Consider the following 72,089-nt stretch of genomic DNA (forward strand, 5'->3'; position numbering starts at 1 on the left):
TATAAAAAATGAACTCATTTATATACAATTGCATTATCTAGCTTATTATGTGCCAACAACTCTCTGTGTGTTTACTTTTGCTTGAGTCTCGCTTCCTCCAAAGCTTCTAGCCATGCCAAAATATGATATCTTAGGGTTCATGTCCAAATCAAGTAAAACATTGCTAGCTTAAATTCATCAAGTCCTTGGCGTGAAGTCTTAGATAGAATCTTAAGTGCAATCTCCAATCCTTCTAGCTGACCCTAAAGATTATTATTTCCCATGTACCAGGATCAACCTGCAATCTCTTATTACTTGCAGCATCTTCTGCCTGTTTGACCAAGGTTGTGCCTTCAGCAGTAACATGCTGCATTGCGTCAAAAAGATAAAAACAGATGACAACAAATACAAATAACTGCATTCTACATTAAAAAAATAGAATCCAACTCCTAAATCACAAACCTTTTTAAACATACAAGAGACAGGATCCAATCCATGGGGTATTTTTGGAAAATAGTCTGAACATTCTTGACAAATCATCAACCTGCAAGTGAAGGGTAGAAAGGGAATTGGAGCGTGGTGATGCTCATGCTGGTAATTGAATCTTCAAACGCCAAGCCAGGTAGGTGATGCTCATGCTGGAAATTGAAGCTTGGAATTGCTTTTCCAATTGTACGTACACATACACATGAGATGAGAATAAGAAACTGCTGTATTTGATTAGGTTTAGCTAATAATAAGCTAAGGAAGGGGAATGTGCTAAGAAGTTATTATGTATAGAATGAGAAAGAATAATAACCAAAAATCCTGTCTTAGACTTATTAACTTTTCACCTATTTGTCTTTCTTCCTAAAAATATTCATTTGATCTGAATAAATATTATGAAACTTGGTTTATTGAAAGCAAGTATTAAATGGTCATGGTCATGGTCATGTAATGTAGTAGTAGTCTTATTCAATTTCGAAAATTGCAAATTTTGTCCCACTGCCACCCAAGCGAAGAGTAAAGACGTAAATGCCCTTCCTCATAAAGCCTGTGTTATTATGATTATGCTTAAAGTAAAAGACAGAATAGAAAGAATGGGAATGGAGGTTGAGTACCTTATGAAGTAATAGTAGAAGAAATCAGCATAAAGAGTTGTTTGTATTAAGCCAGAGAAACAGGCTGAAAACAAACAAACAAACAAACAAACAAAAAGTCAAATGAAATACATGTATAGACAATAAGAATAAGAGAAAAGCTTTAACTTACATATCCATCCATTGAAATGGGGCTGTGTGAGATACCGACAAATCCAGTTGAGAATATTCAATGCACAATATGCCCTAACAATACAATGCAAACAAACAGATTTTCATTCATAGCATCCTATTTTCTAAATGATTATTATACTATTTTTGATCATTTAAAAAACTATTTTTCATGGTTATCCAGCTTCATAATGATATCATGCCAAAATATAGAAGGGAGAATACCCAAGAAAGAAAACATATTGACCGATCAAATTGTCAACATTTCCACTTCGCTGCAGCAGAACCAACTGTGGGAGAATAGCAACAGCTTCCAAATAGATAGAAAATGCCCAACATATCTGCACATTCCTAATAATATTAAAAATGTACAACCTTATCTATTGCTACATTTTTATATCTTTATAACACTCCAATTAGGCTAAGCTTTTTTTGAGGAGGGCATTCAGGTCTTTTGGACAAGAGCTAGTCCAGGTTCTTTTCATATCTTCTTAATAATCAATATAACCGCACTTATTCTCATATATAATTTTGTAATGATTAATTGATTATAACATGTTTCAGCACAAAGACAATGAATTAACTTAACTGTAGTCTGCTTATAATCCTGGCACAAGGTGAAATCTTTATAACATCGGGTGGGTCCACACTAATATTCAAACATAAAACAAGAGCAACACATCCTGTTTTCATCTACAGTTAAAAAACATCATTTTAGAGCTAACTATAAAGAAATACACTACCAATAACAACCCAACAAATCATAGCCTCTGATTTCAAATGCATAGCAGTATTAGCAACGAATGATCACAATTACAAGAACAGCAACACTAATAGCATGTTGGGTTTAGCATATAGCAACAGAAGCCTCCAGCAAATCTCTAAAGCAAATTACTTTGACGATCATGTGAACTCCAACTAACAAAACTAAACCACCCACTACAAGCTTTTTTCTTAATAACTATTGGTGCAAGTAAGCCAGGTATGGCAAAATATAGCTTTATATGGCAAGCATACATGATTACAGGTTACCCTACTCATCTAATCAGTAATAGTGGGAAACTAATAGGTCCAACAGAAACAAGGCATACACCTTGTCTAATAGCAGATTATCTCATAACCATATAAAATGCAAAAGGAAATCGAAAATGACGAAAGGGTAAATGCAGGAAGCAACAGATTACCCGGTCCTTAGGCCGCCATTTGGAGACCAACCCACTTTCAGCAGGAAACAAAATCACCACTAGCAAATACACACTTATAAACTTCCAACCCAAGAATCTCTTCATTCAGTTTCATCAAGTGGCTTACATATACTTTTTAGCCATTGCAACTCTCAATCAGCTTCCTCCTCTTGTAGTTTTTGGAAGAACAGTCTCTCTCTTCCCTCTCCTTTTTTCTCACAGTAACTGCTATAAAAGATGGATACGAGGATTGGAGAAGACACAGATCAGACAAAAATCAGAACAACAAAGAATCTCTTGTGACAATCCCTTGTGACATGGTGCTGATGTGGACAAGTGATCCTAGTGGCATTGCTTACATACAAACCATGAATTTAGATGGAGAGTCGAATTTAAAGACACGTTATGCTAGACAAGAAACATCCTTAATGCCATTAGGGTCAATATCAGGGGTAATTAGATGTGAACAACCTAATAGAAACATATATGAGTTCACAGCTAATAGAGTTAAATGGTCATAAAGTTTCCCTTAGTCAATCAAACATTATCTTACGTGGGTGTCAGGTGAAAAAACCCAAAATGGGTTATAGGTGTTGTTGTGTATGCTGGACAAGAGACAAAAGCTATGCTAAATAGTGCAATTTCCCCTTCAAAAAGAAGCAGACTTGAACAAGCAATGAACTTAGAAACTATCTGGTTATCTGGTTTTCTATTCATATTGTGTCTTGTTGTTGCTATTGGGATGTGTTTATGGCTGATGAGTCATCAGGATTCAATTGATACGATTCCTTATTACAGAAAGAGCTATCTTATAAAGGGAAAGTTTCCAGGAAAACCGTATAAATACTATAGGATTCCAATGGAGACATTTTTTTTGTGTTTTTGAGTTCTGTTATTGTGTTTCAGATCATGATTTCGATATCTTTATACATCACCATGGAATTGGTTCAATTAGGTCAATCTTATTTCATGATAGAAGACAAACACATGTATGATAGTAGTACAAACTCAAGGTTTCAATGCAGATCCTTAAGTATAAATGAAGATTTAGGTCAAATTTGTTATGTGTTTTCTGATAAAACTGGAACACTTACTGAAAACAAAATGGAATTTAGAAAAGCTTCTATTTTGACACGTGTATATATACTGTGTGTTTACTTGATTTCTTCAATTTTTCCCCAGACCATGACTATTGACTAGCCTCTAAAAATCAGGTATGCATGCTGAAATGGTGTTGACACACGTATATATACTGTGTGTGTGTGTTGAAGAATAGTTGAAATGAAAAACTTACATGCCAACTAGAAATGGCTCTACATAAGAAAACAAGTGAACTTAAATCCACTAATGTGTTCACTTTCACCTGCAAACCAAAAAAACATAAGTAAGTTTCTGCTTCAAATCAAATCAAATTCAGGATCTTCCTTGTCCTTCTCCTCCTCTTGAATGAGTTTCCCCTTGACAGTTTTCGTCAAGTTATTGATATCTTGCAAGACTTCTGTGAATTGTGCAGCATTCTCCTTCTTGGCAAGGTCAGCTTCCTCTCGAAGCTTGGTAAGATCCTGCTCCAGGGCTACAACACCTGCCTCCAATCCAGCTATCTTCTCAGAATTTGTTTTTGACATGTAGACACCAGAACCGTAGCAGCTCTGATACCAATTAATAGGTTCAAGATCCTAACCCGTAGGTAGGAACCTTAACCATGCCTCCTATAGTTCGAGAAACATGGAATTCTCCAGCAAATCGTCTAAGACTTTTATTCCAGCATAAAATGTGATTTATCCCTAGAACATTAATTATATAGTCGTATTAACCTAATCATAATCCAAAACCAGATCCTAAAAGATAGGAATTCTAAACTAAATAAAAAACTATTATTCTAATTAAAAGGAAAGCTAAATAAAAGGAAAACATTTAAAAATTATTTCTTGAATCTTGATGCTTATCCCTTCGTCACTATACTTGACCAAAACGACCAACATGGGTCGTATCAGGTGATTCAGATGATAAACAAAAAAACAAATAAATAAATAAAGGACATTTGACACTTATAAAAAAGATAACTGATACTTGTCGCCATACCAGTTACTTAGCAGCAACCTCAAGAAACTCAGCTAGGCGTGGGTGCAAATGAGTTGGACAAACCTACTAAACAAAAAACACCAAAAAAAATTTAATATATAGTTAACATAAACCATTGTTAACAACTAGGCGTAATGAAATTGGATGACTATATTCCCAAATTACCCTTGCTAGGTCTCCAAGCAATGCAAATTGATATCTCGTACAATAGTTTTGAGTCCAACTCCATCAACGTGTGCTTTTGAGTGAATTCCTTGGGATAAACCTTCCATATACGCTCTGTTATCCCTTTCCTTTTTGAACAAAACACCATAGCGAGACTCCAAATATGTAATAATAATCGATCGATAGAGTTTCTACATAAGTTGCAGGTGATCAAAAATGGCGGAAATCAGGAAATGTAAATTGTACCTTTAGCGAGATTAGGGTAAAGCCATCACGAATTAGAGCCATCATTACCTGTGGGAGACCTAGGGGAAGTTGATCGCCTCTATCCACCTGCCAAAAAAGTGAATCGTCTTCCCGTAAGTTTTCGGCGCTTTCTCCCGATCTTGCCGCTCAACCGGACCAATGACGCCGGGAAGGAAAAGGACGTCGCTCTTCACCTCATACATGTGGATGTGCCACATCGGCTTTTCTGAGTCCGGCAAGGTTAAGAACAATTTTTATGTTATGATGTTTTCAACTCCTATTAACCGGGCATCGATGACTAGACGATCGTGGATCAAGCACTGTCTCATATCCTCGTTTTGATGGCGACAGAGACGGTGGCATAAATGGAAGGGGGATATCAGAGCACAAAATAGATAGACAGGGGAGGCGGGAGAGAAAAGAGTCGAATGAGTGTTTTAAAAAGCCCTAGAAATTATCCCAATGATTTTATGATATATGAATTGTTGAGGTATACAACAGAGATGGTATCGTGATTAGGGTTTGCAGAGAAAAGGGAAGAATAGAACGAAGGGGATCTTGAAGCGGGGTATTAAAAATTTTAAGAATTTTGAGGGGATTTCATTTCCCCCTTTCAAGAACGCGCGTTTTAGTAAAAATCATAAAGAGACAATCACAGAGGACGCATGTTTTAGATAATGTGCCCTCCGTGTTTTTATTTTTTTTTTACATTAGACACTAATTTAAGGGCACGCAATAATGCGTGACCTAAATCCTCAAATTTTTTGAACAGACGACATGTTTTTATTGTCACTCTCTTTTGCGTAACATAAATCAGTGAGCGTCGTGAAAGGGTCTTTTTCTTGTAGTGAACTATAAATAACATTAAACTGTATATTATATTTAATTTTATTCATAAGTAACTTGTGGGTAAAAGTTATTCAAACGGTTGATATTATGCAGTTATAATAGATGTATATATTTTCATATAATTCAAAATAATCATTATATTATATTAATTTATTATACGAATTATTATATCAAATTTAACAACTTTATTGTTATATTAAAAAAAACATATTGTAACATCCCGACTCTCAGGTATAATATTTATATATTTATTTTTGGGATTAAATGAGTGACTCAACGAGTTGTATGACCGACTTGTCGAGTAGAGTCGGATTGGCCACATGGGTTTAATGACCAACTTGACGAGTTAGAGTGCTGAATCGCCGAGTGGCACTATGTGACGAAACCCTAAATCTTCGGGTTTGTGTCCTATTTAAAGGGCCTTAAGCCCTCATTTCCGCGTCGCCAGCCACCTAACTCCCCTGTGTGAAACCCTAATCGTTTGGAGTGAGCTAAAAGAGAAAAGAGAGTTAATTTTGGGCATTTTTGTGATCTTTCGTAGGAGAAATAGAGAGCATCAAAGCTTGGATCAAGAGGAGGATTTTGGATCCAGACATTCCTCAGATCTGGATTGTAGGGAGACTTATGAGTCTAAAGACCCAAGCTTTATTGAGCTGGAGGCAAGCTCTTGTGTATCTAGCCCTTGTTGGAGCTTGTATTGGCATTATGAGCCTAATATGCCATGCATGCACCTAAAGCTTGCAACTTTACGTGATATTCTAGCCTTAGGAAGATAGATCCGGAGTATAGGGTATCAGTTCTGCCTTAAAACGTATGAATGATAATTCAACTTAAGGGACTCGGCGAGTCGATGAGCTGACTCGACGAGTCGGTTGAAGTTTGTCCTGATGAGTCTGAACACACTGTAACTCGACGAGTTGACAGGTCAACTCGGTGAGTTGAGTTGGACCTTCATGAGGATTTTGAGGAACCGAAGGGACTCGACGAGTCTCATAGATGCACTCGACGAGTTGGGTCAGCATGGAATGTTGACTCGAGTGTTGACTTCTATTGACTTTAGGGTTTGGTCAAACATGAGGGGAGGAGGTCATGGAGGGGTAAAATGGACTTTTACCCATATCAAGAGTTAAAGAGGGACTAACATGAGTTTTCTTAGAGTTGTGATATTAAGTGTTAATTTGAGATGCTTTTTACATGTAGGCGGGGTATTCAGTTCCTTACTTGCTTACGAGGTGAGTCTTCTCACTATACTTACCTAGAGTGGTAATTTATGTGTGACCAGAGGGTCTTATGTGCTTATATTGAGTATTGTGATATCTTGCATTATGTCTTTGTGATTTATGATGTGTATTATGTTGAGCACGGAGTTAGGACCAGAGAGTCCACCCGAGTTGTGGGATCGGAGGGTCCCACTGAGACACATTGACCGGATGGTCTTATTTGCGTAGAGCCATGAGAGGATAAAGAGATGTGTGTGGTATTTTGGGAAACTCACTAAGCTTCGTGCTTACCGTGTTATGTGTTATGTGTTTCAGGTACTTCTCAGGATTACAGGAAGGCGCCCGCTTGATTGTATACACAAAGCGGAGTTACATTTTCTGGATCCTGGATTGTGTTTTAAACATTTTCTAAATATGTGTTTTTGAGAACATTTTCATTTGGGGTTTTTTGAACTATGTCATTAGAATACGTGATGTTTAAAATCAAAAATTTGTTTGAAAACTTACGGTGTTACAAGTTGGTATTAGAGCCTTGGTTTGAGGGATTCGGATATACCTTCGGGTGTGTCTGGTCTCAAACCGAGGATTTGAGGAAAATTTTCAAAAGAAATCATTTTTCTAAAAAATTAGTAAGATTTTTAAGAGAAATCCGAGTTGGAGCAGTGTGTACAATCTGCCAGAGCCTGAACGGTGATATCCCAAAATACCCTTAATTATTTGTGTTATGAGATATTTATAAGATGTTAGGGATGCATGCTAGAGGATAGGTTAGCTATTTCATATTTAGGGCTAGAGTTGCCTGATTTGTGATGCATTAGCCTAGGAATTGTTGCTATCTGTGGTTGCCTTGAGTATGTGCTGAGTAGGAATATCTAGCAGGAATCACTTAAAAAGTGTTCTGAGTCGAGGGTTAATCTAGGAGAGATATCTAGATGAGTATATGAGGAGTCTACAGAGAGAGTAGCCTAATATCCGTGAAAGATAGAGTACTTGTGAATTGGAATCCTAGGGAGGAGGACTTAAGGTGACTACAGGTTGGTGTGGAAGGTAGTATTGGGCCCGTACTACTGAAAGCATCGGATCTGTATGCAGCTCAAGTAAGAATCTTTAGGGTATTAAGGAGTAGGTAGGGGCGGGAAATTGAGTGTGAGTTTTCTCGAGCGAGTCTCTGATGATTTTCATGTTGTGTTTCAGAGACATTATGGTGGGTACACGCCACACCCCCGAGAGCAGTGGTGCTGGTGACGAGGAGATCCGTAGGATCATCTATGAGGAGTTGTACGTAGCCATTAGAGAGGCGATACTGGATATTTTTGGGTCTATTAAGACCACCCTGATCGATACATTTGATGAGCGGTTTGCCGCTATTATTGAGGTTGATGTTGCTGCAGCTACCACGGCTGTTGCCGCTGCTAGGCCACAGGGAGGTGACACGTTGTTGTTCCGGGAATTTAGCAACATGAAGCCAGCAGAGTTTGATGGGACACGAGATCCGATCGCTAATATGAGATGGATCTCCGACATCGAGGGATATTTTCACACTTTTTTATGTCCATAACATTTCATAGTTCGGTTTGTGCTAAACCAGCTTCGCTTGGGAGCAAAGGACTGGTGGAAGTTTGTGACAGCCAGCTTTACCCCTGCAGATCATGCTGCAGTGTCATGGGAGAGGTTTATGCAGTTTTTCCGAGACAAGTATGTTCCCCAGGTGGAGAGGGAACGGTTAGCCTAGGAGTTTCTGTCTCTCAAGCAGAAGATAGAAACTATAACTGAGATTTCGAGGATGTTCCATGAGAGGGCACCGTTTTGCCCTGAGCACATGTCTACCGAGCAGGCACGTGTGAGCCGATATCTGAGCATACTGAGGAGGGATATACGGGAGTTCGTGGAAAACTCGTCTTACCGGACATTGGCCGAGTTGCAGACTAATGACTGACGGAGAGAGATTGAGCTAGAGTTACAGGCCACGGAGGAGGGGGAGTCCCAGGGGAGAGACCGGAGACCAATACAGTCACAGCTGGCGACGAAGCGAGCAAAGCCCACTGATGTGAGAGATGGGCAAGAAGGGTCGCACTTGTGGCAAGAGTCACAAGGGATCTTGTCGGGCGAGCATTTGCTAGAAATATGGCAAAGAGGGGCACAAGGCGAAGGATTGCCCTAAGGGGTTTTGCACTTTGCTTTCACTGCAACCATACCGGCCATCGGAAGGACGAGTGCCCTCAACTTGTTCAAGGATGAGCCCAGGTTCCACTCCTGCTGCTTTGCATGCTACTGATAGTCGGCCAGTGAAGGCCGAGGCTCCGAAGGCTCGTAGGAGAGCTTTTCAGCTAACAATGGAGGAAGTTCGCGCAACACCTGATTTCGTGGTTGGTACGTATTTCCTTATTTATATTATTTTGAGATTTGTTGTGCTTATTTTGTACTATTTATAGGTACTTTTCTTATGAGTTTTGTACTTGCTTTGGTGTTATTTGACACGGGTGCGATTCAATCCTTTGTGTCTTTAGCTTTTAGTCGTTGAATTGACCTCTGAGGGTTTCTATAGCCAACGAGCATGCGGTTTTTGCTACTGATGTATTCCAAGGATGTGTGTTACAGATTTTTGGTGTCGAGTTTCCGATAAATCTTGTGCCGATAGCGATGGGTGATGTCTGTGTCATCGTGGGCATAGATTGGTTGAGCCGTTTTGGAGCTGTGATCGACTACGAGCGTTAATTGGTGACTATACAATAACCTAGTGGAGGAGTGCTTACGGTGTATGGGGAGGGTACCAGATCTGGATCATCTTTCTGCTCTGTTGCCAGAGCAAGACAGAGTCTACACCAGGGTTGTGTGGGCTTTTTGGCGTATGTGATGGATATGTGGGTTGCTACAGGGTGGCCGAGTTCTATCTTTGAGGTTCCGATATTCTGCGAGTTTCCAGATGTTTTTCCCGAGGAGTTGCCGGGAGTGCCTCCCGAGAGGCAGGTGTAGTTACGGATTGATTTGGTTTCGGGTGTGGCGCCTATTGCCTACACACCTTATCGAATTGCGCCACCAAAGATGCAGGAATTATCCTCACAGCTCCAGGAGCTGCTGGGGAAGGGGTTAATCAAACCGAGTAGCTTACTGTGGGGAGCTCCAATCCTTTTTGTCAAGAAAAAGGATGGTTCACACCAGATGTGCATTGATTACCGGGAGTTGAACAAGCTGACGATCAATAACCAGTATCCACTTCCAAGGATCGACGGTTTAGTCGATCAGTTGTAGGGGGCATCTTGGTTCTCCAAGATTTATTTGAGATATTGATATCATCATATGAGAGTTTGCGAGGAGGATACTCAGAATATGGCCTTTAGGACTCGTTATGGGCACTATGAGTTTGTGGTGATGCCTTTCGGGCTCACCAATGCACCGGCTACGTTCATGGACCTAATAAACCAGGTGTGTAGGCCTATGTTGGATCGATCAATGATCGTGTTCATCGACGATATTTTGGTGTATTCAAGAACCAGATAGCAGCATGTGGAGCACCTTAGAGAGATTCTTGGAGTATTGAGGTTGGAGAGGATTTATGCCACATTCTCCAAGTGCAATTTCTGGTTATGAGAGGTCCAGTTCCTAGGGCACCTCATTAATCAGAATGGGATATTGGTCGACCCGGGAAAGATTGGGGCAATTATGAGATAGGAGGTGCCGAGATGCCCATCTGAGATCAAGAGTTTTTGGGTCTGACCGGCTACTATTGTAGATTTATCAGATATTTCTCCAAGATCGTTGTTCCTCTCACCAAATTGACCTGGAAGTGTGTTACTTTTTCCTGGGGGCCCGAGCAGCAGGCCTCATTTGAGACTCTTCGCCAGAGATTGTGCGAAGCTCCAGTGTTAGCCCTTCTCGAGGGAGTGGAGGACTTTGTAGTTTACTGTGATGCATCTATATCAGGACTGGGTGCGGTGTTGATGTAGAGAGGGAATGTGATAGCTTATCCATCGAGGTAGTTGAAGCCTCACGAGACGAGGCATCCCAACCACGATTTGGAGCTGGGGGCGGTGGTTTTCTCCCTCAAGATCTAGCTTCATTATCTATATGGAGTTCGGTGTACTGTATACACGGACCACAAGAGTGTTAAGTACCTCATGGATCAGCCTAACCTGAATATAAGACAAAAGGGGTGGTTGGATGTAGTGAAGGACTACGACTGCAATATCTTATATCACTCTGGCAAGGCTAATATGGTAGTCGATGCCTTGAGCCGCAGAGAAGAGAGTGCTCCGATTCGATACATGTGTATGAGGATGACGGTGATGACTCCAGTCCTAGATACCATCCGAAAAGCTCAGGTGGGGGCGGTGAAGCCTGAGAACCTCAAGAGGGAGCGAGTAATCAGACAGGTTTCCGAGTTTAAGACGGATAGTCGGGGGCTTATGACTTTTTGAGGGCTGATTTGGGTGCCCTATACAGGTGGATCTCGGTGTGTATTGATGGAGGAGGCACATAGATCGAGATTCTCGATCCATCTAGGAGTCACTAATATGCATTTGGATCTGAAGAGAGATTACTGGTGGCCCTGTATGAAGAGGGATGTGGCATGGGTAGTTTAGAGGCGCTTGACCTGTCACCGGGTTAAGGCGAAGCACTAGCGTCCACATGGCCCGTTACAGCCTCTAGAGATTCCCTAGTGGACGTGGGAACATATTTACATGGATTTTATTACTAAATAATCGAGAACCGCGCGAGGTCGATGCAATATGGTGATTGTGGACCAGCTGACGAAGAGCGCTCACTTTCTTGCTATCAGTGAGACCTATTCTGTCACACCCCCGAACCAGACGGCGGAAACGTCCGAGGGATATTGTGACTTAATTGAATACCATCACAATGATTATACATGAATCATCAAATCATTCATCACCATGCATTGAAATATTACAACTGATATTGTTTACATTCAGTACATTGTTTTAACCATTACATTTCCATAACTTAAATCGTTCGATGCTAATTTAAACAAAACATCATGACATCACTGAATACATATTCTTCGGTTTACCTATTACCTAAGAATACAAGTATTTTGGAAAAACGTCAACATATGAAATGTTGGTGAGTTCATAAGTAATGTTTATGAAAAAAAAAAGATTTTTGTGAAGGTTGAAAACCCAGAAAATCCGATATTTTCTGAAAAGAGTATTGTATATAAGAAAAAGTGTGAAGATCCGTAAGTATGCTTGTCGATTTTTGTAAACGTGTATAATTGTTAAACTTTGTATACATCACATAGGTAAAAGTGTTGAACTTCCCGGGAAAACCCGATGTTTTCCCAATACATAAAATTACATGTCTTATTTATTGTTATACCGATACGACGATTGTTTATGATTACCCAGGTGACATTGGATTAATTATGGGTTGTGAGTCGTTATAATCACGCATTAATGAAAATGACTAGTTTATAAGTACCAAATACAAATGATCCCTTAGGCGTCGTCCGTACTACTCACTTAATCCAACCACCCTGACTTCTCATAGCCCCACAACCGAGGAGAAAGGAGGGTACGAAGCCCCCTTTATTTCCATAAGTCGTTCAAGGCTATCGGGAATGCGAAAGGCACTTGGCCCGACTCGCATTTGACTTCTCGACTTCGCTAGCAGTACCAATGGACCCTTGGGGCCCAACAACACAACAGAGCTATTGAAAGTCCTTTTACATGGAATTAGGTCATAGAAGGCCCAATAACATGTAAGCGTGATTCCCTTCGGGCCTAAAGATCATGTTATTGGGCTAGCTAGGCCCAACAAGCACGATTTGAAACCTTTGAGCCCAAAGATTGAATATTGACTCCTCGTAGATTTTGCTTGTTTATTGAAGTACTATTATTTATTGATTTTTGATTTGTTATTGATTCGAGACCGAATCAATTCGTTTGGTAATGATATTGGTGTTGAAAGTGTATTTGTTATTACGTTTCGCCGGTAGTCGTGGTTCTCGTATTTTATCTTAAGGGATTTATTTGTTTAAAAGTAAGAGTTTACCTTTTCACGACCCTTCTTGTATAAAATTTACACTTTTAGTCCTTTATATAAAAGAATTTCCATTTTTGTCCTTAAACCATTTTTCTTGACACTTTAGTATCAAAACTTATTGAAAAGACATTTTCAGCCCAAATTTACATGATAAACAGCTTAAGTCCTTCAAAAATGAAATTTCCTCCGTTGGAACCCCCATTTTTGCAACCTTTACAGTTTTGGCCCAAAATGGAAAATTTTTGCATTTTTGATCCCTTTTTAATTTGAAAAACCTTTTTGACCTTTAAATTGGTTTTAATACACTTGTAATACCCTGTTTTACAGAAAGTTGCATTTCTAGCCCCTCAATTTCAAAAATCTCGCAAATTGGGGCTTATTGGGCTGAAAAGCCCATTTTAGCCCATTATGTTCAAAGGTTACATTTTAAACCCCTCAAAAATATTGATATTCAGAAAAATTATATTAGAAACTATTTGGACCCTTTTCAACCTCCAGAAATTATCATTTGTCGTTTTGGGCCCTTAGTTTTGTATTTTTGACAATTTAAGCCCAAAAATGGGTTTTATGTCCAAATATGTTCTTCCTAACCAAAAGAACTATTTTTCTTGACTTGATTAGTATAAAATGGTGTAAGCTATGTTTATTTCATTCCTCATGTTATAGATCTCGGTTTTTAGGTACTTTTTGGTTAACATAATCATCAACAAACACATAAAATCATACATGCAAGCATAAGAATCACACAAGGCATACATTTACTCATATATCTACACATTTTCTTGTATTCTCCCCCATAAAAACTCATAAAAACCGAAAGAAAGGGGGGTATGAAGCTCACCTTGAGTTGTTGTTTCGGTTTTGAGGAAGATTGGAAGGAGTTTGATGTTGTTTTCGGCCCTAACAAGCCTTCCTTTGTTGATTTCGAACTTAGAGGGTTTCTAAGAGAGTGATCATGATTTTTGCATGGATTAGAAAGAGATTTTTGATAAAACAAAGAATCTAGATCATAGATCCAAGCATGATCTTACCTTAGATGAAGAATTTGTGGAAATATCTTCTTGAAAAACCTTCTGTATTTCGAGATCTTGATGAAGAGTGGAGGGAGTTTCCTTGAGAGATTTATGAGAGAAATGTGTGTGTGTGTGTGCTTTGAATCGGCCGAGAGCAAGAGAGAGAGAGAGAGAGGAAGAGAAAGGTCTCGAGGTGATGTGTGCATGGAAACATGGGATAAGATGCATGGAAGACCATAATGTAAAAATGAGGTGGCCATGAGAAGTCAACTCTCCCTTTTATTTGGGCTTGGACCGAGAATTAGAGAGGAGGAGAAAAGAATTTGGGCCTTGTATGCTTAAGCCTTTTTTTCATGGTTATGTTAAGTGATGTTTGGTCCAAATAATCATAATTGTGAGTCTTATGACCTATTAGGGCTAAATTAGGTTAATTATGGCCCAAAAGGGTTCATATAATTAATTTAATTCATTCTAGGCCCAATATGGCCCAAAATATTGAAATAAATGGAAGTGGGTCCAATTAGAGCCCATTTAAGAGTTCTAAGCCCAAGATGGTCAAATTGGAAGCTTATTGGTCCATTGGGCCCAATAAGGAAATCCTAGTCCAAAATGGACTTAAACAAGAACTTTTAGGGTTTCCAATTGCTTATTGACTACTTGAAATGCTTGCATGGGGTGTTTGATTGAAATTTTGTTGTCATAAAGTATGCATCATACATGCTCTTATGTCTTTGATTCATAATTTGGCTTAAGTGTTGTAGTTACAAGGCACAAAAATTTCTAGTTGTGATATCATCCCCCCGTTAGAGGGAATTTCGTCCCGAAATTCTTTTGAAAGCTAGATTTGAGAATGCTAGAATAGGTGAGGGTACTTTTGCTTCGTTTGGTCTTTGCGTTCCCATGTGAATTCTGGCCCACGCTTCGCGTTCCACCGCACTTTCACGATCGGGATGCGACTTTGTTTAGTACGCTTCACCTCCTTGTCCATGATTTCGAATGGTTCATCAATGAACAGGAGATTCTCGTTGATTTCAATCTCGTCAAGGGGAATGACGGGAGTTTCATCTGATAGGCACTTCTTTAGATTGGAAACATGTAACACGGGGTGTACACTGCTTAGCTCAGCGGGCTGGGTAGCTGTAGTTTGTACGCCACTGGACCTATTCGGGCAACGATCTCAAAAGGTCCTATGTATCGTGGGTTCATTTTTCCCCGTTTTCCGAAACGAATGACCCCTTTCCAAGGTGAAACTTTTTACAGCACTCGATCCCCGACCTGAAACTCTAAGGGCTTTCGCCATTTATCAGCGTAGCTCTTTTGTCGGTCGCGTGATGCTTGTAGTCAAGCTCTGATTTGAACTATCTTTTCCGTGGTTTCACATATGATCTCTCGTCCCATTAACACCTTGTCCGATGCCAGTTTCTTTGCTAGCTGGGTGTCGCCCACCTCAGCCCAACACAACGGTGATCTACACTTACGTCCATATAGTGCTTCAAAAGGAGCGACTTTGAAGCTCGAATGATAACTGTTGTTATACGAGAATTCAACTAAGGGTAAGTGGGTATCCCAAGACTTCCCAAAGTCTATCACACATGCGCGAAGCATGTCTTCGAGCGTCTGGATGGTTCGTTCGCTTTGACCGTCCGTTTGTGGGTGATAAGCGGCGCTCATGTCGAGACGGGTTCCAAGTGCTTTATGAAGTGATTGCCAAAAACGTGAAGTGAATCTACTGTCTCTATCTGAGATGATAGACACTGGTACTCCGTGAAGTCTCACGATTTCTCGAATGTATAATCGTGTCAGTCTCTCCATCATGTAGGATTCTTTTATTGGCAGGAAATGGGCGAATTTCGTCAGTCGGTCAACTATTACCCATATAGTGTCTACTCCGTCCGACGTCTTGGCTAGCTTGGTCACAAAGTCCATGCAAATCCCTTCTCATTTCCACTCGGGGATCACCGGTTGTTGTAATAACGCCGAGGGCTTCTGGTAGTCCACCTTTACTTTGGCGCAAGTAAGGCATTTGCTGACATAGGTGGCAATTTATGCCTTCATGTTAGGCCACCAATAATGTTGTTTAATATCCAAGTACATCTTGTCCGAACCTGGATGGACGGAGTATCGCGTATTGTAAGCTTCATCCATGACTACCTCCCTAAATCCTCCGATTTTAGGGACCCAAACACGGTTCATGAAATAGTGTACTCCGTCCTCTTTTACCTCTAAATTCTTCTCCAATCCGCGTAATGCTTCGATTGCTCTGTTTTCCGTCTTCATGGCATCTGACTGAGCTACCCCGATCTGAGTGGTTAGGTGAGATTGGATGGTTATTGAGAGATTTTTCGCACGACGATTAGAGTACTCCTTCCGGCTCAAGGCATCAGCTACCACGTTGGCCTTGCCTGGGTGGTACTTGATTTCGCACTCGTAATCATTTAATAATTCAACCCATCTTCGTTGCCTCATATTCAGCTCTTTCTGATTCAAGATGTGCTGGAGACTCTTGTGGTCCGTGAAGATGGTGCACTTCGTACCATAAAGGTAATGCCTCCAAATCTTCAGAGCAATGACCACTGCTCCCAATTCTAGGTCATGGGTCGTATAATTCACTTCGTGTGTCTTTAGTTGGCGGGATGCGTAAGCTATCACTCTTCCATGCTGCATGAGAACGCAACCTAAACCCTGATTTGACGCGTCACAGTAGACCACGAAATCTTCCGTTCCCTCTGGTAGAGATAGTACCGGGGCACTGTAGAGGGCTTGCTTCAGGGTTTGGAATGCAACTTCTTGTTTGTCCTTCCATTTTAATGGTACGCCCTTTTGTTTAAGCAAGGTAAGTGGCTTGGCAATGTTAGAGAAGTTTTGAATGAACCTCCTATAGTAGCCTGCTAGGCCTAAGAATTGGCGAATTTCTGTGGGTGTCGTTGGGACTGCCCATCCTTCAACGGCTTTGACCTTAGAAGGATCCACATGAATTCCTTCCCGACTAACAACATGCCCTAGGAAGTTCATGCTACGGAGCCAGAACTCACACTTGAAGAGTTTTGCGTATAGCTTTTTCGTTCGCAGGGTTTCCAGGATTTGTCGGAGATGTTGGCCATGCTCTTCTTCGCTTCAGGAATAGACTAGAATGTCGTCAATGAAGACGATAACAAAGTTGTCGAGGAATGGTCGACAGATTCAGTTCATCAGGTCCATAAATGCGGCAGGGGGATTTGTTAGACTGAAGGGCATTACGAAAAATTCATAATGTCCGTAATGAGTTCGAAAAACGGTTTTGGGGATATCCTCTTCCCAGACCTTGAGCTGATGGTACCCGGACCATAGATCTATCTTAGAGAAGTAACTAGCTCCTTGGAGCTGGTCAAATAGATCGTCGATTCGTGGGAGTGGATAGCGATTTTTGACAGTGAGTTTGTTTAGCTCTCTATAATCGATGCACATTCTAAAAGATCCGTCCTTCTTTTTGACAAAGAGGACTGGAGCTCCCCATGGCGAGTAGCTGGGTCGGATGAATCCCTTGCTCAGGAGTTCGCTGAGTTGGCTGGACAATTCCTGCATTTCAGCGGGAGCTAGCCGGTAAGGCGATTTAGCGAGAGGGGTTGCTCCTGGAACGAGATCAGTTTGGAACTCAACTTGTCTCTCTGGGGGTACTCCACGAAGATCTTCAAGAAATACGTCTGCGAATTCACGTGCTACCGGAATGTCTTGAATGTTAACCTCTTCCTTGGTTTTATCCACTATGTGAGCCAAGAACGTCAAATCGTTCTTTCGTAGATGCTTCTGTACCTGGATGCACGAGATGAGGCAAAGGCTCGTGCTAGGTTTGTCTCCGTACATAACTAAGGTTTCGTGATTGGGAAGGTAAAGGCGAACGGCCTTCTCGTGACACATAATTTCAGCATGGTGGGGGCTTAACCAGTACATGCCAATAATCACATCGAAACTCCTAATGGAAACAGGCATTAAGTCTATTCGAAAGACGTGTTGATTCAGGGTTAGGGTACATCCGATCTAGATTTCCCCAGTGGATTCGGTTTTCCCATTGGCCATTTCCACCATAAAGGTTTCATTGAGCTTCTGGGGTTGTTGTTTTAATAAATGTTTAAACTTATTGCTCACAAAGCTTCGCTCTGCTCCGGTGTCAAATAGGATGCACGCATAAGTCTGGTTTAGGGGAAACGTACCGGTAACAACAGCGGGATCCTGAATCGCCTCCCCCTGACCCATGGTCAGCACCCTTCCTATTCCTCCATTTCCGGGATTGTTGTTGTTAGGGCAATCTCGACGGAAATGCCCAGTCCTTCCACACCCATAGCAAGTGTGGCTAGGTCCTGCATTGTTGCCACCGGTGTTGGTGTTGTTGTTGTTGTTGCGGTTGTTGTTGTTGTTGCTTCCCTGTTGTTGATTCTGAGGAGGGTAAGTCCTGCAGTACCTTGCCGTGTGTCCCTTCCGATTGCAACTGGTGCACTGCATTTCCCTGCATTCTCCATTGTGATGGAGACCGCACTTGTTGCACTTGGGAAGATTACCAGAATAAGGTCTAGGAGCAGTTGAGGCTGGAGCATGTGGTGTGGACGAAACTTGCACGATTGCAGCATTAACCGCCACTGTCTGCTGCTTCTTGGAAGTTTTGGAGCCTTGACACCCCTTTCTCTTATTGTTCTTCCCCTTCTTTCTATCATTTTCCTTCTTGGCTTCGGTCTTCGCTGGCTTCTCACCCTTGTTGTTGTTGTGGTCATACAGCTTCTTGGCCAATCTCTTAGCACTGTCGAAAGTTTCGGGATTTGCAGCTATCACGTTTCCTTGGATCGGGGAGGTTAGTCCCCAGATGAATCGCTCGATCTTCTTTCCTTCTGAGGTGATCATGCCAGGACATAACAGAGACAATTCGCTAAACCTTGATATGTAGGCATCTATACAGCATTCCGGATAGTGAGGTTCCACAGCTCTTGCTCCATTTTCTGAATTTCACCACGAGGGCAGTATTCGGCCATCAGCATTTCTTTCATTTCTGTCCATGGCATGGAATTGGCTATGGGGAGTGTCATGGCTTCCACGTGTCCGTTCCACCAAGTGAGCGCTTGGTCAACAAAAGTGTATGCAGCAAACTTCACCTTCATCTCTTCAGGGCAATCGCATATCTCGAACACCAATTCCACCTTCTCGATCCATCGTTTGAGGGTGATCACTCCTCCGGTGCCGTTAAAGGTTCATGGTTTGGAGTTTGTGAAGTCTTTGTAGGAACATGTTTTGGTGGGTCCCTGATTCATTCCGTTGTTCGAACTCCCGGCCCCTTGTCCGTTGACTCCTCCGTTGTTCCCTTGGTGAATTTGTGACATTGCTGCGGTGACCGTAGCATATACGGCTGCCTGGAATGCAGTTGAGTCAACTTCGGGTGGGGTTGGTCCAGGGTTTCCGCGAGTGGGTCGTCGAGGCATCTTTCTGTCATGGAACGGAAAGATGTTGAGTGTATGTGGTTTCTGTGAGGTTGTGATCCTACAGACTAGGTGCATGGCACAAACTTAAGTACTTCTACAATTTAGCATACAATCATGGATTCGCAACACATAGCAGATTAAAATGTCATAATAAAACATATAAAATTTTTTACTAATATTATCCGCATTTGATACATGAAAATTTTGCTCGTGAGAGCATACATGAGTGATATTAGTTCGACAGCATAACGACTCTATGAGTAGTGTAGTCACTTAAACATAGAGTCGGGGTACATAGCATAGATCCTAATGACATAGTACTAAAGACTGATACTGCTATCCCTAGTACTCCACAGAGTATCCTAAGATAGGGGGTGAGATCATATGCCGAAGTGTTGAGCCAACAACTGAGCCATCTCCGCCATGTCTCCAATGACCTCATCCCTCTCATGCTCAGCTCGCACTGCACATGCTTCCATGGTGAACAACTGTTGCCGCAGGGCGGCAATCTCAGCTTCGGGGGAGCGATTCTCCCTTGCGGGATTCACTGGTGGGGCGGGGTGGTCCTGCTGCGCCTCGCTAACAAACGACGTGGCGTGATCTTTGCCCGAGTCTTGTCCTTCCTCCATGTCATCATCGGCCTCGTCGAACTCGTAGTCGGTGTCCGTGTATTCGTCAGGTCCGACGTTGTGTGCTCCCTCTTGATTCCCTTCTGGTTCATCTTCAAGCATCTCGTGAGCCACTAGGACTTGATGAAACTGGATACCCTGCTGCTCTCCCTCCATGAAGACTGGGGGAAGGTATAAACTATCGTTACTCCTATGACTCTACAACTATTGTACAAACTAAACGGATGTTCTCTTTTGGTGATAAAGGGGTATGTTTTTAGGTTCCCTAGCTATCACGATCTCCTCAGGACGTGTGATAGTTATACCTTGGAGGGAATGTATTTGATCAGGCTACATCCACTCCTTGATATGACTAGAACAGTTCTGGCTTAACCGAGATACTAGCATTATCTTGTTTGGTTCGGTATTATGTTCTTGTTCCTAATGCAAGCAAGGGTGTTTTATTGTTATGTTTTACTTGTTTTGTTCAGAGTTATGTTAGTCCCTCTTTAGGTTTATAGTTGCATATCAATGTGTGGTTAGATATGCTAGTTCACTATAAACAGAGCTCTGATACCAACCTGTCACATCCCCGAACCAGACGGCAGAAACGTCCGAAGGCTATTGTGACTTAATTGAATACCATCACAATGATTATACATGAATCATAACATCATTCATCACCATGCATTGAAATATTACAACTGATATTGTTTACATTCAGTACATTGTTTTAAACATTACATTTCCATAACTTAAACCGTTCGATACTAATTTAAACAAAACACCATGACATCACTGAATACATATTCTTCGGTTTACCTGTTACCTGAGAATACAAGTATTTTGGGAAAACGTCAACATATGAAATGTTGGTGAGTTCATAAGTAATGTTTATGAAAAAAATGATTTTTTTGAAGTTTGAAAACCCAGAACCAGACGGCGGAAACGTCCGAGGGATATTGTGACTTAATTGAATACCATCACAATGATTATACATGAATCATAAAATCATTCATCACCATGCATTGAAATATTACAACTAATATTGTTTACATTCAGTATATTGTTTTAACCATTACATTTCCATAACTTAAATCGTTCGATGCTAATTTAAACAAAACATCATGACATCACTGAATACATATTCTTCGGTTTACCTATTACCTGAGAATACAAGTATTTTGGAAAAACGTCAACATATGAAATGTTGGTGAGTTCATAAGTAATGTTTATGAAAAAAAAAAGATTTTTGTGAAGGTTGAAAACCCAGAAAATCCGATATTTTCTGAAAAGAGTATTGTATATAAGAAAAAGTGTGAAGATCCGTAAGTATGCTTGTCGATTTTTGTAAACGTGTATAATTGTTAAATTTTGTATACATCACATAGGTAAAAGTGTTGAACTTCCCGGGAAAACCCGATGTTTTCCCAATACATAAAATTACATGTCTTATTTATTGTTATACCGATACGACGATTGTTTATGATTACCCAGGTGACATTGGATTAATTATGGGTTGTGAGTCGTTATAATCACGCATTAATGAAAATGACTAGTTTATAACTACCAAATACAAATGATCCCTTAGGCGTCGTCCGTACTACTCACTTAATCCAACCACCCTGACTTCTCATAGCCCCACAACCGAGGAGAAAGGAGGGTACGAAGCCCCCTTTATTTCCATAAGTCGTTCAAGGATATCGGGAATGCGAAAGGCACTTGGCCCGACTCGCATTTGACTTCTTGACTTCGCTAGCAGTACCAATGGACCCTTGGGGTCCAACAACACAATAGAGCTATTGAAAGTCCTTTTACATGGAATTAGGTCATAGAAGGCCCAATAACATGTAAGAGCAATTCCCTTCGGACCTAAAGATCATGTTATTGGGCTAGCTAGGCCCAACAAGCACGATTTGAAACTTTTGAGCCCAAAGATTGAATATTGACTCCTCGTAGATTTTGCTTGTTTATTGAAGTACTATTATTTATTGATTTTTGATTTGTTATTTATTCGAGACAGAATCAATTCGTTTGGTACCGATATTGGTGTTGAAAGTGTATTTGTTATTACGTTTCGCCGGTAGTCGTGGTTCTCGTATTTTATCTTAAGGGATTTATTTGTTTAAAAGTAAGAGTTTACCTTTTCATGACCCTTCTTGTATAAAATTTAGACTTTTAGTCCTTTATATAAAAGAATTTCCATTTTTGTCCTTAAACCATTTTTCTTGACACTTTAGTATCAAAACTTATTGAAAAGATATTTTCAGCCCAAATTTACATGATAAACAGCTTAAGTCCTTCAAAAATGAAATTTCCTCCGTTGGAACCCCCATTTTTGCAACCTTTACAGTTTTGGCCCAAAATGGAAATTTTTTGCATTTTTGATCCCTTTTTAAGTTGAAAAACCTTTTTGACCTTTGAATTGGTTTTAATGCACTTGTAATCCCCTGTGTTACAGAAAGTTGCATTTCCAGCCCCTCAATTTCAAAAATCTCGCAAATTGGGGCTTATTGGGCCGAAAAGCCCATTTTAGCCCATTATGTTCAAAGTTTACATTTTAAACCGCTCAAAAATGTTGATATTCAGAAAAATTATATTAGAAACTGTTTGGACCCTTTTCAACCTCCAGAAATTATCATTTGTCGTTTTGGGCCCTTAGTTTTGTATTTTTGACAATTTAAGCCCAAAAATGGGTTTTATGTCCAAATATGTTCTTCCTAACCAAAATAACTATTTTTCTTCACTTGATTAGTATAAAATGGTGTAAGCTATGTTTATTTCATTCCTCATGTTATAGATCTCAGTTTTTAGGTACTTTTTGGCTAACATAATCATCACAAAACACATAAAATCATACATGCAAGCCTAAAAATCACACAAGGCATACATTTACTCATAGATCTACACATTTTCTTGTATTCTCCCCCATAAAAACTCATAAAAACCGAAAGAAAGGGGGTATGAAGCTCACCTTGAGTTGTTGTTTCGGTTTTGAGGAAGATTGGAAGGAATTTGATGTTGTTTTCGGCCCTAACAAGCCTTCCTTTGTTGATTTCGAACTTAGAGGGTTTCTAAGAGAGTGATCATGATTTTTGCATGGATTAGAAAGAGTTTTTTTTTATAAAACAAAGAATCTAGATCATAGATCCAAGCATGATCTTACCTTAGATGAAGAATTTGTGGAAATATCTTCTTGAAAAACCTTCTATATTTCGAGATCTTGATGAAGAGTGGAGGGAGTTTCCTTGAGAGATTTGTGAGAGAAATGTGTGTGTGTGTGTGCTTTGAATCGTCGAGAGCAAGAGAGAGAGAGAGGGGAAGAGAAAGGTCTTGAGGTGATGTGTCCATGGAAACATGGGATAAGATGCATGGAAGACCATAATGCAAAAACGAGGTGGCCATGAGAAGTCAACTCTCCCTTTTATTTGGGCTTGGGCCGAGAATTAGAGAGGAGGAGAAAAGAATTTGGGCCTTGTATGCTTAAGCCTTTTTTTCATGGTTATGTTAAGTGATGTTTGGTCCAAATAATCATAATTGTGAGTCTTATGACCTATTAGGGCTAAATTAGGTTAATTATGGCCCAAATGGGTTCATATAATTAATTTAATTCATTCTAGGCCCAATATGGCCCAAAATATTGAAATAAATGGAAGTGGGTCCAATTAGAGCCCATTTAAGAGTTCTAAGCCCAAGATGGTCAAATTGGAAGCTTATTGGTCCATTGGGCCCAATAAGGAAATCCTAGTCCAAAATGGACTTAAACAAGAACTTCCAGGGTTTCCAATTGCTTATTGACTACTTGAAATGCTTGCATGGGGTGTTTGATTGAAATTTTGTTGTCATAGAGTATGCATCATACATGCTCTTATGTCTTTGATTCATAATTTGGCTTAAGTGTTGTAGTTACAAGGCACAAAAATTTCTAGTTGTGACATATTCTATAGAGAGATTGGTCGAGATCTATGTGAGAGAGCTGGTGGCACGACATGGGGTGCCGACTTCGATAGTGTCAGATCGGGATGTGCGTTTTACTTCCAGGTTCTAGAAGAGGTTTCATGAGGATTTGGGTACCCGATTGTACTTCAATACCGCATACCACCCACAGACTGACGGGTAGAGTGAGTGGACGATTCAGACACTGGAGGACATGTTGTGTGCATGTGTTATAGACTTCGGAGGAAGTTGGGATACTTATTTTCCCTTAGCTGAGTTTTCATATGACAATAGCATCATTCCAGTATTGGTATGCCTCCCTTTGAGCTCTTATATGAGAGGAGGTGTTGGACTCCCATCTATTGGGGAGGCAGGACGGAGGGTGATGGGTAGTACTGAGATAGTTCTCAAGATGACTAAGCAGATTTAGAAGGTTAGACAGAGGTTACTGACAGCAAATGTCACCATAAGAGTTACGCAGACCGGCGGTGATCCAAGCTAAGTTTCAGGTTAGAGATTTTGTCCTCCTGAAGCTATCCCCGTGGAAAAAGGGTGATTCGATTCAGGAAATGGGGAAAGTTGGGTCCCAGATATACCGTTCCTTTCATAGTGTCTGTCAGAGTGGGGAAGGTAGCATACTGGTTGGAGCTACTTGTAGAGTTGATTCAGATTCATAACACCTTCCATGTGTCTCAGTTGAGGAAGTGTGTAGCCGATGAGATGGTAGTGGTATCCTTGGAGTACATTCAGGTGGATGCTAGCCTGAATTACATTGAGTAGCCGATGGAAATTTTGGATAGAAAAGTTAAGATCCTAAGGAGTAAAGAGGTGAGACTGGTTAAGGTGCAGTGGGAGCACCGCAAGGGATCCGAGTGGACTTGGGAGCCAGAGTCCGAGATGCGCGAGTAGTACCCTGAGTTGTTTCCATAGTATGACTTTGAGGGCGAAGCCTGATTCTAGTGGGGGAGAATTGTAACATCCCGACTCTCAGGTATAATATTTATATATTCATTTTTGGGATTGAATGAGTGACTCGATGAGTTGTATGCTCGACTCGTCGACTAAAGTCGGATTGGCCACATGGGTTTAATGACCAACTCGACGAGTCAAAGTGCCGACTTGCCGAGTTGGCGTTGTGTGAGGAAACCCTAAATCTCAGGGTTTGTATCATATTTAAAGGGCCTTAAGCCCTCATTTCCGCCTCACCAGCCACCCAACTCCCCTGTGTGAAACCCTAATCGCTTAGCGTGAGCTAAGAGAGAAAAGAGATTTAGTCTTGGGCATTTTCGTGATCTTTTGGAGCAGAAGTGGAAAGCATCAAATCTTGTATCAAGAGGAGGCTTTTGGATCCAGATATTCCTCGGAGATTTGCTTTAGTTGGAGGTGACAAGAAGCTATCTTGATCATTTCCTAATGAGAACTTGGTTTAGGGGTTTTTAGGGTTTTCTCTCATCCATCTTGTTTCATTAAGTCATTTGAGCATGGCTTGAGGTTGAAACCTCAGATCTAGACTGTAGGGAGCCTTATGAGTCCAAAGACCCGAGAATTATTAAGCTAGAGGGAAGCTCTTGTGTATCTAGCCCTTGTTGGAGCTTGTATTGGCATTATGAGCTTAATATGCCATGCATGCACGTAAAGCGTTCAGCTTTACGTGATATTCAAGTCTTAGGAAGATAGATTCAATGTATGGGGTATCAGTTCTGCCTTAAAATGTTTGAATGAGAATTTGACTTAAGGGACTCGGCGAATTGATGAGTTGACTTGACGAGTCGGTTGAAGTTTTTCCCGACGAGTCTGAACACACTGTAACTCGGCGAGTTGACACGGTGAGTTGAGTTGGACCATCATGAGAGTTCTGTGGAACCAAAGGGACTCGATGAGTCGCATAGATGCACTCGACGAGTTAGGTCAACATGGATTGTTGACTCAAGTGTTGACTTTGGTTCACTTTTGGGTTTGTTCAAACTTGAGGGGTGGAGGTCATGGAGGGGTAAAATGGTCTTTTACCCATCCCAAGAGTTAAAGAGGGACTAACATGAGTTTATTTGGAGTTGTGATCTTTAAGTGTTAATTAGAGATGCTTATTACATGTAGGCGAGGTTTAGACTGTTCGAGGGGTATTTAGTTCCTTGCTTGCTTACGAGGTGAGTCTTCTCACTATACTTACGTAGAGTGGTAATTTATGTGTGACCAGAGGGTCTTATGTGCTTATATTGAGTATTGTGATATCCTGCATTATGTCTTTGTGATTTATGTTGTGTGTTATCCCGAGCTTACTGAGTTAGGACTAGAGGGTCCACCCGAGTTGTTGGACCGAAGGGTCCCACTGAGACACATTGACCAAAAGGTCTTTTTTGAGTATAGCCATGAGAGGCTAATGAGATGTGTGTGGTATTTTGGGGAACTCACTAAGCTTCGTGCTTACCGTTTTATGTGTTATGTGTTTCAGGTACTTCTCATGATTATGGGAATGCGCCGACTTGATTGTACACACGAAGCGGAGTTACATTTTATGGATACTAGATTGTGTTTAAAACATTCTCTAAATATGTGTTTTTGAAAACATTGTCATTTGGGGTTTTGTGAACTATGTCATGAGACTACGTGATTTTAAAAATGAAAATTTTGTTTTAAAATGTATAGTGTTACACATATATGTAAACAATATATGTATGTTGTTTATTGATATGGTTACCTTTGTGACCATAATACCTTATCCGAGTGTTGGTAACCTGAGTGGTCATAATACTATATTTGTATGTTTTTTTTTATTGAGTATGGTAAGCCTTTGTGATGAGACACATAGGCTTGGCATGTTTTAGTGAATACATATTTTCTGAGTAATTGATGAGTTAATTTGAAAGGCACTATGGGATTTGATTTGTATGTTGATAATGTGATTAAATATTGTTGATATTATATGAGTATGTTGAGCTAGTTATCACTAAGCTCTTATAGCTTTCTATTATTTGATGTGTGTGTCTTTTAGGATCAGGTAAACCCACTGAGGGTATAAACTTAGTACTTGAGAGATAGTAGAAATATAGATGGATGGTAAGTCCCAGCTTGAATCTTTGTATTACCATTATTATATACGATCCCTTTAAAACTTTAAGCAAATGAACTTTTTAAAATTAATTAATCATAGCAACAATTATAAATATCATTAAACCATATATTATATTTATTATTATTCATGAGTAACCCGCAGATAGGGGTCATTGAGATAATTGAGATTAAAGAATCTTAAAAGATGTCTACATTATTATATAATTCAAAACAAAAAATATTTATACGAACTTATCAAAATATTTATTATATAAGAGCTAACAACAACGTCATTGATATATTTAATAAACGTATAATTGTAAAGATTTCAAATATATTATTGTATTATGCGCAACGAACGATTATTCGTTGAACATATTTATATGTATATGATGTATCTACTATGTGTAGGCCCATGGCCATGGCCTATTCTATCGTATACATATTCAGTGGCGGAGGGAATGGAGGGACGCCGGCATCCCCCTCCAATACAAATATTCGTTTGATGTATATACTCAAAGCCCAGCAAACCACCATCTAATTCATATGCCCATATAATAATATTAAGTGTCTAAATTGATAATCTCCTATGATTTGTTAATCTGATAAACTATAACTAAAAAAATCCCAAGTAATAACTTATTTTAATTTAATTGGCATGAGTGCATAACAGGCGGATGCGGAGTTTAGAATTAAACCTAACCACAAAGATGCATAAGTGCATAACATGCGGATGCGTAGTTTAGAATTAAACCTAGCCACAAAGATACATATGTCATATCCCCTTTTAATTAAACGAGGAGTTTGAACATTGGTTTCTTGCTTTTGCTACCGCTATGGTAATTAATCAAGGTAATTTTTAATTTTTACTACATCTAGGTTTTTTAGTAATTTGTAATTGATAATAATTTCAATTAGTAAGTAGCCATTTGTTTATAAATAATGTTTGTTAATCGATTATTCATCAAGAGTTCGAGAAAATTTGTAGTTATTTGTATTCGTTGAGGAGGTTAATTTTCAGTAAATTATTTCCAGCTATACTTTTGAAGATTTAATTTAGCGGAGACAAAATTTTAACCCTTTGTGATTTTTTCTTTTAAAATTATAAATCTATTATTTTATTCGTATATAACATTATATTTTAATATATTATTATAATGCAAGAGTAAATCAACTCCGTCTTTGTACATATTATGTGTGGATCACTCATTTATAGTGAACGAGAAACCCATTTAACACTTCACACGTACATAAAGTGATAAAGACAAGGAACGAGATTAGAAAAGGTAATCATTATATATATATATATATATATATATATATATATATATATATATATATATATATATATATATATATATATATATATATATATATATATATTAAAGTTTTGAAGAAAAAGAATAGTAAACTTATCATTTTTCTGGCAGAATTGGTCCCTGTGTTTTGCTCATTATTCTTTACTTATTTTGATACTTTTGGTCGTTGCAATCAATATTTTTACACTGAACCTTTTAATATTTAAAGGTTTGCCACAAAACATTAACGGTTTGACAACTTTGATTCATTTTCTAAAAATTTGTTAATTCCTACCCCTTTAATTCTTTAGCCGTTTTGACACTTGTGATCCTTACAGTCAAAACTTTTACATATTTTCATAAAAAAATGAAAATAACGGTCCAGGACAAAGTCCGGGCTTTTCATCCGTGTAATTTCTTCGTCTGTCATATTTATCGCTTTGAAAACAAAATTGAAAACTTCTATCCCGCATAGTGGGGGTAACCTTTCTAGTACTCTTAAAAATTTAATATCTTCTTCAACCTCTTATACGACGATTAGTCAAATAAAGGATTAACTAATAATGATCAAGTAGTGAGCCAATTTCTTTAGTTTTGGCACTTAAACGATTTTTTAAAAATGCTTTTTATTAAAGGATTTCATATTTAGATTGTGTCAAAGAACACTAAAATGGAATCTATGAAGTCCTTTTTAATAATAGATTATTTTACCTCTCATTCATATTTTCATTTTTTTTAAAATGCTTTTTTTGTATATTCATATCTTTTTATCAATTGAGTAAAAAGTTTTAGGGTTTTATTGTTATACTAGTTTATAACCCGTGGGAACCATGGTTATAAAATTAATCAAACTTTTATAATAAAAACTCAAAATTATTAATCAGTTATTTTAAATAAATTATTAATTTAAAAGATATTTTTATTAGTTATATGAAATTATAATCGTTGATTCAAATAAATATGTAAAATTGATTTTTAATATATATTAGATATTTTTTATTTGTGAATTAATGAAAATAATAATATAAATTTTAAAATTTAAAATAGAGAATAAATACATTGACAAATAGCATCACATTAACGAGGAGGTCTAATAAATTTAAAATGGAGAACTAATAGATTGACAAGTGGCAACACATTAATTAAGAGGTCTAATATGGTGACACATGGTAAAAACACTACCCTTTTATTAGTATAGGGAGATAAAAATATTATTAAAATGATGAATTTGATGTTGATTTAGTATTTTTTTTTTGTTTAATTAATATTTAAAGGGCTTACACTGCAAGAAAAGAGAGTATCAATGGCGATAAAAATTGCCGATATTACTCCCCGCAGTCGTCCCTATTATTTTTACCAACGACAAATTAATGCTATTGCATTGGCAGCATCGCCACTACTGCTCCGTCTTTATTGCTCACAAAATGCTGCTAATGCATATATGGCCATTATTGCTCAAGATTGACGCTAATGCATGTCGTCGGCATTGCATATGTCCCTACTAATAGTGTCATCGCTATTGCTTATTTTTATTTTATTTTTTCAATTAACTCTTTTTAGGTGTCAAAAAACAATACTTAATAATGTTAAATGCAGAAAAATCGATACCAAAAATATTGAAAAATGATTACATAACAACATCCACTTAAGTACCAAAAGTGTGATATATATCACACAAATAGCAAAATAAATAACAAGTCTTGTAAATTTATGTCATACTTAAATGTCTAACAAAAGATAAAACTAATCTAATGTGTCATCCTCTTCATTCGCCTTGTTGCCTTCGGTATCACATGGTGCTTTAGTCAACGCAAGCAATTCTAGAAGTTTCACACTATACGCTAGATCATTAAATATCGATCGGAGATTTTGCAATTATATAATAAATAATAACATATAAAATTATAAATTGTGAATTACAAAACTATAAACTTGTCAATTACCAAACTATCTAATTACCAATTGCAATTATATAATAAATAATAACATATAAAATTATAAATTGTGAATTACAAAACTATAAACTTTTCAATTACCAAACTATCTAATTACCAATTACATATACACATATACCAAGTACACAGATACACGTACACATACCAAATACTATGCCAATTACACAAACACAAACCAAATATAACAAACCTTTCTAGACAATTATGTTTATCCTAACAGTTAAAGTGTGGATGCACAACAACAAACAAACCACTAAGAATCTTTTACTAGCATTTTATAATACACTTTTAATTAGTTTGTACTCATTCTTCGGAAATGTATAAAATAGGTTTGAGACAAAAATAACTTCTTCTAATCTACTTACCGTTTCTAACTAATATATTTATAATAATTTTCACAACCAACATGAACATGTACAGAATTGGGAACATATGCCAAATACACACACATATACATATAAATACAAGATCAAAGGGTTATTGTCACTGTGGCCCAACAATGTTTCATATATTGGTTTAGATGGTCCCTCGTGACTTTTTTTACCTTTAAAGGATACGAACTTTTGTTTTACCTGTTAATTTTGTACATTTACTCATTTTTGAAGGTTACACTGCATTGTGGGCCCCTTTTTTAATCTTCCATGTTCATCATCACCACCGTCTCCATCTCCTTCACCTTCATTTAAATTCAAGCTGAAACACACATTGTTTTATTGTTATGGTCTTCCCTTTCTACATTAGTATTCTCATAAACCTGAAACAAAATCAAAGAACTGAGAATATATTTTCATCATCCAACTTTTGATCCTGCTTAAACCAGGGAGGAGCTTGTGTATATCTTCCATTTTTATGACCAAGGTTGTCTCTGAAATTAATAAGAGGAGACCGTTACATTTACAAGAATCTTTATCTTTCTATTTAAATTCTAAATCAAAGAGAAAGGAGATTCATTTCCCACGTGGCTTACACCTTCCTATTCAAGGAGTGGAGGATGCTGCTGCTTGTTGCTTACATAAATATTTTCCAATATGACAACCAGACGTCGCGGAACTGCCAGAGGTATAATCATACTGAACACAAACACGATCAAAATGTTGACGCAGGTAAGCGGCTCTCGTGTGGGAGGTGTGAGTGTAACAATTAATAGAATGGTGGGTATTGAAAGATGAAGGATGGAAGTGTCGCCAACCCTCCTACGATTTCCTCACTCTGACTTGAAAATTTCCTCATTCTCATCTTCTTCCTTTCAGGGATGCTCCCCTTCGCAATCGTCTTTGATGTTTCTGTTACGAATCAACATCAATAATAGTTCAAATAAGACAATTGTCGTTAGTATCAGCACCACCAAGAGGTGACGACACACCGGCACCGGCAACAACTACAACAAAAAACCCGGACGTAACAATATATCATGTACGAAAATCACCGGTAAGCCTGTGGTGGATGAGAATTACTCAGAAATCAGAGCAAAGCAGGTAGACATAAATGAAGATAGACCAGAAAGATTTGGGGAAATATGTGGTCAAACGGATAAGCCAGGGGATGAAGGCAATGGCCATCGATTTTGGGTAGGCGGAGTCGCAGGGAGAGTTTTTCAAGGTCATATAGCAGATGGGTCCATGTCTCACCTTCGTTATACAAGCTAAACCTTACATTGACGCCATTCCAATGCCCTCCGACATTGAATATGTACGCTTAAAAGCCTACAATCACTACCCTACACTCTTCGATCATTTCCAGAGAGAGATAAGGGACGCCCTTCAAAAACTTCAACATAAATCCTTGATTGAAGACTAGAAAAAAAAACCGAGTCATGAAGAATAGAGTGAATAACCAGAAGAATGTTGATTGAAATCAAAAGAGACACCATTGCTAGATTTGAACCTCGATTTCTTGTTATGCAATTCATATGTGATTATTGATTTTCTCTAAAACAAGAAGAAGGAGTCTTCGTTGATTTCATGGCCATCACTATTGAATTTAGGGTTATTGTCGGCCCTGTAACGTGGCAATTGAGATGGGAGTTAAATCATTGACTTTGCATATTAAACCTGCTGACTAGGAAAGGTTTACCGGATAACCCCTTCAATTTTTTCAAAAGGACTTGTTAAACCTTAAAAACATGAATTTGTACCATTAGAATGCAAAAAAAAAAGTCATGAGGGACCATTTAAACCAATATACGAAATATTTTTGGGCCACAGTGACAATAACCCCAAGATCAAATACACTCAAAATTACATCTACATATACTAAATACATACACAAATGCATGCACATATACAAGATCAAATACACACGTATTTACCCACATATACCAAATACATACAAATACACACTTATATTCAAGAAGAAATACACCCATGAATACACCAACATATATCAAATATGTGACATCCCATATTTTTCAGATAAAAAAAACAAAACTTTTCTTTACGCTTTAAAAATCACAATACCTTTGTTTGTGGAAAATCATTGTACAATAAAACATTTTGCGGAAAATGTCTCGTTTTATTAAAATATATTGAGTAAAGATGTTGATTCAAAACACAAAACCCCAAGCATGTCATAATCAATAACAACATATGTTACAATGTAAGACCTAATGTGTAACATCACGACTCCCAGGTATAAACTTTAAAGCTTTTATATTCATAGTTATAGACCTACTCGACGAGTTGGATGCCCCAACTCATCGTGTAGAAACTGGTCAATCCGTGTAAATTCTAGAACCTACTCGACAAGTTGGAGGACCTAACTCGACGAGTTGAATTTGGACATGAAAAACTTAATTTTAGGTTTTGCACCCTATTTAAAGGACCTTAAGTCCTCCCTCCAGCCTCCCTTACCACCTTCATGGACATAAAGCTCTCGACTTTATCAAGCTTTGGACTTTCTCCATGCCCTAAACCTCTTCCTAAAACTAGTTTTGGGTGTTTTATCCTCTTCAAGCCTTACATGCACGTAAAGTTGGCAACATTACGTGGTAACTATAAGGTTTTGAGCATTCTAACACTCCTATGGTGTACATGCAACCCTAGAAAAATTGGATCTATGTTTTACTATGATACATGCAAATTTTCTTTTCCAAGGTCTTAACCTAACTAGCATGGCACGTGGAACTTTGAAACTTAATAAGCTAGTAGAGTTACATATCTTTTAGTAGCGGTTGATTGCTTGGAGTTTGAGAGCTTAGCACCAATAATGTGGATGCCTCAAATGGAAGTCACAAGTCACCACAAACCTTGCAAAATTGAGAGAATAGTAGAACTCTTCTTGAAATCGACCCTCTGAATTCTCACACAAAAAAAATAGTTTTATTTCAAGTGCCAATGACTCCTTTATATAGTGTGGTGGATTAGGGTTACATCCATGTAAACCCTACTACCCATGACTTTTAATTTCCATGAGATCCATGGGTTAAAGCTCCATGGACTATCCATAGCCTTACCATGCAAGCCTAGCCCATTCTAAATAAGCATTAGCCCACACTATATAAATACAAGAGTCCATATTTAACTAGTCACACTTTTGATCACTAAATTAATTCTAAATTAATTTTAGATCAACACTAATTAAATAATATGATTTCTTATTAATATATTAGAACTTATAATAAATTAATAAATCCTAACTTATACTATTCTCAAAAGATTATCCATATAAATTGTTCAGGTGAAGTGCAAACCAAATGGACCCTGTTGGGTCGGGTCAAATACATCTCAAATATAGTTATGGAATTAGACACCTTATCCAACAGTCTCCCACTTGGATAAGTCTAATAACTATAGTTGCAATTATGACTTCAGGAACAGACCGGAAATCGTAGCTCTTAAAAATCTGTTGAATTATGAAGTGCCATTTTAGATAAGGGATCATATAATCCTTTGTTCTAGATATCAGCCGAACAACTACATGGAATAATGTCTTACTTATTGTCCAACAGTTTGTTTCTCGATTTCCGATTTGTTTAACATAGAACTTAATTGAACACATCAACTTAGTTCTGACCGGGCCTGTACATGGGTCAACACAAAATCATCAAGGGGCCCAAATATCGCTTCTAATCCAAGAAGGAACAGATAAACTTCGACTCATATGCTTGTTCTACTACTTGCTGAATTATACACAAAGGCACGTTTTATAACATCGAGTTACCAATGTGGTTTCGTATAATCAATGTATAACCAACTCATAGGAAACAAGTCATATCTCTAGGTTTGATGACTTATATGATATTACTGTCTCACGATCACTCGAGATGAATTCCATGAAGTGATACCAGTGAGCGTAGGTTGAATCCAATACTCATAACTTATGAGCACTCATGAGTGTTGTAACAACACTTTGCAATGTCCAACATCTTAGACATCTACAACCAACTATATGACAGTCTTGATTCATATTTACTTTCGACTGATGGGTTTTGGTCATAAGAACATCCTATGTGCTCATACAAACCCTAATGCTTGGATCTAGGTTTCTCTATTATACATGCAATTCATCCAAGACTAAAACCCTAGATCTAGCATATGATAATCAATATAACATATAATTAAGATTTAGATGATACCTTGATTTTTATATAGCAATAACAATCCCAAATCCTCCTTGTATTGACTTTAGAAAACTTAGAGTCACAAATGTCACTCCTCTAATGGTTCACAAACACCAAGAGCAAGAGGATGAAGAGAAGGAGAGAAGGAGGCTACCAAAAATGTGTGGAAACCCTAGAGAACCAGTTCACCACGTTTTTGGAGCATAAGGATTCTATATATAGTGAGGCTATTAGGGTTATCTAACAAGGAAACCCTAATTTGGATGCTTAAGCCCTAAGCAACCCATGGACTCCTTTCCTTAAAGGCCTTGGACGATTTCTAATGGGTTTCCCCATAGAATTCATCCACTCGTTAATATAATGCAATCCATAGCCCAAATTGCAATTATCTTATAATTACAATTCCAGTCCCTTAAGTTTAATTAATCTCTTTTAGTCACAAACTTAATTCTTATTAATTCTTGACTAATATTAATTAAACAATATGATTTCTCCTTTAATATAATATTCTCATAATATATTAATAAATCATATTTAATCCTTTCTTTCCATAATTCATCCTATCAAGTTGCTTTGGTGAAGGAAACCCAAAAGGACCATGCACCATCGGGTCAAGTACATACCAAAATAGTTATGGACTTAGACACTAATCCAACAGTCTCCCACTTGGATAAGTCTAATAAATATTCTACGTATGACTTCAGATCCTGATCTGCAATCGTAGCTTTCCAAAGCTGCTGTCAACTCTGATCCTATCAGATACGCGTGTCCTTTAGATATGGGATCATATATTCCTCCATTCTAGATATCGTATGAGACATGATTTCTAATCATTCTCTTTGTACTATTTCTCGACTTCCGATTTATGACGATTGACTAATTGAACAAATCAAATTAGCCCTAGCCCGGCCGAGCATTTACATTTGTCATCACTAAATCATCGAGGGGCCCAAAGATATCGCTTTTATCCTACTTTGGATAAAAGGAACGGATAAACTTTGATTCAATGCTTGCTTTCATTGACTCACCGAATCACACACAACAATATGTTTTATAACACCAAGTTACTGGTGCATTTACATATTATCAATATGCAACCGATTTGCAAGATACAACTCACACATCTCGGTTTCAAGAATATAAGATGTTATCGTCTCACCAATCACTCGTGATACAATTCATGGAGTGATCCAAGTGAGCGTGGGTTTAATCCAATGCTCAAATCATATTCATAAGCACTCATGAACGTTGCAAAAAACATTTGCTTATGTCTAATACTCTTTTGACAATCCACACACCAATTCACGACAGTCTTTATTCATACCTACTTCCAACATATAAACGACTGTGGCCCATTCGAATAATTTGACCGTTCTCAACCAATTAAATTATTTAGGAAGTCAAAACATGCAAAGTGAAACACAAGGATAATACTAATCCCATATGGCCTCAAACCTTTGAGTATAAATAAAACACCTTTTATTTGTCACCATATCGATTACTCATTATTTGTTGTTTCGGGTAATCAACTTTTTACTTGAATTATTACAACACTTGTCCCATGCTCTTAGCATGCACACAATGTTTACTTATGTTTCTTACTTTGTGAAATATATCAAATGAACACATTTCCAATCATACTCATTTCACAACTCCCAATCCTTTTCACAAGTGAAAGAATATCAAAGTCTTGCCACTTATGGAATACGCTAGATTCTAACATTTTATGCAATGATCCTTTTGTAATGTCATAGCACAAAAGTCACAATGACTATTGCCAATGATATTACAAAGTCCTCTATCGGAGATTGTTACAAGACAATTCCTTAGATATGATGTCTCTCACTCAAAGTACATTCCTTTGAACATCCTTTTGCATAAAAGTTTCTAATCTAGACATAGATTTTCAATATTCAATTCCCAATATGAAAAACTTTCCATACTTACAATATGACAACTCATTCTCAATAGAATCTTATCTATTCATAATAATGTCGATATGGTCCATCAAATACTATACTTCCAACTACTCACAAGCGACCAATCCTCGGCGAACTTTGGATTGTCCTTTTATAGGTGTTTAATTATCTTAGTCAAAACCGATTCTTGTCCTTTTTCCCTCTAAATGCGCTAGAAATTTGGAATATTTTAGAATGGTCAAATATTACAACATTTGCAATCGATCCTATACCCGAAGCATATGGAACACGATGCATAACGTCTTACATAAAGATTTGATACTTTATCAATCTTCTGCCATAATATTTTATGTGCTACGTTCTCAAAATTCGAACTATGAAGAGGAATTCCGTAATCATAATCGGAATTTGTGAACACACTATGTTTCGTTGACTAAATTATTAACATTCCACAACCTAAGCCTTTAGATTTGAAATGAAGCATAATATTCTCTCCCTTAATTATAGCAAAACAACTATTCAACCCTTACAACTTTGCAAAGTATGACTCTTGTTTTCTATAATTAATATTGCTAATCTTGCAATACTTTCCTTAATAATCATACAAGCACAACATTTATGCTCCCACTAACATGATGATTATTATAAACATAACACTTATGCTCCCACTAGCTTTGACATGTATTCAGAAACAGCTTAACTTTTAGAAAAACAATACCTATTGAATTTCTTAAGTTCATGTTTCTAATACCTAATGCTTTGATAATCCTTTATCTAAGCTTATACACCTTTCCTTTAGATAGCTCATATGTGTGTCTAAACAATTCAGACTAATTGCCAAACCTCACAATTCAAATCATGGAAAGGGATACCGTAACCATAATCGAATTTGATAATTCAATTTCACAATCACTATCTTCTTAAAATCTCTATTAGTGAAAGCATTTCCTCACAGTCATTTTCATGAAGGAGGGAATCTTATGACACTTAGATTTTAATGGTGTATGTGTTCCTATCCATGTGAATTTGTCAAAACCAAAGTTTACGACAAATTCAAACTCATATGGACCGAACTTTCTTAATCTTGACTTCTTGCCTTATGGCAACACAACTGCCCACCATGTCTTCCAAGTAGTTAAGCAGCTCACCCTTTCCTATCAATGTACTTTCCATTGATCAAGGTGCCTTCCTTTTATGCGTTCAAATGAGAACTCATAGAACTCACATGCATAATTAATTTAATTGGAATGGCACAGAAACAAAATAGTGTCAACACGATAGGTTGTAAACCCTAACTCATGTGCCAGTGATGATCGATAAGGTTTATTTTTATTTGTTCTTAAAACCTTTCAAGACCATTAAGACTCTCACTAACTCCTTGACATATAAGATTCTCTTGTCAATAAACATTTCTTGACAAACAAATATTCAAGAGTTAGTGTAGTTTTTATCAAAACACTTCATAAATTGGTCCTAGTTGGTCTTTGTCTTATCCAAGACATCACAACTTTCCACATTTGATGAATGTTATAAACCTTCTTAATACTTATCACTCAATTTCACAATCTTAACTCTAAGACTTGTTTTGGAACGAAGTATGATTGACTTCTTGATTTAACCATTTCTTCAATTCTTGATTCTTCTTCTTAGACATACAATTGTACTAAGATTCACTTAGAGGATCAATTGAGATATGGTTCTTAATCAGTAAGACCTATCATAGAGCATAAAACGTACTCTACCTTCTTCTTAGAATGGACAAACTTTTATCTTTCTGCCTACTTGATTCTTCTTATTCGTTCTGCTATTGATTTAAACCTTTTCAATCAATTCAGAATTACACTTAATCTTATAAGTATAATCATATTTACGAAACCTTTAGTAAATCATGACGAATATCTTTGTTACTCTTATGGTGGACTTGATCAACACGCAACTTTGTGTACTCAATCTCCTAGTCCTTCACTTGACACTTTGTCAATGAATTAGTCTAATTTCTAAATATGAAATTTCTCATTCATCGTGCAACCAAGTTGCATGATTCCAAGTTTCTGTCCAATTGAAACTTGGGCGATGAGAAACTTTCCCTATTTGGTAAATTCTCGACATTTCCACAAACAACATAATTAAGAATCAAATCCATCATTGCTAATATTAGAAACCCTCAAACATCAATTTTCATGCATGCCATTGCAAGGATAAATAAATAATATAAAATCAAAATTTATTTTTATTGCGGAAAATAATTGTCCTTACAATGAAATTCATTGAAAAAATATGCTAATACATCTTTCTTCGCAATCTAATTCTAACTCTAAGTAGCAGCTCGAGAATCTAATCTTCAAGTAATGCGATCGAAATCCATTCCTTCACGGTTAGATTCTGCTCACTTCTTCCCTTAAGTTTCCTCTCTTTTCTTTGATCCTACAAAACATCAATTGTAATCTTATCACATTATGTATTAAGAATCTAGAATAGGAACTTAAAAGAGCTAGTCAATGGATTTTACCTAAAGCAGAGCCATACATTTTGACTCTCCCATCTCTTAGATCTCTTAGGTAAATAGGGCAGCTTCGTGTCCAATGCCCCTTCTCTTGGCAATAAAAGCAAATTGACTCTTTTGGAACAGAACATGGAACTACTTTAGACATTGCCTTTCTCTTATGATCAAACTTTTCGATCATAGCATGTATTTCGTTGCCATTGTCTATATCCATAGAGGTCTTGAAGGAAGACTCACCAATCAACTTTGCTTTTCTATTGCGCCAAACCATTGCTGATTCAGCAGCAATAAGCATATAGGTGAGATCTATAAGGGTCACGTCGCAGTTCATCATATAATACTCTCTTACGAACTCACTATATGAGTTAGGAAGTGACTGAAGAACCCAGTCAACAGCCATTTCCTCACAGACAACGGATCCCAACATTCTTAACCTATCAATGTGTGACTTCATCCCTAGGACGTGTGTACACACCGACTTTCCTTCTTTATGTTTACTTGCCAAAAGGGATTGAGTGAGCTTGAACTTTTCAAGCCTTCGAACTTGTGGGTTAGGGAGAATAATTGGAGGAGGTGGAGGAAGTGAAGCATGATTTCTTGTTCCTCGATCGAATCATGGAATACCATCTTCATGTGGAAAGCTTGTTCCACGGGATTTGGGACGACCATAGTTGTCGTACTTTGACATCTACAAAACGGGAGAAAATAAATTCAAGTTAGTTGATTTGATTGAGTCCTTAGTAAATCATCCAAATGAGATACTAAGTCTAGGACCCAACACAATACGCTACAACCTAGAAAAGGGATGCCGTAATCTAGTTGCATAATATTTGAAGGTAAGTTAATGACGATTCACTAATTTCCACCATGAAAAACGAAAAAGAAATTTAAGTTTTAAATCTATGAAAACTCCTAGATCCTTTGAGATTCATTGAACATTTCAATGGCATGCTTAAATCTCGATATGCCCCTCTAGTTTGTGACTGGGATGCCGAGGATCACAAAGCGGGTGTGAATAACCATGCAAACTTACATGGTGCCCTCACATGTTACAGTCACCTATTCGATGTGCCGGTAAACCACACACGCTCCACCGAACTATGACAAACATTGAGTCACCCTTTGCTACCTTTGCTTAGAACCATTTATTGTTCCGATTAACCACACACGCTCCACTAACGTCTTCGCAAGGGCACAAAGTGTAATATCATGGAATTGCATCAATTCAATTTTGCCTAAGTAACTAAGATTGAGAATTTGTAAAACATTTAGTTACTTTTGTACTTCATTATACTTATAATGGAAGGTTTTGTCCTATGCTACCCGTTCGGCTAACGACCCTCCACTAGTCAAGAGTGCGGTGGGTAAGAGTGGATACCCATTCAATCGCCATTTTATAGGCAATTTCCTTAAACACCCCTTATAGACTAGCTTCGTGAATGAGGCCTACTAACGGTAAGACTGACTTTTACTCATACATATATATAATGTTAGACCTTTAATGTTATATATAGTATAGGGTGTATTTTACACTTTTAAAATACTAGGAGGTCAAATTTAACAATTATACTTTTAATTCAATTTAAATTGTAAACCTAAACTTTTATGGATTTATTAAACCTCCTTTAATTATACACCTTAATTAATTAATAAAACCATAAGGGTGTGATTTGAACTTTTCAAAACAATACTAGGGTTTTAGAATTTAACATTCCTAAATTAAACTTTTAATCAACTTTTAAATTCCAAAACTTGAGGGCAAGTTTTGAAACATTTCAAAACATTTAGGTTTAGAATTTAAATTTACATCAAAATTAAACTTTTAATCAAAATTTAAATTCCAAAACTTAAGGGCAAGTTTTGAAACCTTTTCAAAACATTAGGGTTTCAACTACTTAAATTTCAAAACTAAACTTTTGAGTTCAAATTTAAACTATAAAACTTAAAGGAGGAAAATTGAAACTTCTCATAACACAAGGATCAAATAACAAATAATATAAATTAAAGAATTAATTTTGTCATTATCTATATTTGACCTAATTTCAATTTCTTGCAAAATAAGTTACCCAATTAATACAAATAATCAACTTTAATCATATATGGAAGTTATTATCTAATTAATTGGTAATTATCTTGTGTTTTTGCAAGGATATTCATTAAGAAACAATAAAATTCGTATTTTATAGGTTTAAAACGAATATGGTAATCATCCTTAAGCAAAACAACAACAAAATCCGAAAATTCCTCTGTCTGACGCTCCGACTCGCCAAGTCACACTCTGGAACTCGCCGAGTAGGGCTGACTCGCCGAGTCTAGGTAGTGACTCGCCGAGTCAGGTCGAACAGAAGGCCAGAAAACGTTTTTCAGCTACATAATGCATCAATACAATAGAAACCAATCTAGGCTCTGATACCACTGATGGGTTTTGGTCATAAGAACATCCTATGTGTTCATACAAACCCTAATGCTTGGATCTAGGTTTCTCTATTGTACATGCAATTCATCCAAGACTAAAACACTAGATCTAGCATATGATAATCAATATAACATATAATTAAGGTTTAGATCATACCTTGATTGTTATATAGCAATAACAATCCCAAATCCTCCTTGTATTGACTTTAGAAAGCTTAGAGTCACAAATGTCACTCCTCTAATGGTTCACAAACACGAAGAGCAAGAGGATGAAGAAGAGGAGAGAAGGAGGCTACCAAAAACATGTGGAAACCCTAGAGAACCATGTCATCATGTTTTTGGAGCATAAGGGTTCTATATATAGTGAGGCTATTAGGGTTATCTAACAAGGAAACCCTAATTTGGATGCTTAAGCCCTAAGCAACCCATGAACTCCTTTCCTTAAAGGCCTTGGACGATTTCTAATGGGTTTCCCCATAGAATTTGTCCACTGCTTAATATAATGCAATCCATAGCCCAAATTGCAATTATCTTATAATTACAATTCCAGTCCATTAAGTTTAATTAATCTCTTTTAGTCACAAACTTAATTCTTATTAATTCTTGACTAATATTAATTAAACAATATGATTTCTCCTTTAATATATTATTCTCATAATATATTAATAAATCATATTTAATCCTTTCTCTCCATAATTCATCCTATCAAGTTGCTTTGGTGAAGGCAACCCAAAAGGACCATGCACCATCGGGTCAAGTACATACCAAAATAGTTATGGACTTAGAAACTAATCCAACAGTCTCCCACTTGGATAAGTCTAATAACTATTCTGCGTATGACTTCAGATCCTGATATGCAATCGTAGCTTTCTAAAGCCGTTGTCAACTCTGATCTTATCAGATACACGTGTCCTTTGATAAGGGATCATATATTCCTCCATTCTAGATATCGTATAGATATGAGGCACGAACTTAGTCATTCTCTCTATACTATTTCCCGACTTCCGATTTATGATGACTGACAACAGACTACAATTGGACACATCAATTTAGTCCCGACTTGGCCAAGTGCTTAGGTGCCATCACTAAATCATCGAGGGGCCCAAAGATATCGCTTTTATCCTACTTTGGATAAAAGGAACGAATAAATTTTGACTCAATGCTCGCTTGCACTCACTTATCGAATTACACGCAATAGTATATTTTATAACACCAAGTTACTGGTGCGTTTATATATTATCAATGTGCAACCAACTCGCAAGATAGAACTCACACAAGAAGGAACAGATAAACTTCGACTCATATGCTTGTTCTACTACTTGCTGAATTATACACAAAGGCATGTTTTATAACATCGAGTTACCAATGTGGTTTCATACAATCAATGTATAACCAACTCATAGGAAACAAGTCATATCTCTAGGTTTGATGACTTATATGATATTACTGTCTCACGATCACTCGAGATGAATTCCATGAAGTGATACCAGTGAGCGTAGGTTGAATCCAATACTCAGAACTTATGAGCACTCTTGAGTGTTGTAACAACACTTTGCAATGTCCAACATCTTAGACATCTACAACCAACTATATGACAATCTTGATTCATATTTACTTTCGACATATGACCGACTGTGGAGAATTTGAATAATATGACATACCATAACATAATTATTCTGGAAGTCAAAACATGCAAATTAAAATGATAGTAAACGATTGACAAAAGATAGCAACACTTTACTCATAAATAAACACAACTTTTATTCATTATCAAATGTCAATTCCACTTTGCACATTTCAAAGCTATCTAACTACTAAAACTAATATAATCCTTCAGCCCTATGCGCGTCGCATGCTGGAGATGCTTAACCCTGCCCAGTCCCTTCGTGAGGAGATCTGTCAGGTTCTCATCCGACGATACCCTCTTTACCACGTAGAGCCCGTCTTCTATTCAATGTCTGATGAAATGATATTTTATGTCAATGTGTCTGGATCTGCCATGATCTCTTGGTTCCTTGGCTAAGGCAACCGCACTATTGCTGTCACATAAAATCTCCATAGGTTCCTTTATAGCTGGTACAACTCCAAGGTCTTTGATGAAGTTCTTTAGCCATATCGCCTCCTTTGCTGCCTCGCTTGTCACTATATACTCTAATTCTCAAGATGGATCAGCACTGTCTCCTGCTTAGAACTTTTCCAAGTTATTGCTCCTCTGTTTAAGCTAAAGACCCAGACTTACTGAGAGTGGAAATTAACCCTATCAATCTGGAAGCTAGCATCACTATACCCTAATACTCTCAAGTCATCACTCCCACCGAGGGTAAGGACCCAGTCCTTAGTCCTCCGCAGGTACTTGAGAAATTTCTTTACCACAGTCCAGTGATCCTTGCCAAGATTCCCCTGATATCTGTTGACCATGCTCAGTGCAAAGGCCACATTAGGACGAGTACAAGTCATAACATACACGATCGAGCCTACAGAGGAAGCATACGAAACTCGACTCAGATCTACTATCTCAGCCTCTGTACTAGGGCTCTGAGTCTTACTCAGTGTAGTGTTACTCTGGATCGGTAACTCACCTTTCTTGGAGTTCTGCATGTTGAATCTTTTCAACACTTTATCCACATAGGTTCTCTGACTAAGTCTAATTAGTCTTTTACTCCTGTCTCTCAAAATGCTTATCCCTAGGATATAGGCAGCTTCTCCATGGTCCTTCATAACGAAACTCTTCCCAAGCCAGGACTTTACTTGCTACAAAGTTGGGATGGCATTTCCTATGAGTAGTATGTCAGCCACATATAATACCAAAAAATTTACTATACTCCCACTAGCCTTGACATATACACAAGATTCATCTTCACTCCTCGAAAAACAAAACTCTTTGACTTTCTCATCGAAACAAAGATTCCATCTGCGAGGTGCTTGCTTTAATCCATAGATGGATTTCTCAAGCTTACACACTCTATTAGGGTACTATGTACTGATAAAACCCTTTAGCTGACTCACGTAACCATCCTCAGCCAATGTTCCATTAAGGAAAGCAGTTTTGACATCCATTTGCCATATTTCATAATCATGAAATGTAGCAATGGCTAATATAACCCTAATAGACTTAATCTTCGCTATTGGTGAAAAGGTCTTGTCATAATCAACTCCCAGAGTTTGAGAAAAGCCCTTTGCAACCGGTCGCGCCTTATAAGTGTGTACATTACCATCCATGTCGGTCTTCTTCTTGAAGATCCATTTTCACCCAACTGTCTTACGACCTAGTATATTTTCAATCAAGTTCCAAACTTGATTGTCATACATGGATTGTATATCGCTGTCCATAGCCTCTTTCCATTTAGCAGCCTCAGGGCCTACTATGGCTTCTGTGTAGCTGTTAAGTTCATCCAGACTTACCAGTGTGCTATCACTGATAAGTGTATCACCTTCCGCAGTAATATGGAAACCATAGTAATGCTCAGGTGCATTCCTAACTCTCATGGAACACCTCAGAGGTACATACTCTTCTGTCGGATCAACAGGAGTTTCCTACTCAGGTTGATTGCTAGCGTTTGAGGTTCCTTCACCACTTGACTCTTGAATTTATTGAAAGTTAATTTTCCTCCCAGTGTTTCTTTGACTCATGAATTCTCTCTCATGTAAGACTCCTCTCCTTGCTACAAAGACCAAATTATAACTAGGTATGTAGAAGAGTTAACCAAAGGATCTCTGTGGGTAGCCAATGAAAATACCCCTCTCACTTAGAGGTTTGAGCTTGTCGTGGGAGTCATGCCTCACGAAAGCCTCGCAACCCCAAATCTTGATGTGGTCCAGATTAGGAACTTTACCGGTCCACATCTCATGAGGTGTTTTGTCAACCTTCTTTATAGGGACTAGATTAAGAATATGGGTGGTAGTCTCTAAGTCATACCCCCAAAATGAGATTGGTAGAGAAGCTAGAATCATCATGGAATGAACCATATCCAAAAAGGTTCGATTGCGCCTCTCTGCCACACCATTAAGTTGTGGTGTCCTGGGAGGTGTCAATTGTGAGATAATCCTACATTCCGTAAGATAGTCAAGGAACTCTGTACTAAGATACTCACCACCTTGATCGGATCGAAGCATCTTAATGTTCCTGCCCAACTGATTCTTCACTTCCTGTTTGAGTTCTTTGAATCTTTTAAAGGTCTCTGACTGATGCTTGATTAAGTAGATATATCCATATCTACTATAATCATCAGTAAAAGTCACATAGAAGACGTTAGCATCTCTTGTGGTGGTTCTGAAGGGTCCACACATATCAATATGTATGAGGTCCAACAAACCCTCACCCCTAGCACAAGTACCAGTGAAGGGTGACTTTGTCATTTTCCTAAGCATACAAGATTCACAACTACCATCTGACTTTAGGTCAAACGACTCCAAGACTCCATCCTTTTGGAGTTGGCCTATACGTTTGTTACTTACATGTCCAAGACGACAATTCCATAATGATGCTTTATCCAAACTAGTGGAAGAATCGATACACAATACATTATTTCTTTGGTTATCAACAACCGACACAGTTTCATACACACCATCACAAGGTGATGTTTTAAAATAAAAAACATTATTAAAGAAAGCATTAATACCACCTCTATCATTATCAAATGAAAAGGCAAAACCTTGTTTGTACAAACCATGAAAGGAAATAATATTTCTCTCCATTTCAGACGAGTAACAACACTTATTCAAATCTAATACTAATCTACTACTTAGCAACAAAGAATAAACTCCAATCTTGGTGACAAGTGAAACTTTCTTATTCCCCATGATCAAGTTTATCTTCTCATGCTCCACATTCTCGCTTCTTCTTAGTCCCTGTAAATCAGTACATATGTGAATACCATATCCTGTATCAAGGACCCGAGAATTAGATTGGGGTGAATTATTAGACAATATAGTGTATGTACCTGCATGGTTGGGTTTCACTTTTCCCATCCTTAACATCTTGCTGGTACTTTGGGCAGTTTCGCTTCCAATACAACTTTTCATGGCAATAGAAGCATTCAACCTCTTTAGGGTTAGCAGAAGGAGTGACAAAACCTTTCATTGATAGCATCTCTTTCATTTTCCCGATATTCAGCGATCTCCTCAGGAGTAGAAGATGGCTCAAGTTCCTTAAGCTCCTTGTCGAGGAAATATCTTTGTTCTCATACCGAGTGACCATCCTGATGTTCCTGATCCAATCCATAAAGTTGGATCCATTAAAGATGACTCTCCCACAAAGGTTCATGAGAGAGAAGGATCCGGTAGGGATTGAGCCAGAAGCAACATTGTTGGAAGACATCTGAAAAGAAGAAAGAAAAGTTTAGATTAGATATAAAGATAGTCCTTAATAAAGCATCCAAATTTAATATTAAGGCTAGGACCCAACATAATATTTTATAACTTAGAAGAGGGATGTCGTAATCCAAGCTATAAAATATTTAAAGGTAGGTGAATGATGATTCACCAATTTCCACCATGAAAAATAAAATAAATTATTAGGTTTTGAAACTCCTAGATTCTTTGAGATTCATTGAAATTTTCAATGACATGTTTCAATCTTGAGTATGCCCTTTAGGTTTTGCGATTGGGATACCGAGGATCACAAAACAAGGTGTGAAGTAACCATGCAAATTAATTGGTACCCTTAATATTTACCCCTCAACCGATGTGTCGGTTAACCACACGCGCTCCATCGATACTATGATAAACATTAAGTTACCCTTTGCCTACCTTGTTAAGTCCAAGTTAGTGTGCCGGTTAACCACACACGCTCCACTAACAACTTAATCAAAGTGCAAAGTGTAATTTCATGGGTTAACACCATATTCACATTTTCCTAAAGTAACTAAGATTGGGAATTTATAAAAAACATTTAGTTACTTTATATTCATCATACTTTTAATGAAGATTTAAAGTCCTTGTCTTACCCGTTCAGCTAACGACCCTCCACCGATCAAGGAAGCAGTGGGTAAGAGTGGACACCCATTAAGCTGTCATTTTTTAGGCAGCAACCTTATACCCCCCTTATAGATCGGCTTATTGAATGAGGCCTACTAACGGTAAAACGACTTTTTCTTATACATATATAATTATTATTAAACTTATAATATTATAAAGTATAAGGGTTGAATTTTAACTTTTAAAATTCTAGGGGATGGAACTAAAGTTTTTAAAGTGACTTTACATGTTCCAAAACTTGAGGGCAAGTTTTGTAACTTTCAAAACTTTTCATCTTTCATAACTTATGAGTTAATGGTTTAATTAAAAGAGAGACTTTTCATTTTATGTAACCTATGTGTTTCTTTAATGGACTTTAAAAGGAAGACTTTTGGTAATCTATAACTTGAGGACAAATTATGGATTCCATTAAAACACATAGTGATCAAGAATTAAACTAACAAGCAAGTTACAAATAATTACTATGATCTTCTAAACTCATAAGTTCATGAACATGCATATCAACAATTTCAAGAATCATAAATTAACCATATAAAACTTGAAATTTTGATAATAGCTATTGAAAATAGATTAGAATAACCATTACACCATCTAAAACAAGTTTTATAACACCAAAAAGTTTAGGGTAATGTTTCTAGTCCATTTCCAGCAGCAAAACTCGAAAATCTTCATTCTGGGGCTCCTACTCGTCGATTTCACAAACCTACTCGACGAGTAGGATGAATTTACTCATGGAATCGACGAGTTCATGCTGTAGAATGCATAAACTTTGAGTTTTTTTCAACAATTTGCATCAAGTATCAAATAAACAAGCCTAGGCTCTAATACCCTTGGATCTATGTTTTAGTATGATACAGGAAAATTTTCTTTTCCAAGGTTCTTAACCTAACTAGCATGGCATGGGGAACTTTGAAACTTAATAAGCTAGTAGAGTTACATACCTTTTAGTAGTGGTTGATTGCTTGGAGTTTGAGAGCCTAGCTCCAATAATGTGGATGCCTTAAATGGAAGTCACAAATCACCACAAACCTTGGAAACTTGAGAGAATAGTAGAACTCTTCTTGAAATTGGTCCTCTTAGTTCTCACACAAAAAACTAGTTCTATTTCAAGTGCCAAGGACTCCTTTATATAGTGTGGTCGATTAGGATTACCTGACGAGTTGGATGAGGATTTCCCGCTTTCTGATTTCTAAGTGAACTCAGCGAGTTAGTAATATAACTTGACGAGTTAGTTGGTAACTCGGCCAGTTTACTCGGGTTTTCGTGTTTTTCTGAGTTCTAAAGGAACTCGACGAGTTGGGTCAACATGGGCTGTTGACCTTGACCGTTGACTTTGACTTTGTCCAAGGGTTGACCCAGTTTGACTTCTGAGGGTATTTTGGTAATTTTAGAATTCATGGAATTGAATCAATTGTGGTTGTAGGTGTTTGAGTTTGGACCCGTGTTTCAGGAGTTAGATCTTTTTAGTACAGTTCGACATTGTGAGGTGAGGGGTCGAAGGCACCAAGGCCGGCCCATTGGATCTGATATCCTAGTAGTTGTTGATATGCAGAGTATGAGTTAGTTATGAATGCTAGATTTCTATACTAGTCTGGTAGGTCTATAGGACTACCTGTGATACTGTCTGATTATCTGTATGTATACTTAGTTGTTACATGTTGACATGTTGTGTGGGTAGGGTTGAGATTATACTGCTCCGTGCGGTAACCAACAAACCCTCGAGTATGTCAGTTATGAGGTGAGGGCCAGGATGGGCATGTCATACTCATACTGAGGACTCTTAAGCATTCCAGATGCAAGCTGAGGGCCAGGGGAGCATGCCAGACTCGCACTGAGGGCTGATCAGTTATATTCCAGTCTTAGGACTGAAGGGCAAGCCAGTCATAAGCTGTGGGCTCGAGAGCAAGCTAGACATATGATGTGGGATCGGGAGCAAGCCAGATGTGAGTTGTAATCCTAAAAGGCAAGTCAGACGGATACTTTGGGCTCGGGGTAATCCAGTCTGCGAAGCTGTGGACCCATTACATGTTGTTATTATATATGTTATTTGATATGTATCGGTATTTTGGGGGAACTCACTAAGCTTCGGGCTTACAGTTTTGGTTTTGGTTTCAGGTACTTCAGATAATTGCGGGAAGGCGAAGGCTTGATCGTGCACCTCCTCATGTTTGATGCTGTTGATTTCTGGGATATTCTAATATGAAACTATTTTGAAACATGTCATTGAAAAGTTCAATGAATCTCAAAGAATCTAGGAATTTAAATCCATTAAAACTTAATTATCAATTTCATTTTTCATGGTGGAAATTGGTAAATCGTCATTTACCTACCTTCAAATATTTTGCATTCGGATTACGACATCCCTCTTCCGAATTGTAAAATATTGTGTTGGGTCCTAGCCTTAATTTTTCATTTGGGTGTTATATTAAGGACTTAAATCAAATAACTTGAATTTCTCCCGTTATAGATGTCCAGGTCAGACAACTATGGTCTTCCCAAATCTTTTGGAACAAGCTTTCCTCTTGAAGATGATATCCCACGTGGCGATCACGGTGAAAGGTTAATCCTTTTGTAGTGAATTAGTGGAAATGGAGATCATACTTCACTTCCTCCACCTCCTCCAATTATTCTCCCTAACCCACAAGTTCTAAGACTTGAAAAGTTCAAGATCACTCAAGCCCTATTGGATATAAAACACAAGGATGGAAAGTTTGTGTGTGCACATGTCTTGGATATGAAGTCATACATTGAAAGACTGATAATGTTAGGTGTCGTGTTCCCAAGGAAGTTGGCTATTGATTGGGTTCTTCAGTCACTTCCCAATTCATATAGTGAGTTCATTAAGAACTACTATATGACAGACCACGACATAACCCTCGTTGATCTTACTTATTTGTTGATTGTTGTTGAATCAACAATGATTTGGCGCAATGGTCAAGCAAATTTGTCTGGAAGATCTACCTCTAAAGCTGACATGGGCAATGACATAGATATCCCATAAATGATTCCTTCTCTTAAAGGAAAGGAACTGGCCATGATCAAATTTTTTGATCATATGGAAAAGGCCAAAACTGAGATTGTTCCATATGCCATTCCTAATGAGCCTATTCGTTTCTATTGCCAAGGAAAGTGACATTGGAATTTAAGCTGCCCTGACTACCTGAGAACTTTGGTCAGATTGTATGGTTCTGCTTTAGTTAAGTTTACTATCTAACTCTATTAAGTTCCTAATTGTTAATTCTTAATACATGATATGACATGGTTGCATTTTGATGTTCTGTAGGATCATGCAAAAGGAAGGAAGCTTAAAGGAAGAGTATGTTGAATCTGGTCGCGAAGATGGATTTCAATCGCATGGTTCGATGATCGGATTTTTGAGCTGCTGCTTATGAGTTTTGATAGATTGATTAGAAATTTGTAATAACTTAGTTTTCATTTGTAATTGCATTGTAAGGAATTTTCTACGTTTTTTAAATAAATAAAATTTTGTTTTTATTTGATTATATCTCCATACGATGGAATTTGTGAAAATTCATGTTTGTATGTTTCTATTGTTAGCAATATGGATTTGATTCTTTCGTTTGTGGTAGTGTCAAAATTTACCAAATAAGGAAGGATTCTCATCACCCAAGTTTAGTTGGATAGAAACTTGGAATCATGCAACTTGCATTGTGTGATGAAGGAAAAACTTCATCTTTGGCAAATTAAGACTACTTCCTTGTTCACATGAATATATGAGTCAAGTGAAGGACTAGGGGATTGGGTACACCGGGTGTGCGCTGGTCAGGTCCACCATAAAGAACAATAAGACTATTCGTCATGATTTACTAAATTTTAGTAAATATGGTTATGCTTACAAGTTGAAGTATAATTCTGAACATTGTAAATGTATCAATGTATGGTAGAACGAATGAGAAGAATCATGTAGCACCTGGTTCTTGGTACGTATTCCTTGTAATTAATATTTCTTAAATAATGCATTTTGCCTTGGACTTGGTGAGTTGAAGAACCAACTCGCCGAGTAGAAGCGGGATGAGACGCAGGGTCTAAGCCTTGGACTCGGCGATTCGGTTCCCGGACTTGGCGAGTAGGCCCTGTTTGGGAAAAAACCCTAACCCGGGTGTTTGCACCCTATTTAAACACTCTAACTCGGCCTCCCTTGTCGCTAACACTTCCAGAAGAGCTGTAGAGCGAAACCCTAGCCCCCTTTTTGTCCTTGTGAGTGATTTTGGCCATGTGAAGAAAGTTTGAAGCTTAAGAGAAGAAGAAGGAGGTGGAAGAGTGCAAGGAGGGGAAGTAGATCCGACATCTACCTTGCAAGAGGCTTCCATTCAGGTAGAAAAGTCCCTACCTTGATCACTAGTTCATTAGATCCCCTTTTGTCCCTAATTGGTGGTTTTCAAGCCCTAAAACACCAACCTCCATGTGTTTGTGGTCTGTGATCCGAAAGGACTTCAGATCTAGACCTTATGGACGTACAAGAAGTATAAAGTCTCTGTGGTTGAAGTGATTGAGGTCCCTATTGAGTGTATGACCTCATAAAGAGCTTGGATTTGCCTTTTGGAGCTTATAGGGCCATGCATGCACGTAAAGTTTGCAACTTTACGTTTTAAGCATGCCCTAGGAACATAGATCTATGGTTTGGAAGCGTTGCATGTCTTAGATTTGGTCTGTAAGGGAAGTGGGTCGAAGGGACTCGGCGAGTCCCAAAGTGGAACTCGGCGAGTTCTATGAAGATGGTCTTAGACTCGGCGAGTCTGTGCCATGACTCGGCGAGTCCAGTCAACTAGAAGTTAACTTTGACCAAGGAGTTGACCTTGGACCAGGGGTGGGTCAGTCATCTAACCTAAGGGTATTTATGAGTGGCTAGTCTATGTTTATGATTTATAGCTGGAGGATTACCAGTTCAGCAGTCAGGCGCTTAGCAAGCAGACTTTCAGCAGCTACTTCTCGAGGTGAGATACTTTCCAGTAGCAGTGGGTCTACGGACACAATGCCGGCCCACCAGTAGGAGTTGTATGATTATATGATTGTCTCTGTGATATTCATCTTGGGTTGCTACTACTTGTGATATGTTTATGTGCTAGTACGATATGATGCTATGTGCTAGTGACAATAGGGGCGATAGTCCCTAGATTACCGGTCGATAGGGCCGAAGGGGCAGTAATGCCCAGCCATGCTAGATAGATTATGTATTATGTGTTATGTGGTAGTAGTAAGGGTGAAATAGTCCCCAACATCCATCGAGAGGACCGAAGGGGAGACCAGAACCCATATATGCTAGTCAGCATCCGGTTGAGAGGTCCGAAGGGGAGACCAGCACCCAGATATGCTAGTCAGTATCTGGTCGAGAGGACCGAAGGGTAGGTCGGGCAATCAGATATGCCTGACAATATATGTATGTTATGTGGTTACATGGTATGTGGTATAGTGGGGGAACTCACTAAGCTTCGTGCTTACGGTTTTCAGTTGTTGTTTCAGGTGCCTCTTCAGCCAAGGGGAAGGAGTTGGCGCTGTAGCGGCATATCACACACACACTCTTTTTTTTCCGCACTATGAGATATTCTGGGATTTGTACTCTGACAATATTATGTTTTATGTTTTGGTTTATAGTTACGAGACATGTTTTTATTAAATGATATGATCGTATGGTATTTTATTACAAACGTTTTGCAAATCACTTAAATAAAAAAATGAAAATTTTGGCCCGTATTTTAGGATGTTATAAGTTGGTATCAGAGCCATGGTTTGAGGGATTCGGACACACCTTCGGGGGTGTCTGAACTCTAATCAAGGGATTAATGAATTTCGAAAAAGAAATTTTTTTCTAAAGGATTAAATAAAGAGTTTTAAGAAAGAACGAAGTGTGTGATGTGCGCGACCGGCCATGATCAAGTAGGTATTCCCCAAAGTACCCATACAAGTTTATATTATGTTTAACAATTTCAGTAGAACAGGATGCTAGAATAGGACTAAGGATCTAGGAGTGATGCCTTATGTGCCTGCTTTATGTGCTTCAGCTTATGAGAATTGCATGCTAGCATTTGGTAGACAATAGTAGGATAGCCTAATTAGGTTATGCCTGGTAGTATGAGCTTATCATTATGTGCTAGTTCTCCTTCTCATGTTGAGGATAGATTTGCTTGAGTAGTTTTCCTCCGTCCGACTGTTGCTTGCTTTGTGCTACGTGGGACTCTGCGTGATCGAAGTTAGTCATTAGGTGAATACGTCACATTACATGTGACCAGGGTTGAATAATCTCAGAGTACTAGATTTGGCCCTATTGCGCAACTCTTGTTTGAGTATAACCGTTGTAGGGACGAGTATGTTACTCGAAGAATTATCTGGGCGTCATCACATGTGATGGTATTTAGTTAATGGCTAACTGGAATTACAAGGAGGCCTTCAGCGGCTGAGGACTGGTTTGGGTGGAGTCAGAGATTTTTCCCTAGGGAAAGCCTAGAATGGGAATAACAGAGGGTCAGTACTGGAAAAAGGGATCTGGTGGAGTCAAGGCTGTCCTTGAGGAAGGTACGGATAGATGTGGAAGGTAGTATGGCCCATACAACTGAAAGCAGAGGATCCATACCCGAATTAAGGAAGGCTAAGGCAAGAACAGGGAACTTGTAATAGATGTGATCCCTTTAGAGGTATCAGTATCACTAATGGTTGCCTGTGTGTATTGCAGAATGGTGGTACTACGTCAGAGGCCAGCAGGTGGCAGTTCCGGAGAGGGATCGGGATCGGGATCAAGTTCCGAGCCAGTAGATGAGAGGCTACGCGAGTTCATCGTGTCAGCGATCACCAGAGACATCCTTGAGTCGACCCCCATCATTTTCGGGTCGATCAAGGAAGGGATAGTTGAGCTGATGGAGGACCGCCTCAGAGCGTTCAAGAGTGACATGGCATCTGGCCAGTCAGGACCTCGCACACTATCCTTTAAGGACTTCAGGGGAAGTTGTGCGCCGGACTTTAACAGGGCGAAGGACCCCATAGCTGCCAGGCAATGGATTGCAGACATTGAGTCTGCACAGTTGACTAGCTTCTTCCCTGAGGGGTCGAAGGTGAGATTCGCAGTAGGATGTTTGCGAGACCGGGCTAGAGATTGGTGGGAGTCCACCGATGATTCGTTGGGAGCCTCGGCTGTTGAGGCTATGACCTGGTCGGACTTCGTGAACAGGTTTAGAGGAAGAGTTTGTTCCAGCTGTCGAGCTTCAACAGCTGGCCAGGGAGTTCTTAGATGTGAGGCAGACGACGGAGACTGTAGCGGAGATCACCCCCAAGTTCCGGGAGAGGACGTTGTTGGTGCCCCAGTACACGGGTCATGAGGATATGAGGAGGACCCGCTATCATGACATGCTACGAGCCGATATTCAGGAGCATGTCAGTTTTTCAGCTTGCCCTACCATGGACTCTACGATTGCTAGGGAAAGGGAGAGGGAGATAGACCTGGAGCACATCCGGAAGAGGAAGGCAGAGGAGGGGCATGTTGCGGGGGCTTCGGGGAAGAAGCCCAAGGGACCAGATGCGGGGCCGAAAGGCCATCAGGGGCGAGGCCGCTGCAGGAAATGCGACAAGACGCACGAGGGAGCGTGCAAGCTGGGATCATCAGGCTGCTATAAGTGCGGCAATTCAGGGCACTTCAGCAGGGATTGTACCGCCCCTGCACCTGTGATATAGACATCTGAGTTGCTATGTTTCCATTGCAACCAGAGGGGCCACAAGAAGGCCAACTGCCCCCATTTGACAGCGGCAGCGCCAGTGAAGGCGCCGGCTCCAACGACACTGCAGATTATTGATGGCCAGCAGGGCAAGGCAGAGGCTCCAGTGGTGAGGAGCCTGGGATTTCAGCTGACTACCGAGGAGGCACGCGCCGCTCCCGATGTGGTGACGAGTATGATTCTTTCTCTCTATTTTATTTTTATGATGTTATGATATTGATATGTGCTCTGTGTATATGCATTAGGATCGTTCCATGTGAACGGTATCCCAGTTCAAGTGTTGTTTGACTCAGGTGCCACCCGATCGTTTATTTCTCTTGCTCTTAGCAAGAGGTTTATTGATTCTTCGGGCATGTTGGATTGCCCTTTAGAGGTAGAGATTGCCGATGATTGATCGGTGCGAGCATCAGCAGTGTTTAGAGATTTTGTTCTAAGGTTGTTTGAGGAGCGCTACTTGGTGGATTTGGTTCCCATTCCGTTGCGTGGGAACAAGTTGGTTATAGGCATGGATTGGTGGAGCCCTAATGGGGTGGTGATAGATTACGCACAGAAGCTAATGCGGATCAGGACCCCAAGTGGGGGAGAGTTGGTGATCCACGGTGAGAGGCCACAACATGGACCCACAATATGTTCAGCAGCAAGAGCTAGACGCTACCTTCAGCAGGGTTGCGCGGGATATATCGCGTATGTTATGGATACCCGGGAGGCCGGTAAGGCGACGGTGAGCGAGGTTCCGGTGGTACGAGACTACGCTGATATGTTCCCAAAGGAGCTTCCTGGAATACCTCCGGAGCGACAGGTAGAGTTCAGGATCGACCTAGTCCCTGGTGCGGCTCCGATAGCCAAGGCACCATACCGGTTGGATCCTCTCGAGATGCAGGAGTTGTCTACACAGCTACAGGAGCTGTTAGACAAGGGATTCATTAGACTGAGCAGTTCACCCTGGGGAGCCCCGATTCTGTTTGTGAAGAAGAAGGACGGGTCGCATCGGATGTGTATAGATTATCGGGAGCTGAACATGGTAACAATGAAGAACCGTTACCCACTCCCGAGGATTGATGATCTCTTTGACCAGTTACAGGGAGCATCTTGGTTCTCCAAGATTGATTTGCGTTTAGGTTATCATCAGATGAGGGTCAGAGAGGAGAATGTGCCGAAGACCGCGTTTTGGATGCGCTATGGCCATTATGAGTTCGTTGTGATGCAGTTTGGGCTCACCAATGCTCCTGCCGTGTTCATGGACCTCATGAACCGCGAGTGCAGACCGATGTTGGATCGGTCTGTGATAGTTTTCATTGATGACATCTTTGTTTACTCCTAGACGCAGGAGGAGCACGAGGAGCATCTGAGAGAGGTTTTGGAGACACGAGGAGGAAGAGCTTGTAAGCTTATTTCTCCAAGTGCGAGTTTTGGTTGCGCGAGGTGCAATTCCTTGGGCACTTTGTCAACCTGAACGATATACTGGTCGAACTGGCCAAGATAGAGGACGTGATGAGATGGGAGGTTCCGAAGTCTCCATCTGAGATTCGGAGTTTCCTGGGATTAGCGGGCTACTATAGGAGATTCATTCAGGACTTCTCCAAGATAGCCATACCCCTGACACGGTTAACTAAGAAAGCCGTGGTCTTTCGATGGGGGCCTGAGCAGCAGACAGCATTTGAGGTTCTGAGATAGAGATCCTGCGAGGCGCCAATCTTAGCCCTGCCAGAGGTCGTAGAGGATTTTGTGGTATATTGTGATGCGTTGATTTCGGGGTTGGGTGCGGTACTGATGCAGAGAGGGCATGTCATTGCCTAAGCTTCGAGGCAGCTGAAGCCTCACGAGGAAAACTACCCGACGCACGATTTAGAGTTGGGGGTGGTGGTCTTCACCCTAAAGATTGGGCATCATTACCTCTATGGGGTTTGGTGTACTATATACACGAACCACAAGAGTTTGAGGTACCTCATGGATCAGCCGAATATGAACATGAGACAGCGTCGGTGGTTGGATGTGGTGAAGGATTATGATTGTGAGATCCTTTATCACCCAGGGAAGGCCAATATGGTGGCTGATGCGCTTAGTCGCAAGGCAACGCCAATCAGAGGCATGCACATGAGGATGATGGTGGTGACTCCCCTATTAGAGCAGATTCGGGAAGGTCAACAGGAGGCTATGAAGGAGGAACATCGGAAGAGAGAGCGGATAGTGGGTCAAGTTACCTCCTTCAATTATGATAGTCGAGGATTATTGACACTACACCATAAGGTGTGGGTGCCGTATCACGGAGGCGTGCACCAGGTCTTGATGGAGGAGGCACACAAATCCCGATTCTCCATTCATCCCGGGGCAACGAAGATGTATAGGGATCTTCGTCTAGACTATTGGTGGCCCTGCACGAAGAGGGATGTGGCTTGGTACGTTCAGCGGTGTTTGACCTGCATGAAGGTCAAGGCCGGGCATCAGAGACCGCACGACAAGATGCAGCTGTTGGACATCCCGTTGTGGAAATGGGAAGATATTACGATGGATTTTATCACGAAGCTTCCCAGGACCACGCGAGGAGTGGATTCGATATGGGTCATCGTGGATCAATTGACCAAGAGCGCCCATTTTATTCCAATTCAGGAGAGCATATCGGCCGAAAAGTTGGCCGACATCTATATCAGGGAGATAGTGGTGCGGTACGGGGTGCCAGTATCAGTGATTTTAGATAGGGATGTGCGTTTTACTTCCAGGTTTTGGAAGAAGTTTCATGATGAGTTGGGCACTCATCTGCATTTTAGCACCGCCTTTCACCCGCAGACAGATGGTCAGAGTGAGCGGACCATCCAGACCCTTGAGGATATGTTGCGGGCATGCGTGCTAGACTTCGGTGGTAGTTGGGATACCTATCTTCCTCTAGCTGAGTTCTCATACAACAACAGCTACCACATGAGTATTGACCATCCTCCCTTCGAGATGTTGTACGGGCGGAGATGCAGGACCCCGATATGTTGGGGTGAAGTTGGCCAGAGGGTCATGGGGAGTGCTCAAGACGACCGAGAAGATTTAGTAGGTTCGGAGCAGGTTTCAGACTGCATAGAGTCGGCAGAAAAGTTATGCCGACAAGCACCGTTTAGACTTGGAATTCCAAGTCGGGGATATGGCTCTTCTGAAGGTGTCGCCATGGAAAGGCGTCATCTGATTCAGAAAGCAAGGAAAGTTGGGCCCAAGGTACATCGGGCCATTTAGGGTTGTAGCCCGGGTGGGCAAGGTGGCGTATAGGTTGGATGTGCCAGCCGAACTCAGCCAGATCCACAACACTTTCCACGTCTCTCAGTTGCGGAAGTGTTTGGTGGACGACTCGGCAGTGGTGCCTTTGGAGTATATTCAGGTCGATGACAGCTTGAATTACATCGAGCGGCCTGTGGGAATCCTCGACAGGAAGTCGAAGGATCTGAGGAGCAAGAGGGTGGAGCCCGTGAAGGTGCAGTGGCAACACCGGAAGGGATTGGAGTGGACTTGGGAGCCGGTGGAAGAGATGATGGAGTACTACCCCGAGCTGTTTCGGGATCGAGAAGCAGACTTCGAGGACGAAGTCTAAATAAGTGGGGGAGATTTGTAGCACCTGGTTCCTGGTACGTATTCTTTGTAATTAATATTTCTTAAATAATGCATTTTTCCTTGGACTCGGCAAGTTGAAGGACCAACTCGACGAGTAGAAGCGGGATGAGACGTGGGGTCTAAGCCTTGGACTCGGCGAGTCGGTTCCCGGACTCGGCGAGTAGGCCCTGTTTGGGCAAAAACCCTAACCCGGGTGTTTGCACCCTATTTAAACAATCTAACTCGGCCTCCCTTGTCCGTAACACTTCCAGAAGACCTGTAGAGCGAAACCCTAGCCCACTTTTTGTCCTTGTGAGTGATTTTGGCCTTGTAAAGAAAGTTTGAAGCTTAAGAGAAGAAGAAAGAGGTGGAAGAGTGCAAGGGGGAATTAGATCTGACATCTACCCTGCAAGAGGCTTCCATTCAGGTAGAAAAGTCCCTACCTTGATCACTAGTTCAATAGATCCCCTTTTGTCCCTAATTGGTGGTTTTCAAGCCCTAAAACACCAACCTCCATGTGTTTGTGCTCTATGATCCGAAAGGACTTCAAATCTAGACCTTATAGACGTCTTAGAAGTATAAAGTCTCTGTGGTTGAAGTGATTGAGGTCCCTATTGAGTGTATGACCTCATAAAGAGCTTGAATTTGCCTTTTGGAGCTTATAAGGCCATGCATGCACGTAAAGTTTGCAACTTTACTTGATAAGCATGCCCTAGGAACATAGATCTATGGTTTGGAAGCGTTGCATGTCTCAGATTTGGTTTATATGAGAAGTGGGTCGAAGGGACTCGGCGAGTTCTATGAAGATGGTCTTAGACTCAGCGAGTTGGATGAACAACTCAGCGAGTCCTATGGAGATTACCTGGAACTCGACGAGTTGTTCTTCAAACTCAGCGAGTCATATGGACTGTTACTGAGTAAGAGGGGTTTAGGTGTTGAAGGTCCAACCCTTCGTATCTGCACGCGGAATTAGCAATTTAACGTGTAGCAATAGTCCTAGAAACCTAAATTCTCATGAAGGATGCTCTGGTGAGGATTTGGAAGCGAGTACGAGATCTGCTTGTGGGGACTCTGCGAGTCGGATCGCGAGTCGGTTCTATCGTCCCAAGTAGTGAGTTAAGGGTGACTTAGTGAGTGGGAAGAGGGACTTGTCGAGTAGGACCGGGTTAGTAGGGGAAGGACTCGATGAGTCTGTGCCATGACTCGGAGAGTCCAGTCAACTGGAAGTTGACTTTAACCAAGGAGTTGACCTTGGACCAGGGGTGGGTCAGTCATCTGACCTAAGGGTATTTATGAGTGGCTAATCTATGTTTATGATTTATAGCCGGAGGATTACCAGTTCAGCAGTCAGGCGCTTAGCAAGCAGACTTTCAACACCTACTTCTCGAGGTGAGTTACCTTCCAGTAGCAGTGGGTCTACGGCCACAATGCCGGCCCACCAGTAGGAGTTGTATGATTACATGATTGTATCTGTGATATTCATCTAGGGTTGCTACTACTTGTGATATGTTTATGTGCTAGTATGATATGATGCTATGTGCTAGTGACAGTAGGGGAGATAGTCCCCAGATTATCGGTCGATAGGGCCGAAGGGGCAGTCATGCCTAGCCATGCTTGATAGATTATGTAATATGTGTTATGTGGTAGTAGTAGGGGGTGAAATAGTCCCCAACATCCGGTCGAGAGGACCGAAGGGGAGACCAGCACCCAGATATGCTAGTCAGCATCCGGTCGAGAGGACCGAAGGGGAGACCAGCACCCAGATATGCTAGTCAGCATCCGGTCGAGAGGACCGAAGGGGAGACCAGCACCCAGATATGCTAGTCAGTATCCGGTCGAGAGGACCGAAGGGGTAGGTCGGGCACCCAGATATGCCTGACAATATATGTATGTTATGTGGTTATATGGTATGTGGTACAGTGGGGGAACTCACTAAGCTTCGTGCTTACGGTTTTCAGTTGTTGTCTCTGGTGCCTCTTATGCCAAGGGGAAGGAGCTGGCGCGGTAGCGGCATACCACACACATGCTCTTTGTTTTCCGCACTATGAGATATTCTGGGATTTGTACTCTGACAATACTATGTTTTATGTTTTGGTTTACAGTTACGAGACATGTTTTTATTAAATGATATGATCGTATGGTATTTTGTTACAAACGTTTTGAAAATCACTTAAATAAAAAAATGAAATTTTTGGCCCGCAATTTGGGATGTTACAAATCAAATTAGGTAGAAAGACAATAGTTTCTCCAATTTGAAATGATGGGAGAGTACTTTAGTATTGTGTTTTATGATCATCTTAATGATTACGGAAAACCATGTCACAATTGATCCTCTAAAGATATCTTAGTGCATTTGTAATGGATAAGAAGAGGAACCGTGAATTGTTGAAATGGTTAAATCTAAAAGATGAGGCATACTTCGTTCCAAAAACAAGTCTCACAGTCATACTCTAACCTTGTGCCTTGAGTGACACAAAATTAAGGAAGGTTTATAACACTTATCAAATGTAGTGTAAAATGTTTTCTACTCTTGTACATTTGAAATTGGTAAGTTGTGATGTTTTGGATAAAATAAAGACCAACTAAGACCAATTGTGTGAAGTGTTAGTCTTGATTAGAATCCGCGCTAACTCTTGAATATTTTTTTGTCAAGTAATGCTCCTTGACAAAGTGAATCTTATATGTCAAGAGGTCAGTGGGAGTCTTAGACATGTTGAAAGTTTATGAAGTAATCAAGAGTAAACTTATTGTTAAACACTAGCACACGACTTGGGGTTTGTAACCTATCGTGTTGACATATTCTTGTTTCTGTGCCCATTCCAGTTAAAGTTGACTATGCATGTGAGTTCTATGAGATCTCAATTGTTTGCATAATAACTTGGAAGCAATGGTAGGCTCTTGTACTGCCATGTGGCAAGAAATTAAGATTAAACAAGTTCAGTTCATATGGGTTTCGATTTGTCACTAACATTGTCTTGTAATTATGGTTATGAAAAATTCACATGCATAGGAACACATACACCATAAAATCTAAAGTGTCATAAGTTTTCTCTCCAATTCATGAAAATGATTGTGAGGAAACACTTTCACTAAGTAGATTTTAAATAGTTAGCATTTGTGACATTTGCATTCTAAAATTCGATTATGATTACGACATCCCTTTTCATAGTTCGAATTGTGAGAAATGGTAAAGGTCTAAAAATTTGAGACTTATTGTTGTAAGTTCTAAAATTGTTTAGACAGACATGTGAGTTATCTAATGATAAATGTATGAGTTTGAGAAGTGAACATAAAATCTTATCGAAGCATCTCATATCGGAAATTTGAACTTTGATAAGAAAGTCATTAAGTATTGATTTCTAGAAGTCCAACTAATTTCAGAATACATGTCAAAGCTAGTGGTAGCATAAGTGTTATGCTAGTAAGATAATAATTATTATGCTAGTGGGAGCATATGTATTATCGAAGGTGTTGCAAGCTAGCAATGTTAATTATAGAAAACAAAAGTTTCAATTTGCAAAGATGAAGAGTTTGAAAAGTTATTTTGGTATATTTAAGGGAGAGAAAATTATACTTCATTTCAAAATCTAAAAGCTTAGATTGAATTTTTAATAAAATTTAGTCAAATATATATCAATGTTATGTTGGAATGGTTCAACCTAAGGAAATTCTATATATAGAAATGTTAATTGCGTTCTTAAATTTTTATTATGATTATGACATCCCTCTTCATAATTTGAATTGTGAGAACATGGCAAATAGAAATATTATAGCAAAAGACTAATCAAGTATCGTGTCTTTATGTTGGACATTATGAATCGCATCCCTATGCTTTGGGTATAGGATCGATTGCATATGCTATAATATTCTCGTGTTCTAAATTTTTCAAATGCCTTGGGCATTAAGAGGGAAAAGGGAATAGAACCAGATATGACTAAAGTGGCTAATCAACTGTTAAGGACAATCTAAAGTTCGCCAAGGATTGGTCTCTTAAGGACAGTGGGAAGCATAGTAATGGATGGACCATATTGACATTATTTTGAATAGACAGGAGTCTATTAATAATGAGTTATCGTATGGAAAATATGGAATGTTTCCATATTGGGGTTTGAAGAACAGATGAGAAAGGTAGAAACTTTTTTGCAAGAAGGATGTTCAAAGGAATGTACTTTGAATTTGAGACTTCATTTCCATGGAATTGTCTTGTAACAATCTCCAAAGGAACATTTTGTAATATTGTTGGTGAAGTCTCTGTACTTTTGGTACCTAGACATTACAAAAGAATCATTGCATGAGAGTTTAGAATCTAACACTTTCTAGCAGTGAAAAGAATTTGAAATTATTACACTTGCAATAAAGATTTGGAATTGTGAAATGAGCATCATCGAAATGTTGTCAATTGATCTATTTCACAAAGTAAGGACCATAGACAAACGTAGTGTGCATGCTTGGAGCATGAGACAACTATTATTTTAATTTCAAGTATTAAGTTCATTATTCGAAACATTATTAATGAATAATGAGTAATCAATATGGGACTCAAAAGTTTTGGGGCCATATAGGATTACTATTATTATTGTGTTTCACTTTGCATGTTTTGACTACCCGAATAACTAGGTTATTCAAACCATCTACAGTCGATCATACTTTGGAAGTAGGTATTGAGGCAAGACTATCATGAATGAGTCTGTAGCTTGTCTAGGTGTTTTAGACATAGCTGCAGTGTTCGTGAGTACTCCTGGAATAAGATTCAAGTATTGGATTCAACCCACGCTCATCTGAATCACTTCGTGGATTTTATCACGAGTGATTATGAGACAATAATATCTTATATTCTTGAAACGGAGACATGTGATTTGTAGTTGCGAGTTGGTTGCACATTGACATATGTAAACGCACCAGTAACTTGGATGTTATAAAAAAATATTGTTGTGTGTAATTTGATGAGTAAGTACGAGCAAGCATTTGGGTCGAAGTTTATATATTCCTTTTACCCAATGTGGATAAAAACGATATTTGTGGGCCCCTCGATGATTTAGTGATGACACCCCTAAGTGTTTGGCCACACCTAGACTGATTTGATTTGTTCAGTTAGTCGGTTGTCATAAATCGGAAATCGGGAAACAACAAATTGACAGAGAGAATGATTAATATCCATGTCTCAGTTTATATGATATCTAGAATGGAGGAATATATGATCCCTTATCTAATGGACACGTCATTGACCAGGTTAGTGTTTGACAACGACTTTTAAGAGCTACGATTGCTAGTCGTGTTGTGGAGTTATACTTGCAATAATAGTTATTAGACTTATCCAAGTGGGAGACTGTTGGATTAGGTGTCTAAGCCCATAACTATAATTGGTATGTACTTGACCCGAGAGTAGCACGGTCCATTTGGGTTGCATGACACCAAAACAATTTGCAATGATGGACTTTTGAGAAGAGGATATTCATGATTTATTAATATATTATAAGCTCTAATATATTAATATGAAATAATAATATTTAATTAGTATTTATCAAGAATTAATTTGGAATTAATTTTGTGATCAAAAGAGACTAATTAAATATAAGGGGTTGATTTGGTAAAATCATTCATTCTTATGGTGTGGGCCAATGATCCGTGATTTCTTAGGTTGAGTTAAACCCATGTGACAACCCATGGAGGTTTAAGCCTATGGAGCCTAAGGAATATGGAAGATCATGTACATTAGGTTTTACATGGTGTAACCCTAGTTTTGCCACATTATATAAGAAACCCATTAGCTCCTAAATTTGGACCACTAGTGTTCTTGGAGATCATTGAGCCGATTTTGGTCTAAGAAATACTCTCTCAAAAGTGTCCTTTGTTCTAGGTGTGTTGTGATTCCATTTGAGGTGCAACACTTAGGGAACTAAGCTCTTAAAGGCCAAACTGAAGAAGTTCTACAAGCTACAACAAAGAGGTAACTCCATAACTCAATTTTGTGTTGATTATGTCAATTGCATGCTAGTTGTAGGCTTAATTCTTTGGAAACAATATTGCTTGTATATTTAGAGAAAACATAGATCCAAAGTATTTAGGGTTGTATGTGCACCATAGGATGTTGTAGTATAATAAAACCCTTCACATTCTGGGATTTTCGATCTGGTAGCGAGTGCCACAGATGTGGCAATGAGGGGCATTATGCAAGGGATTGTTGCCAGCCCGCCCTGATTCTGAGTGTGAGGATATGTTACCATTGTGATCAGATTGGACACGTGAAGGTCAATTGTCCGTTTCTCGCCGCCAAGCCGACACAACCTCCTATTCCAACTACACTGAGGATTAGTGATGGGAGTTAGGGTAGAGTAGAGCCCCTGAGGGCTCGGTAACGCGCCATCCAGCTCACAGCTGAGGAGGCCAGGACAACACCTGATGTGGTTGCTAGTATGTTTCTATCCTTTATTTGTTGATTATATTTGTTTTATGCTTATATTTTTGTACCTATGATTAGGTACATTTTTGGCAAAATCCTTTCCTGCTTTCGTATTATTTGACCTAGGGGCGAGTCGGTCATTTTTCTCTCAATCGTTTAGTAGGGAGCTTGGTTTTCCTGTAGGAGAGCTAGAGTGTCCATTGCAAGTCTCAATCGCCAACGAACATGGGATTTATGCTTCTTCATTCTATCGGGGTTGCATTCTAGAGATCTTCGACATAGCCTTCCCGATAGACTTGATTCCGATTCCGATGGGGGATGTATGTGTGATTGTGGGTGTGGACTGGTTGATTCGCTTCGTAGACATGATCGACTGTGAGGGTCAGCGGGCGGTAGTTCGAACCCCAATCAGGGGAGAATTGGTTATCTACGACGAGGGCACCAGATTGGGTTCATGGTTTTGCTCGGTCGCTAGTGCTTGACAGTATATTCAACACGGGTGTACGGGTTACTTAGCGTATGTGGTGGATACACAGGTCAGGGATCAGATTTCGGTTTTGGACATTCCAGTTGTAAGAGAGTCTGTTGATGTGTTTCTGGAGGAGTTACCTAGAGTGCCTCCGAGAGGCAGGTCGAGTTTAGGATCGACCTAGTGCCAGGTGCGGCCCCTTTCGCCAAGGCACTGTACCGATTGGCACCAACTGAGATGCAGGAGCTATCATCTCAATTGCAAGAATTATTGGGCCAGCAGTTCATCCGTCCGAGCAGTTCTTCGTGGGTAGCAACAATTATCTTTGTCAGGAAGAAGGATGGTTCACACCGAAAGTGCATTGATTACTAGGATTTGAACAAGTTAACGATGAAGAACCATTATCCACTCCAGAGGATAGATGATATTTTCGATCAGTTGCAAGGAGCATCTTGGTTCTCCAAGATAAACCTGAGGTTCGGATACCATCAGGTCAGGGTTAGGGAGGAGGACGTGGAGAAGACCGCATTCCGGACTCGTTACGGACATTACGAGTTCTTGGTGATGCCGTTTGGGCTCACCAATGTGTCGATAGTATTTTTGGACCTGATAAATCGGGTGTGAAGACCGATGCTCGATTACTCAGTCATTGTGTTCATAGATGATATCTTGGTGTATTCTAATACTAGAGAGAGCTTGAGGAGCACCTTCGCGATCTATTGGGAGTTCTGAGGCGAGAAAGAATGTATGCCAAGTTCTCGAAGTGAGAGTTTTGGTTACGAGAAGTTCAGTTTCTTGGACACCTCGTTAACCAGGAGGAGATTTTAATCGAACCGACCAAAATTGAGACGGTTATATAGTGGGAGGTTCCGAAATCTCTCTCAGATATCAGGACCTTCTTGGGATTGGCAGGGTACTACCGGATATTCATATAGGATTTCTCCATGTTTGCGGTACCCCTCACTAGTCTGACGATGAAGGGAGTGAATTTTCGGTGGGCCCTGAGCAGTAGAATGCATACGAGACTCTGAGAAATCGACTCTGCGAGGAGCCAGTGTTGACACTCCATGAGGGAGTTGAGGATTTAGTGGTGTTTTGTGACGCATTGATCACTAGATTGGGAGCAGTCCTCATGCAGAGGGGATAGGTGATAGCTTATGCTTCGCGACAGCTGAAGCTGAATGGGACGAGATACCCCACACATGATCTGGAGTTGGGAGCGGTGGTATTCGCTCTCAAGATTTGGAGACATTATCTACATTGGGTCCATTGTACCATATACACGGACCACAAGAGTTTGAGACACATCATGGATCAGCCTAACCTGAACATGAGGCAGCGCAGGTGGCTGGACGTAGTCAAGGATTATGAATGCGAGATCCTTTACCATCCGGGTAAAGCAAATGTGTTTGTGGACGCCCTGCGCCGCAAGTCAGCTGGATCTTTTGTACCGGTGACATGTATGAGGATATTCATGGATTCTCCACTCGTGAGTTTGATTAGGGAAGCTCAGACGGAGGGTATGCGACAGGAGAACTGGAAGTTGGAGAGGATCAGGGGCAAGAACACCCGATTTGTGCAGGATAGTTGCGGATTGTTGACCCGTTGCAGTCAGGTCTGGGTTTCGATGTCTGGTGGGGTCAGAAAGATTGTACTGTAGGTGGCTCATAAGTCTCGCTTCTCTATTCACCTGGGGGCCACCAAGATGTATCGGGATCTGCGACTAAGTTACTGGTGGTCGTGCATGAAGAGAGAGATCGCATGGTACGTCGAGAGGTGCTTGATGGTCAAGGCCGAGCATCAGAGGCCGCATGGAAAGCTTGACCTGTGGAAATGGGGGCAGATCACGATGGATATTATCACCAAGCTACCAAGGACGGCGAAGGGATATGATGCTATATGGGCCATCGTGGATCGAATCACCAAGAGTGCCCATTTTATGCCCATTCGGGAGAGCTCAGCAGCCGAAATGTTGGCTAATATGTATATTCGCAAGATTGTAGCTCGCCACGGGGTATCGGCCTCTATTGTCTCAGACCGTGATGTTCGATTCACCTCCCGTTTCTGACAGAAGTTTCACGAGGAACTGGGCACACGACTGTATTCCAGTACAACTTATCATCCATAGATAAATGACCAGGGTGAGCGGACGATACAAACCCTCGAGAACATGTTACAGGTCTGCGTTATTGACTTTGGTAGAAGTTGGGACTCCTACCTACTGCTTGCAGAGTTCTCCTACAACAACAACTTTCATTCTAGCATTGGTGCTCCACCATTTAAGTTGTTGTATGGACAGAAATATCGCACCCAGTCTGTTGGGGTGAGGTTGGTCCTAAGGTGATGGGACGGACCAAGGTAGTTCTGCAGGCTACCGAGAGGATTCAGCATACTAGGTAGCGGCTGCAAACTGCTCAGAGTCGGCAGAAGAGTTATGCCGACCGGTGTCGATCAGAGTTGGAGTTTCAGGTTGGTGACATGGTACTACCGGAGGTCTCACCCTGGAAGGGCATGATTCGCTTCAGAAACAGGGGGAAGTTGGGTTTCCGATACATCAGGCCTTTTCGGGTTATTTCCAGGGTTGGTAAGGTGGCATATATACTAGACCTTCCAGAGGAGCTCAGTCAGATTCACAAAACTTTTCACGTCTCGCAATAGCAGAATTACATACTAGATGAGGAGGTAGTAGTGTCATTACATGATATTCCGATTGATGAGTGCCTGGATTATGTGGAGAGGCCAGTGGCCGTTATGGAGAGGAAAGTGAAGGTTCTACGAAACAAGGCGTAACATCCCAAAAATATGGTAAAAAAAGTTCATTTTTAATACATTAATTATAAAACCATTTGTTTGAAAACAAACATATATCAACTCATATCAAAACCAAAGTATCAATAGTCAAAACATGTCATGATAGAACAACATCAAAGTGAAAATCTCAAAGATCATACTTGCGGAAATCCTGGTGTGATGCGCTATAGTTATGCCGGCTCCTTTCCCTTCGAATAGGAAGTGCCTGAAACCAAAACTGAAAACTGTAAGCATAAAGCTTAGTGAGTTCCCCCATCATACTATATACCATAAAATAACATAATGCCTAGCATATCCGGGTGTTGGCCTACCCCTTCGGTCTCTTTCAACCTGTAACCGCCTAGCATATATGGGTGTTGGCTTACCGCTTCGGTCTCCTTCAACCGGTAACTGCCTAATGTATCTGGATGTTGGCCTACCCCGTTGGCCTCTTTCAACTCGTAACCGGGGTCTATTTCACCCCTACCACTACCACATAATAACCTAGCATATACATATAGATCACATACTGCCTAGCATATCTGGGTGTTGGCCTCTCCTTCCGTCTCTTTCAACCGGTATCTTACCCTTCCTACCACTATCGCATAATAACATAACATACTAGCACATAAAGCATAATAGATAGTGGTATACTAGAAAATTATCACAAAGACAATCATCTCAACTATAATAAAATACTAGTGGGCCGACATTGGTGCCTTCGACCCACACCTACTGGAAGGTAACTCACCTCGACAACTTGGAATAGCTGCAAAGACTCCTGCTCTGAAATCAACCCCTCTCAGACTCTTACAGAAAAAAATTCCTTTAATTATCCTTCCGTACTCATGATCCCTTAAGGGTCAACTTTGTTCAAGGTCAAAGTCAAGGTCAAAGTCAACACCTGATTGACTCAACTCGCCGAGTTAGTCCATCAACTCGTCGAGTTCCATGAATCATAAAAACTTGAAATCGCGATCCAACTAGTTGAGTTCTTTCATGAACTCGTCAGGTTCCTCCCTATAACAGAGTCGGGACTTCTCCAATCAACTCGTCGAGTCATCCTTGAACTCGTCGAGTTTTTCCCTTTACAGACTCGAGACACTTCGACCAAACACATCGAGTTCCTCAATGGACTCGACGAGTTCTTCAGTCTATTGAGACATCCTAATAGATTAAGCTCTTATCATTCATATCCAAGCCCCATACTTCGTCTATATACTAAAAATGTCCTTTTAAGGGTAAAGTTTCCAACTTTGCCCGTTAATAGCCTTACTTAATGGGTTTAGCTCAGAACCTAATTCTTTAAGACCTAGATCTTGATTCAAAAGCCATAATACTACAAACTAAAGCATAAAAAGTGAGATCTAGAACCTAGACACCATATAAACATGTAAAATCCATGGCTTTCCCTCCATGCATGGCGTTTTGGAGATTGAAAGGTCAAAATGACACCATAAAGCTTGCATGGGGATTTTATGGCCCTAAAGTTTGCACCTTTATGCCATGAAAGCCCTCCATGATTCCAGATCTGATGATATACTCATTTAGGACGTCCCTTTCCCAAGGACCATGCTACTTGGACCAAAAACTCAATAAAAGTGAAGATGAAGGGATCTAAGCATACTATAGACGAGATATGAGATTTATACCTCTGATGAACCAAAAATGAAGCTAGACTTTTGGATCCAATCTTCTCCAACACTTCCTTGCTCCTTCATCAAGTGTCTTTTTCTTCAAAACCTCAAGAATGCACCATAAATGGCTCAAAACTCAAAAACATATTAGGGCTTCGTAGCTAGGGTTTAGGATGATGAAGGCTGCAAATGAGGCCAAATTTTGGAGGTTAAGGTGTTTTAATAGGGTGCTAAACCTTGAAAATTAGGGTTTCACTCTGGGATCCCTACTCGTCAAGTTGAGGCTCTCAACTAGTCGAGTAGATTTTAAATCCCGCATCCAAATTCAATTCCTACTCGACGAGTTTGGGGCTCCAACTTGTCTAGTTCCTATACATAATGAAAAAAAAATCAATTTAAAATACATACCAGGAACCAGGCATTACAAATCTCCCCTACTTATCTTAGACTTTGTCCTCGAAGTCTGTTGCATCTGGAAATAGCTCTGGGTAGTGCTCCCTCATCTCACCTTCACTAACTCTACCCTCTTGTTCCTCAGATCCTTCGTCTTCCTGTCGAGGATGGATCTGAGTCGTTCGATGTAGTTCAGGCTGTCTTCCACCTAAATATCCTATAGAGGCACCACGAAGGATTCATCTACCAAGAATTTCCGCAGATGGGAGACATGAAAGGTGTCATTGATCTGACTAAGCTCGGCTGCCAGATCTAGTCGAAATGCCACCCGGACCTCCCGATCCAATATCCTGAACAGACTAATGTATCTGGGGCCCAACTTGCCCTTCTTCCAGAACCGGATGACACCTTTCCAAGGTGACACCTTCAGGAGGACCATATCTCCTAACCGAAACTCCAAGTCTGATCGACATCTGTCGGCGTAGCTCTTCTGCCGACTCTGAGTCATCTGGAGTCTACTTCGGACCTGATGGATCCTCTGTGTCATCTTGAGTACCACTTCAGTACTCCCCATGACCCTTTATCCAACCTCACCACAACATATTGGGTTTTTGCACTTCCTACCGTAGAGCATCTTGAAGGGAGGTCGGTCGATAATGGCGTGGTAGTAATTATTATAGGAAAACTCTGCTAAGGGAAGTTAGGTATCCTAGCTACCACCTAAGTCTAAAACACACGCCCACAACATACCCTCCTAACTATGGATGGTCCGCTCACTCTGACCATACATTTGGAGGTGAAAAGCCGTGTTACAGTGTAGATAAGTACCCTACTCGTCATGAAATCTCTTCCAGAATTTGGAAGTGAACCGTACATCTCGGTCAGAAATCACGAAAACTAGCACTTAGTGTCGAGCTACTACCTCCCTGATGTAGATGTGGGCCAGCTTATCGACCGAAATACTCTCCTGGATTGGAATGAAATGGGCACTCTTGGTCAACTGATCCACGATAACAAAAATGAGTCAACTCCCTGTACGGTCCTGGGAAGCTTCGTGATGAAATCTATAGTAATATCCTCCCATTTCCACATAGGAATATCTAACGGCTGCATCTTGCCATGAAGTCTCTGGTCCTCAGAATTGGCCTTCCTACATGTCAGGCACCTCTCAACATACCATGCCACATCTTGCTTCATGCAGGGCCACCAGTAATCAGGACGAATATCTATGTACATCTTCGTCACCCCGGGATGGATGGAAAGTTGGGATTTGTGTGCCTCCTCCATCAGGATCTGGCACACACTTCCTGCATACAGAACCCACACTCTACGGTGGAGTGTCAACAACCCGCAACTATCATAGTCGAAGGAGGAAATTTGGCCAACGATGCGCTCACTCCTCCGGTCTTCCTCCTTTATAGCCACCTGCTGGGCCTCTTGGATCTGCTCCAGAAGTGGAGTCACTAT

The 72,089-nt window shown here is 39.8% G+C and overlaps 1 protein-coding gene and 1 pseudogene across 1 annotated transcript; both read right to left on the bottom strand.

Annotated features, from left to right (window-relative positions):
- Window positions 1-612: 612 nt before the first annotated feature.
- On the bottom strand, window positions 613-4,038 carry LOC128133584 (ER lumen protein-retaining receptor A-like). Its single transcript, XM_052771082.1, has 6 exons — window positions 3,877-4,038; window positions 3,708-3,776; window positions 1,455-1,570; window positions 1,231-1,304; window positions 1,080-1,143; window positions 613-649 (listed from the first exon to the last, which is right to left on the bottom strand). Exons 1-6 carry the CDS (start codon window positions 4,036-4,038, stop codon window positions 613-615), a joined length of 522 nt encoding a protein of 173 aa, XP_052627042.1.
- Window positions 4,039-4,665: 627 nt separating this feature from the next.
- On the bottom strand, window positions 4,666-20,061 carry LOC111886543 (oil body-associated protein 1A-like; annotated as a pseudogene).
- Window positions 20,062-72,089: the final 52,028 nt, after the last annotated feature.

This window comes from Lactuca sativa, chromosome 4 (genome assembly GCF_002870075.4).
Source record: "Lactuca sativa cultivar Salinas chromosome 4, Lsat_Salinas_v11, whole genome shotgun sequence".
Classification (NCBI taxonomy): Eukaryota; Viridiplantae; Streptophyta; class Magnoliopsida; order Asterales; family Asteraceae; genus Lactuca; species Lactuca sativa.

Bases quoted from the DNA above. Each gene is read 5' to 3' on its own strand.
- LOC128133584 (XM_052771082.1), bottom strand. From the start codon at position 4,038: ATGTCAAAAACAAATTCTGAGAAGATAGCTGGATTGGAGGCAGGTGTT. The intron at 1,571-3,707 runs GTAAGTTTTTCA...AGGAATGTGCAG, and splicing joins GAGCCATTTCTAGTTGGCAT to ATATGTTGGGCATTTTCTAT. The intron at 1,144-1,230 runs GTAAGTTAAAGC...GTTTGTTTTCAG, and splicing joins CCATTTCAATGGATGGATAT to CCTGTTTCTCTGGCTTAATA.